This window comes from Engystomops pustulosus, chromosome 3, assembly GCF_040894005.1.
Source record: "Engystomops pustulosus chromosome 3, aEngPut4.maternal, whole genome shotgun sequence".
Lineage (NCBI taxonomy): Eukaryota > Metazoa > Chordata > Amphibia > Anura > Leptodactylidae > Engystomops > Engystomops pustulosus.
Window position 1 is genome coordinate 83,785,579 of NC_092413.1, and position 72,089 is coordinate 83,857,667.

Sequence of the window (72,089 nt, forward strand, 5' to 3'; positions counted from 1 at the left end):
ATTACCGGAAACCCATGGAGCAGCAGCAGAATCCGCGGGCTAGTGAGGAGTGATTGTGGTCATAGAAGTTCCAATCTTAATATAATTTTCCTGTGGGCTTGGATTTTACAGCTTTCACTGAATGACCCAGATGACATGTCCACTTTATTCTTTGGGTCGGTACGATAACTGGCATACCAAATTTGTATAGTTTTTATAATGTTTTCATACATTTACAAAAATTCTACAAAAAATAATTCTTCGTTTTGCCATCTTCTGGTTTTAATAACTTTTTCATACTTCAGTGTACGGTGCTGTGTGAGGTGTAATTTTAAGCGAATCTTGATGACATTTTCAATGTTACAATTTTTAGGATTGTTCTACTTTTTGTTGTGTTTTTATATTTTACAAAATGGCAAAAAAGTGGCTTTTTAGACTTTGGCCGCCATTTTCCATTACGCACATATCCAGCTCATGTCCCCTCAGTACTCAGTATATAGATAGCCCTCCCAGTCCATAGTCAGCTCCCCCTGTCCACAGTCAGCCCCCCAGTCCACAGTCAGCCCCCCCCCAGTCCACAATCAGCTCCCCTATAGGCCATAGTATTGAAAATAGATTAAAACACTTATTTATTAAAGGGGTATTCTCATCTGGGCATTTACATTCAGTTTCATTAATCTGCCGTATGTAAACGTTTCTTCAATTAGATGTTATTAAAAAAAAGGTTCCTGTGTGAAGATAATTTCTCATAAATGTAGCCATGTTGACCCTTAGTAACGAGATGGCTTCCTCGGATACGGCCACCTCTGATGGATTGAGTGCACAAAGAAACAAAAGATTATTGTATATAAAATCTCCGGGAGTTACTACATGTCCCACATCAGTCCTGTGGTAATGAATGCTGAATCCTGGTGGTCTGGCAGGTCTCAATAGCTCATGTCTGGCCACCGCTGCCAGAGTGTTACGTGGTCGTATCCGAGGAAGCTATCCTGGTTACTAAGGGACAAAATGTCTACATTTATGAGAAATTATCTTCACACAGGAACATTTTTTTAATTAACATCCAATTGAAGAAATGTTTATATAAGGCAAATGAATTTAGTTAAATGTAAATGCCCAGATGGGAATACCCCTTTAAGTAAACTTTAAAAACATGTTACGGCCATAGCAAAAATAGAAAATCTGACGCGTTTCAAATCCTAAATGGATTTTTAATTGTAGATTACAAAATGTTTGGCAACATGGTGTTATATAGCATGATAGACCGGAAATCAGAATCTAGTGAAAGTTACTCCCACAAAATTGGTCACATGATGAGGTATACAATATAATAATAATACATATTATTTTCAAAAACTTGAAAAAGGACGTTACAAAAAAGGTACGGAGGATGCTCAAAAAATATACATTTAATCATTAGGGTAGCTTAAACCTTTGGGGATACGAGTCTCTAGAGTCAAGATCCAATAGGCTTCTTGAGCATGCATATAGGGTTGAGAACCTTTTCAATGGGGATAACCTGCATATTGCTGATATCCCCTGCATGGACTTCCTTGAAATGTCTCGAGGCTCTGGTTAAACTTTTATTGGTAAGTCCAGCGGAAGGATTATGTAGAAAATAAGGTGGCTCCAAGTACATGTTTTTTAAGTTTCCGTAAGGTGCAGTCTACGTACTGAAGATGACGTATGAAGTGGAGCATTGTAAAATGTAAATTACATGATTACATGAATCACAGTTGCTAAAAGTAAATAAAATAAATTTATCTGATAGTTTTTAGTTTTACAGAGAATGGTCCGAAAAAGAAAAAACATCCAGTGAGCGGCAGTCCTGTGGGCGGAAATGCCTTGTTGATGCCAGAGGTCAGAGGAGAATGGGCAGACTGGTTCGAGCTGATAGAAAGGCAACAGTGACTGAAATCGCCACCCGTTACAACCAAGGTAGGCAGAAGAGCATCTCTGAACGCACAGTACGTCCAACTTTGAGGCAGATGGGCTAGAGCAGCAGAAGACCACACCGGGTGCCACTCCTTTCAGCTAAGAACAGGAAACTGAAGCTACAATTTGCACAAGCTCAATGAAATTAGACAGTAGAAGAAGGAAAAACGTTGCCTGGTCTGATGAATCTCGATTTCTGCTGCGACATTCGGATGGTAGGGTCAGAATTTGGCGTCAACAACATGAAAACATGGATCCATCCTGCCTTGTATCAACGGTTCAGGCTGGTGGTGGTGGTGTCATGGTGTGGGGAATATTTTCTTGGCACTCTTTGGGCCCCTTGGTACCAACTGAGCATCGTTGTAACGCTACAGCCTACCTGAGTATTGTTGCTGACCATGTCCATCCCTTTATGACCACAATGTACCCAACATCTTATGTCCCATGTCATAAAGCTGGAATCATCTCAGACTGGTTTCTTGAACATGACAATGAGTTCACTGTACTTAAATGGCCTCCACAGTCACCAGATCTCAATCCAATAGAACATCTTTGGGATGTGGTGGAACGGGAGATTCGCATCATGGATGTGCAGCCGACAAATCTGCGGCAACTGTGTCATGCCATCATGTCAATATGGACCAAAATCTCTGAGGAATGCTTCCAGCACCTTGTTGAATCTATGCCACGAAGAATTGAGGCAGTTTTGAAGGCAAAAGGGGGTCCAACCCGTTACTAGCATGGTGTACCTAATAAAGTGGCCGGTGAGTGTATATATATATATATATATATATATATATATATATATATATATATATATATATGTATGTGGCCGATCGTACAATGTGTTTGCAGACATTGCATCTTGACCCATTACATTTGTAACTCCCTTTTAGAGACAGCCAATTAGTGTTAATTACATTTTTTTATAATGATTGGGTGCCAGGAGAAGGTGAGTATAGATGAGTATACATTTTTTTCAGACTGATGGCGGATCATATAGGGAAACAGCCACCACACCCAAGGAAGGCAGCAGGCGTGCAAATTACCCACTCGGGGCGGTAGTGAACAAAAATAACAATACAAGACTCTTTCGAGGCCTTGTAATTGGAATGAGTACTGTGAGGGGCTCACAGTTAGTGTGTACTGTGAGCCCCTTGGTTGTAAAACTGGGGAGGCCCTTGAACATAGTCCCACTAGAACCCCCCCCCATGATGGCGCCCCTGCCTGTGTACCACAGCCAGCTAGGTGCATCAGTATCACCTTGAGAAAGTGTAGAAATGGAATAACTTAATTTATCCCATTGTCCTGTCAAATGACAAATAAAGTGGTGCCTTTAAAATTACATAAGTGTATCAGCTGCTAATGATTGATGTCTAAAATTAGACAGCATCATCCATCTCCATCAATAACAAATCTTTCACAGGCTTCTTCTTCTCAAATGATTGGTCCAACATGTGTAGGATGGAGTTCCACCATTCTGCCTGTGCAGCTTAAAAGAAATCCACCATCAAAATCAAGCATGAAGAACCAGGGACAATTACTCATAGATCCAGACACAGTGATTTTGGTAATCTTCTTTTATTTGTTATCCACAGCCTCTTTCCTTTTAAAGTAATTATTTAAAATGATGCCAGTCTTAGAGGCTACCCTTTCCCCTCCGTGACGTGGCTTTACAGACTGTTACACTGTCTTACCATCCCCCCTGCTGCATAAGCACTGAGAATAAGGCAGGAAGTACTCACTGCACAAGTGCTGAGGAAGCAGTTGGAGGGTGATACAGTATAATAGCCGGTAAACCATATCATAGAGGGGCTTGGGTAACCCTCAGGCTCACCAGCATAATTTTAAAAGTTGATTTTAGAAAGAAAGAGGCCATAGATCTGTATCTATGAGAAATTGTCCATAGTTTATCATGTTTGATTTTGATAGTAGATTTCATTTAACCCTTTCGCTGCCAAGGCATATCTTATAGGTCCTCACAGGTTAGCACCTCTATGGACGTATGAGATAACTTCATATAACTTCAGATCTATGGCACCTAGTGCCAGATCTATGGTACCCACTTCTCTTTCATTTGAATCTAAAATTGTGTTTGTAGGTGCCAGGGAACTGTAGATATTCACGTATAAAGGGAGTATTTCGGTGCAATTTTTAAAAATCACTCTTGACGGTACTTAAACAGTTAACATATCTGGTTTCCAGGCACCTAGGAACACAAGTTAGATTAATATGAAAGAGGGTAGACTTAAAGAAATCAACCAGTAAAAAAACAAAAAAAACCCTACAAATACTTACCCCCGTTCCTCTTCATCTTGATCCCGGCGCTGTCTTTCCCTAGTCTTGACACACTGGGATCACCTATAAAAGAAAGCTATAATGAGTAGAACACAGCGTGGGGACAAGATGTCCACCACCCTGGGCTGCTAATTTTGCTCACCCTCGCCACATCCCTCTCCCAGCATGGTGATGTCAAGCGTGAGGCATGAATTGACTCCACTCACGTGACATCACCTTGCTGTCCCATGCTCCCAGCATGGGAGGTCCGGATGTGTGCATAAATAGCTGTCCGGAGCACAAGATATCTTGTCCCTGTTCTCCGTGCTGCTAATTAAAACTTTCTTTTTTAGGTGATCCCGGCGTGTCAAGACTAGCGATGAACTTAAACGAAGAGGAGCGTTTGTGAGTATTTTCAGGGATTTTTTTTTTTAACTAGTTGAATTCCTTTAAGTACTCCATAACGTACTGACTATGATTACAATATTGCTGTTTTTCAATAAAAATATGCCTATACTAGAAGCTTACCCTATTCTGAATACAACCATGGAATCATATTACCAATTTGACACTTAACTAGGTATTACACTGGGTAGTATTTTATGTACTTCTGCTCCCAAACAGACATGGCTACACGACAGGGTAATTTCAGAAGCAACATGTCCAGCAGTCCAGTCTACAAATAAATGATAAAATTACCTCTTTTAAGCCTATTATCTGTGATACCTGTGATACATAAATTGCAACACCACCTATGTGGTGCATGTCTTTCAGTATGTGATGAATCCTTTGTCCCTATTTTCTTACTTACCTTTTCCATTTTCCATTTTTTTTCTTTGTGGTCATGTGTTTTCTTTGGCAGCTTGCTCCAACTTATATTTAAATATATCTTTGTCCAATTTAGGCTATCACTAAGGACGAGTAAACATGCGAAAAGTGTCAGCAGGATTTTTCAGATGTGTGCAAAATATATTCGAAAGTTTTTAACATGAGTTATTAAAGTCTAGTTTTTTACTATTGCTTGGTTCTGCAGCGCTTTTCTATAACCTCAGCTTCACCAGATCAATGGGGGATATTTATCAGGGCTTCTGTGCCAGATCCGTTAACTGCTACTCAGGACCCTGCCACACCAACTGCACACTGGAACTAAAACAAATATAAGATGATTCAAATTCAAAACCTATTTTATACCAATTAGGCTTTCATAAAAATAATAAGAAAGAAAAGGTCAGAATGTCATATAGATAAACAGGGACATCTAGCGACAAAATCCAGATATGACAAGATCCATAAAAATAGATTCACCTTTATTGAATAAAAACTTATAAAAATCAATTAAAATAAACCAACATAGAACAAACAACAAGCTGTCCTTCCTAGAAACAGTATTTTATATTCCATGCCGTGTATTGGGAAGCTGGAAAAAAATCTGCTTTCTTCTAGCCTTGGCTATTTTCTCATAAGAAATACACTCGGAATGACCATAGTGACCATATGACCATAGTCTTAATACATGGAATATGGAGGTGATCATGTGACATTGATAACCTAATTTTAACCTTTGTTAATGGTGAGACTTCTTTCTGAGACAGGTTCATTTTTCAAGCTTGTATATGTGCATTATACATGTTATAGTAAATTGGCCCTTAATGTTACTGGCACAATGTATTTTAGTCTGGTTTGACCGTTTTTTAATAATTGTAGTAATCTATATTGTATATAATTATTTATTCATTTTAATTTTTTTATTTGCATTTCTTTTTTAAAAGCACTTCAACAGCTTGGGTGAACTAAAGTTTTCTTGGGGAAAGTACTACTCTTGTTATACTTTCCCAAGCTCTTGTCTCTTCATCTCTTGTGCTGAGCCCAAACAATATGATATCAGTTCATCAATTCCAACCTATACATAAAACTTTGTTAATCCAGAAGAAGGCAAAAACCCTGTAAGGCTGATGCCAAATGGCCTAAGTAAGAGAAAAACAAAAAATTTTATTCCAATACAATGTGATATTATTGCTTTCCAGAAAGGCATCCAGGCCCCTCTTTTGAACATGTTCAAATTATCAGCCATTACCACATCTTGTGGCAGAGAATTCTATAGTCTCACTGCTCGCACAGTAAAGAACCTTTGGTAGAACCGCCACTTCTCTAGGTGAAAAGGATGCCCCCTTGTCCTGGCCATAAGCCTAGGTATAAGAACTTTGGAGAGACCTCTGTACTGCCCAACCAGATATTTGTACATTGTAATGAGTTCTCCCCTTAGTTGTTTTACTTCTAAACTGAATAATCCCAAGTTTTATAATCTATTATTGTATTCTAGTCCTTCCATTCCCCCAATAATCTTGTCTGCTTTCCTCTGCACCAGTTCTACTATGCCCCCTGTAGTATACAGCCAGCACCATGTAGTATGCAGCCAGCCCCAAGTAGTATACGGCCAGCCCCAAGTAGTATACGGCCAGCCCCATGTAGTGTACAGCCAGCCCCATGTAGCACACAGCCAGCCGCCAAGTAGTATACAGCCAGCCCCAAGTAGTATACAGCCAGCCCCCATGTAGTATACAGCCAGCCCCCAAGTAGTATACAGCCACCCCCTAAGTAGTATACAGCCACCCCCCAAGTAGTATACAACCAGCCCCCATGTAGTATACAGCCAGGCCCCATGTAGAATACAGCCAGCCCCCATGCAGTATACAGCCAGCCCCCTGCCAAGCGCATAAAAAATAAAAAACTTAATACTCATCCTCCGGTGTCCGGATGCTTGGTGCAGCTCCTGATCTTCAGCGCAGTTCAGGGCAGCTCCTCTTCTCTCTTCTTTAGCCGGCAGAGTAGCGTCCATGTGATCTGCTGGCGGGTTCACAATATGATCGGGAGCCGCGCCGCGGATCCGGACACTGGAGAGTAAGTATTAAGTTTTTTATTGATACTTAGTATCCTCTGCAAAAAATTTAAACTCTACTTTGTAAAGCCTCTATGAGGTTGTTACTAAAAATAATAAAAAGAAATACTGACTCGTGTAGCACCCCACTGGTAAGTTCACCGTGTATCACCTTTTGTGCCACTTTTTGTTGTGTTTTTTTGCAACCTTTTTGTCTCTAATTTGTATCTGCACCTTATTTGCGTCTTTTTTTGAGACTTTTTTTTAGACTTTCCAAAATTTGGCGCCGCATGGATTTTAGCCACTTACGCCTTATTTAACTTAGTAATTCAGATGTTTTTCCTAATTTATGACATGCAACTTTTTAAAAAATGTCTCAAAAAAGCTCCACAGAACAGGCGCAGATAACCAAAAAACATTTGATAAATCAACTTGGCTTTGCAAATGTTGTAGATTGTCATGCACAAAATCTGCATCCAATATGTGCATTTTTTATATGTGATTTTAATGCAGATTTTTCGCATGCGTTTTTTTCCCATCTGTTTTGACAGAGAATTCTGCATGGAAACTGCACATTGATGCAGATTTTCACTCTCCTATAGACTTCAATGGGGAATTTTTTTTGTAATTTTGTAACTTCATGTTTATTTTTCACATAAACATTTTGTCAGAAGCATTAGAAGCATGCAGCTTTTCTTGATGTTTTTTAATATTTTTTTGATTCTTTTAAACAGAAAACAATGAGGATACCTTAACAATATAAACCATCATAATATTGGGTTGGTCACATTAAACCCCCCCCCCCCCTTGTTTGAACACATGCCGCAGGAGGGAGATCCCCAGTTATTTCAGTTTCCATATAAGGGCACTAACCTCATTGGGAAACAGCCAAATATAATGGCAACAGCCAATCACTATCTTTTGCCGAGGTTGACTCTTCCCCCTGCTTTCAGGGGGAGGATCAGGCAATGTATCGCCCTCTTTACGCACACAGTGATACGTCAGTGATATAAAGTGTAAGGACATTTTGCTGAGCCCCACAAGTTCTCCTTATAATGAATGTGATAAAGGAGCAGTAACTGCGGCCGCATCATGTACAAGACACACAGGACACATAGGACATTTCCATATACAAAACTGAAACAGTAATATTATCATTAAAACATAAAATTATATCCATTTTTGGATTTTAATATAAAATCCTCCCAAAAAAGAACTATTAGTCTGAAGAATATTCCTAAATGTTAAATGATTGTATGTTGCCAGCATGTTGTCGGCTGAAGCTGATTTATAGAATTTTTTATCATTGAGACTTTTTACAAAAAGTCGCAAATATATGAAATATATCAAATTTTGACATTAGACAAATATGGTGCAAAATAGAGACATTTTAGGCGCAAAAAACAATGCAAAATAGAACAACTTAAGATAAATCTGGGCCATTGGTTTCTGTCACTAAGCCATTTGATTACCCAAATACACAGATTTTCCCCTACTCTCAGCAGTCTCATTTTATGTACCAATGTTTTATGCGGCACTTTATGGGGTGTATGCCATCTGGACCTGGTGTTTTGTCTATTTTAGTGGTGCTGAGGTGGCGTCATAATTCTTCCTGGGTTAAGAATCTGACATTTAATGGATCATTTACATTATTCCTCATTATGTCATTTCCGTGTGGCATTACTGAAAAATGAAACTCTGCAAAAAAGCTCTCAAATTTTAAAAGTTCAAATTAACCCTAAATGAATAACTATGAGTATCATTTTTTTAAAAAAATGTATTCCCTTTATAAAGTTTATAAAGTTTTGTCACATCACAACGTGTGTAATGGTAGCAAGAAGAAAACAGGCCTCCAATATATATAATGCCCTCCAATTATTTCACATCTTTAACTAAGTAGCTCTAGCAGATAAATTATACAAGTAGCATCAGTTTACACAGTGGTGGCATAACAATAAGCTTTCCAAAAATTTTGTTACAGAAACCTTTGTTTACCACTTGAAAATACTATTGAAAATGAAACATTTCCTGGCAATTAAGACAGGTAAACACTCTGGTAAGTGATTAATACCCCAACGTGCACCAGGACATACTGTAACATCCTGGTGCTGTGAGGGGGGATTAGAGAGAGTATAATACAGCTGAGACACAGCTGTTACTGCCAAGGTCGCTGCTGGCGCAGCCTGTTAAGTGCTGCGGTTGAACCCAACCACGGCACTTAACTTACCATACCATGGACACTGCCACTTTGGGTGGCTGATCATCGCCCTCCCTTCCCCCGTGACATCATCGGAGAGCATCAGTCGGTTGCCATGGCAGCCTACAGTTTCATTGAGACTTGTAGGCTGGCATGTGTAATGATCATTAATAGCCAGCAGTTTGCAAGCTATTAGAGATCAGCAGTAAAAATTGCTATATACTGCAATACAGTAGCATTGCAGTATATCGTATCAACAATCAGACCCTGCAGGGTTAAAGAACCCTAGAGGGTCTGAAATAATGGTAAAAAAATTTTTTTTTTAAATATATTAAAAAAATCTTTTCCCTAGAACACATATAAAAATAAATAAGCATTAAAAATCATAAACATGATAGGTATCACCGCAGTCTTATAGGTCCCAAATGGATATAAATTAATGTGCCAACACATACCACAAAAAATGACACTTGTACACCTCAGAATTTGGTTAACATTAAAAAGAGCCGCTAATGCCAACAACTTTAAATTTAAACCGATTTTTAATAAAAATTATTTGTAATAAAAACCGAAACCCACCTTGGTGCCATCTATGATTATGGAATAAATCAGGCATGTATTGATCTTATCAATGACTGACAGCACAATAAGTTTAAATATTTTAATACAAAAATATGACAAAAAATAACTTTACATATTACTTTGCTATTCTATCAAATATAAAACATTGTGTCATAATAAATTATGTTACAGATATTAAACATTACATACAATAAAATAGGTTAACAACTTTTTATCTATTTTTTACATTAGTTATTAGAGTTATCAGCTGTCGACTAAACAAAAGATGAGCAGGCACTACCAAAGTACAAAAATTGTAAAGCATACACACATCCCAATGAACTATGTTATGAACAAGAAAGAAAAAGCTGAATGCGAACACAGGATCAAATAATGTCAACAATATTTATTAATTCATCAAAAGACAACAGTAACCACAAGACATCAAGGAATTAGGCTATGGACTATTTTGCACAGGTCACTTTATTGTATTATCTGCATCCATGTGGATTTATGTTGACTATGATATTTGATTTATAAGTTACCAGTTTACTTGTGCACCATTAGATTGAGATAGGGAGTTTAGGGCACTATTGCCCTTGGCAGCTATATACATCAGTTGGGTGTATTTTTAAGAGTTTTTAATTCTTTGATGTCTTGTGGTTATTGTTGTATTTTCATGAATTAATAAATATTGTTGACATTATTTGATCCTGTGTTCGCATCCAACTTTTTCTTTCTTGTTCATATAATAGAGTTATCAGCTGATCATAGAAATACTTCAGATCAGGAAAATGTATTCGATGGCAGATTATTTCCTCGTGACATGGGTTGAGATCACTATACTGGGAAAAGGTAGTTATATCCTTCAACTTTTATGTGGTTCTGTGTTATCTATTAATAGGTAACATTGTAAAATTAAGTGTATAGTGGCTCAGTTTGGCACATCATTCAATGCAGTGACTTCTGATCCTCCCAGAAGATGTTGACAATTCTTCTTTACTCAGACATTTACAGTAAGTTACCACAAATACTGTTAAAAGCTTCTACTGGCAGCTCCACTGTCTCCAATACAGAAGAGTTTCACTGTTGGTAGATCTTCAGCATATATTTTGCTGTGAAGTACTGTTTAGTCCCATTGCGGTGAGACACAGTATGCGTTTTTGCTGCTATCTCAATCCCGCCATATGCGATCGAGTGAATGAGGCCTAAAAGGCACATGTATCCCAAAATGGTACCCATGACAACATTAACTTATTCCACAAAAACATTAATAAAGGACTCTGATGAGAACCATGTAGCATGATACACTTTCATCAAAGACATATGAGGCCAATTATATAAATATGTGATAGATAATTATTTTTGTAGACAGTGAAGGAAAAATGTTTGAATGTTTGAAAGTATTGGTAATCTATAAAGATGAAAAAAGAAGTATAAAAAGATTTCAGAAATAAGTACATAATAAAAGAGTTAATATAACTTAGAAGTAAACTATAACTTAGCAAAGATCCATTTTTCATGTATCATGGATCTTTGTCTGAGAATATTGTAAATACAGCAGACTCCATGGTAAATCAAATAGATTTATATATTACTCTTCTGCATATGTGTTTTGAATGGTGACCCCTCTTATTACTTCATCAGTGGTATCCTATAAAAGAAACATATGAATTTTTTATGTGGTGTAAACTTGATACATATTATACATATTGCAGTCACTGGATGTAGAAATAAATAGCAAAATCCAACATACTAATGTAAGATCATGTTTTTTTCATAAATCACTCATCTCAGGATACTGTATATACAGCCAAGAGAAAGGGAAAAATAACATCTGTATCTTTAGCAGTTTTTATTCAGTGCTTTAATGTATTCAAGTGAAAATTTAAAGGGATAGAACACTATAATAACTTATTTCCCATCAACTGTACCAAACCCTCACACAAGTCTTTAAGGGTGTTTCTGTTTTTTTCTTTCCTCTGTAGGTTTTGTCACCATAAGTTCCCCCATTTTGTCTTTAAATAACTTACTTTTTTGTTAAATAACTTACTTGCTTGTTCTTTCTTTCCTTTTTATTCTTGTAAGCAATAAAATGAACGAAAGTAAATATTCTGTAGGTATAAAAGGGATGAGCATCAGTATCAAAAAGCATACTGTAATAAATTGCGGTTACGGATATACAGAAGGAAATACATACTTTCACACCATGACAATTGTATAGTAACTAAATAATTCCACCCTACTAATACTTATTGACATATAAAAAGGCCAATATGGCCCTTACAGTTGACATCTCTCACTTAATTTGTCTTTTTCATTAGAGCCAAACAATAGTAGATAGCAAATTGCAATTTATAGTGGTTGCTATCTAAATGTGTAGTACCCCTGCTATTTTTGTAGTGTCTCCTTTAGTGTTTATAGTGTCTTATTAGTGTTTTCAACCATTTAATTTCTGTGACTTTTCCCCTGCTGTGTTTGTACTGTCTGTTTTAGTGTTTACAGTATGTTTTTAGTGTTTTTAGCTTTTATTTGTTCTGACATTTTAGAGTTTTATACAGTGGTATACATGTTTAAACCCTCCCTGCACCTTATCATACTGACTAGAAGTTATGTACTATGACAAAATGTGCATGATAAAGGAATGCTTAAAGTCACAATACTCCTCCAGGGTATTGATCTGTGCCGGTCTTAAGCCTGTGATGATTGTGCCCTGATTCTAGTTTCTGTACACTGGATATGCCGGTGGTTACTATAGCCCCAAATATGGCAGAATTCATCTTTGACCTTTAAAGGTGCTTGCTACATTCGCTAAGCTTGTTATATCCAAACTCTCCTTATAACCTGTTTATGCTATTCATCTGAAAATAGGTCCAGTAGTCCATGATAAATATACTATTGTAAATTATTCTTTTTTTTCCTAGGGACTGAACTAAATATGTATCCTTATTTATTATCCAATTGGATTCAATTCATTTTTTTCTAAGAGTTATAATTTGGACTATTGTATATGAACCTTTGCTAAACACTCACTCAAAAACCTCTATTAATCCAAGCTCTTTATATAATATCGGCAATAGATTAATGTCATTAATTAAATTCATTATTAATTTACTTGTGAATCAGAGCATTTTTGAATGTACATGCATTATCACAGATTTCAGTTAAAAGGGAGATCCCGAGTATATAAGTTATCCCCTATCCACAGGATTGTGGATAACTAACTGATTGGTGGTGGGACAGACTGCTCCCCATCGCTTAAGAGAATGAGACCTCAGGCAATACAGAGAAAGGGGCTCCCGTTTTTTTGAATGGGTGGCGTGGAAAATACAGAAAGGGATCCCCATTCTCTGGAGTGCTGTGATTCCCCTTCTCATGGACCATCACTAATGAACTAGTTGTCCCCTCTCCTGTAGAGAAGGTATAACATAAATACCTAGGACAACTGCCTTAAGTGCTGGAAAATTTCTTGTGGTCTTTTAGTTGTTTTAATTTGACAAAATGTAATATTTTTGAGCCTCCATAGTCTCTCTTTTCCCTGCCAAGTGTGGTGCTTTTACCCTTAATTGCTAACATGGTTTGTATCTTTTAAACAAAGAGCACCAATCGACATTACAAGTGAATACAACTGTATATCATATACAAACTATATTATAGGTTTTCTGAGCAAAGTGCTTTATTGTCCACTTAGCTTTGCTCAGTTATCATCCTTCCTATTACCCTAATAATCTGCTTTTCAATCTGACATTCTATCTTGTTAGCAAAGCAGACAAAAGCATCAGAATACATAGGAGCAAGGAGAAGGAGAGAGTAGTCGGGAGTTAGTAAACCACAGAAGCACAGTTCAGTTAAAGCTGCAGAGATGAAAGTTGTTAGAAAATTAAGATTCCATATAACACAATGGTCAGAAACAGTCTTACTCCTCATGTACAATATTGTCCTTCTGATTCCTGCAAAGTTTGTTGAAAGTTTAGATATGTTTTATGGCTCAAAAATTTTGACTGTAAAAATTCTTAGCGATCTTCATGGTAACAGACTATAACCAAATTCTCTGTAGTCTGTTTCCACAGATTTGTTCAATCCTCTAACACCTGCTTGTTGCTATTTTACTGTGTTAGCAAAATAATTGATTGTGGTCTGTAACCATAGAGTCAAACTTGTCTGCATAGGACAGATGCACACAACTATGAAAATTGTGTGCCATCTTTGTGTGCCAGTGCTATTTATTTGATCAGTACTCACAGATATTCTGTTAATAAGTAGAGCATGTCCTAGCCAGAACTGTTTTTCATGGATCATTGATAGACTATAGTTTTTCACAGCCTATGTTGACCACTCTTATGCTCAGGCTGTCCTACCCAGGCCTATTACATGTATTAATTTCAAGTCAGATAATAACAATGGTTATTATGCAGGGGATTTTTTTTATGAGATCTGGAAGTAAAACAGTTACTTTTAATTTCTGCACCTACAATTTTTCTTAGTGGAGCTCATTACCACTGGAACAAATCCCAAGAGTTGGCTCATAATCTGCCTTACTCTTTACTCAGACCCTAAACAGAAACACTAGGTTCCTTGATCGGTCTGCGAATATTGTTATTGATCTACTCCAAGAGTAATGGGTGGAGAGAAATAGATGTCTGCCACATTTTACATCAACTGACTATAGGATTATGGGCTTCAACCCAATTTAATGAGTAAATAACTATTAGAACTTCCATGCTATCTCAATGCAATGAAAGTCTACTATAGGTTTAATAAAACCATTCACTAAGCACTTAAACATTAGTAGTTAAAATAGTCAAAACAAACAAATAGAAATACATGCTCCACAGTTATTATTTTTACCTGTGGTACAGAAGAGCCCCAAACTGTAATATTATTAGAAGAGCGAATGACAGTAAGAACATGAATCCAATTGGGTCCACTCTCAGGTGTTCAGTTTCTGAGATAGTTCCATTCATATAGATCTTAGGCAGAACAAGGTGTACATCTTTCCCTATGATTTGCAAGAAAAATGTTGCAACAATCCACAGCAAATTGATCATAAAGATAATGAAAGTCACCTGTTAATAGAAAAAGACATGTAAATATCAAATCAAAACTATACAATAGCCAAGATAGATTTTTAGATAAGAGAAATGTAGTGGTATATAGCCATCCCATACCTCATACAATAGCTGGCACTTACCTTATTTCTCAAAGACTTTAGTTCTCTCTGAATCATGTCTTGCTTGTGTTTATCCTCATTGATTGGCTCCAAATATCGTCTGATGACATCTTCCCAGAATGGTATTTCTTCCTACAGAAGTCAGCAATGAATTATTGTTCATTGTAGTTCACTTTTCATAATTTTACATATTGTAGCTTGTGTTTTGCTTGCAATTAAAAATATATTATTAGGAAAATACTGTTCTATACCAATTCTATGATAATATTGAAGTCTTCACCTCTCCATGGGATATGATTTGACTGTTTCAATTGCTGCCATATAGTTTAATTTGTATGGTAGGGCTCATACTTGATTACCTCTCTAATCCAATTTACCCTGACTTTTATGGGTCTGAAGGGCTGATGCTGGTCTCTGTGGCATGTGGCATTTTTAGAATGGAAGGACTATGTCAGTCTTTCAAAAACCAAGGCTTTTACTGCAGTGTCCTTGCACATCTTAGCCTCAGTATGCCAACCAAATCCATTTAGTTGTACAGCACCTTTAAACTCATTAAACCTTTGAAGTATGTGACATTTTCCAGTTTTGTTTCTGTTTTTTTATAATGCACACCACCTATTTTTATCTTTACAGAGCCATAAGAGAGCTTGTTTTCTTCAGGACAAATAATACTTCCTAGCAGCATAATTTAATATTTCATACAATGAACTAGGAAGTTTGAAGCTTTGCCATTTTCTTACGGCCTTAGTTTTTACTGTGTGATCTAAATTCTTTGCGTCAATATGATCACAGAGAAATTTATAAACTTTTTGTTTAACACCTTTACAAAAAATGTAAATCTTTAACAATAACGTTGTTAAGAATGCAAGGAGAGGTCTCACAGGCTTAGAGAAGCTTTATTGCAGATGTCCACTGTAGTGTAGATGCTGCTTTTCAGCCGACAGGGAGTCCTGGCATCATATTCCACTAATGCAAGAACACCTGGAGTCCACTGCATTCTGCCCATTCTGTGAGATCTGACCAGCATACGGGTATGACCCAATGTGCCTTTGATCATAAACTATTCATTGCGAGTGTTTTTACAATTTTCATTGCTAGACTTTAACCCCTTACGCTCTGCGCCGTAGCTCTACGGCGCAGAGGTATAAGGGATGTATGAAGAGGGCTCACGGGCTGAGTCCTCTTCATACAGAGGTGGGGGTTTTTGCATTTTGCACAAAACCCCCACCGCTAATAACCGCGGTCGGTGCTTGCACCGATCGCGGCTATTAACCCTCTAAACGCCGCCCGCAAAGTCGCGGGCGGCGTTTAAAAGACGGCGGCGCGCGGGCGTCGCCATCTTTTTTTCGATCGCCACGCCCCCGAACGTCATCGGGGGGCGGCGATCGGTTACCATGGTAGCCTCGGGTCTTCTTTTGACACGAGGCTACATGGTTTATGCAGGTTCGTTACAATGAGCCAGTGGCTCATTGTAATGTAAGACCTGCAAAAACGCCATATATTGCAATACTGTAGTATTGCAGTATATGGTAGGAGCGATCTGACCATCTAGGGTTAATGTACCCTAGATGGTCTAAAAAATAGTGAAAAAAAAAAGAAAAAAAAAAGTTTAAAAAATAAAAAAAATTAATAAAATATTAAAAGTTCACCCCCCTTTCCCTAGAACGGATATAAAACATAACAAACAGTAAAAATCACAGACATATTAGGTATCGCCGCGTCCCAAAATGCCCGATCTATCAAAATATAAAAACGGTTACGGCCGGCGGTGACCTCCGAGGCGGGAAATGGCGCCCAAATATCCGAAATGCGACTTTTACACCTTTTTACATAACATAAAAAATGAAATAAAAAATGATCAAAATGTCGCACAGACCTCAAAATGGTAGCAATGAAAACGTCGCCTCATTTCGCAAAAAATGACTCCTCACACATTTCCGTGCGCCAAAGTATGAAAAAGTTATTAGCGTCAGAAGATGGCAAAAAAATTTTTTTCTTTTTTGTACACATTCTTTTAATTTTTGAAAATGTATTAAAACACAATAAAACCTATATAAATTTGGTATCACCGCGATCGCACCGAACCAAAGAATAAAGTAGGCATGTTATTTGGAGCGAAGAGTGAAAGTCGTAAAAACTGAGCCCACAAGAACGTGACGCACGTGCGGTTTTTTTTCAATTTTTCCACATTTGGAATTTTTTTTCAGCTTCGCAGTACACGGCATGTTAAAATAAATAACATTACTGGAAAGTAAAATTTGTTACGCACAAAATAAGCCCTCACACAGGTCTGTACACGTAAAAATGAAAAAGTTATGGATTTTTGAAGTTGGAGAGCGAGAAATTAGCCGAAAAACCCTCCGTCCTTAAAGGAAACCTACCACTTGAAGTGGCAGGTTTCCGATGGAAATACCGGGCACCAGCTCAGGGTGAGCTGGTGCCGGAGCTTATTTTTGTTAGTGTTTTAAACCGCGGTATCGTGGTTTAAAACACTTTTTAAACTTTATAGCCGGCGCAGGGAGGTACGCGCTCGGCGCTTACCATGCGCGCGGCTCTCCTTCACTTCCTATGTAGCCGCGCGCACGGTAAGCGCCGGCTATAAAGTTTAAAAAGTGTTTTAAACCGCGATACCGCGGTTTAAAACACTAACAAAAATAAGCTCCGGCACCAGCTCACCCTGAGCTGGTGCCCGGTATTTCCATCGGAAACCTGCCACTTCAAGTGGTAGGTTTCCTTTAAGGGGTTAATAAATAAGCCATCACTCACTTCATCAAAGTTCTCCTCTTTTAGCTTATTATATTTTGATTTCCGCTGCAATTCTGAAATCCAACCTAAACAAAGAGAACTAATGTTTAAATTGATTGATACAAATGCATATGCATACATAATTTACAACAACACCAAACTGAACAAGAGCTTAGCTTCAATGGAAGCTGTAGCGGCAACAATGCCAGGCAGATAATACAATGTGCATGGAGCTATGTTCTTCATGCTCTGACCACATCAGCAGAACCAGTTGTGGCACCATCACCTATTATCCACTAATAATCTATTTTATGATTAGTAGTACAGGGGGAGAAAAACCCCTTCAAGATTTGTTGCTGTGCACCTAATTTTGGCAAAAATTTGGAGTTAAATTGATGGGGTTCAGAAAAGTTTCAAAAATGTTCTAGAATCATTATTTGGCATAATATTTTGAAATGGACTGAGCTAAATATGCTGTTAAAATGTTATATAAAATCAGTAAATCTGGCCAATATGTCCAAACTTGACGAACTAAAATATAAAAGGGTAAAGTGAATGCCTTGTTACACATACTATATGTTACAAACAGTTCAGTTATACCCTATAAACATATTTTGGGTGTTCGATTACAGATTGGTATTATTGGTAACAGCCGTAGAACAGTAAAACGGGTTGTTTGGCGGGGAATATTAAATAGTGAAGGCAGTTTTAATGATTATAAAGTGCAAAGAAATATGTCGGTTATTATATGCACATAAAATTATTATTAATACTGCAAATATAGACTTACTTTCTTCATATGTTATTCTGTTTACTTCATTTATATTAGATTGTTCCCTGCAAAAAAAGACATGAAAAGAAAATGTAATTTTCTGACTTTGCTTTAATTTGTGTTAATGTCCTTTTTATTTTATTTCATTGTATTGTACACTGGCCTTAACCCCTTCAAGCAAACTGATGGATATTTACATAAGTATTGCATGAAGGTTGTATGGAGAAGGCTCATGGGCTGAGTTGCCTGCTGTATTATAGCACAGACACCTGCCATCAACAGTAATGTTCAGTGCTGGGACTGTTAGATGTTGTGGTCAAGCCTGAGCTCAGCACCCAAACATTGAGGAATGTGACTTCATCAGGGAGGTTGTCAAACTGTGGCCGTGAGAGCTGGTAGACGCTTATTTAAATTGCAGTATATTGTGTTAGCAATCCTGTCCTCCAAGGGCTTCATAAAATAGTAAAAGAATAAATAACACTGTCCAAAAATTCATAAAAATAAAAGAATTAAAAGATCAAATCAACCCCGATTCCAATTTTTTTAAGTGGCCAAGATGGGCAATTTAGACATGTGTTATTTAAAAAAAAAAAAACATGTAAATAACCCTCCCTTTCACTAGAATGCTTATAATAATAAATAGACAAATAAAATGGGGTAATTCAAATTACCAAATATCCAATTTTTCACCATTTGCCACCCATTGAAATTTGAGTAAAAAATGCCAAAAGTGCAATTCCTAAAATGGTATAAATTAAACCGCCAACTCAGCGTACAAAAAATGATATCTTACACAGCTCTGTACACTGAAGTATTAAAAGGTTACAAATGTGAAAATATGTTGATGCAAAGCTTCCTTAAATTACTAATAGTATTGTAAAATAAAAACAAACAGAGCTAAGCAAACACAGTGGGCATAATTTATAATGCTTTTTATATCAGAATTTTGTCATGATTTGTGTAAAAAAAATGTTAAAAAAACCTTGAAAAGAAGTTGTATCTGGCACTCCAAGCTGAATAGAATAAAAACATACTTTTATTAAATATCCATTTAAAAAAGGCACAGTCCCATAGATCTACGCATTTCAAACTTTACAATTCAGTTCATACTCATGGTCTGAGATGCATATACTATAGGTTAGTGATACTTGGCTTAGTATTTAAGGATCATATAAATGTGGGGGCAACAGATGTAATAACTACTGTTATGCAAAACACTTTCACATTTTCTGCTAGACATAATAATAGGGTTTGGAATATCAAATCATTTATCAACTGCAGTACTAAATATGTAGAATACTTAGCTGAATGTATGCTGTACACAGAATGTGGTATACAGTATGTAGGCAGCACAATTCGCCCCCTCAAAAAAAATAATATCAGAACATGTATCTGATGGTTCCAAACCTGATGAAAAAAAACATATCCAGCCTTTATAAATTTTTTTTACAAATACATGAAGGAGATTTATTCACCCTTTCTGTAACAGGGATAGAAAGGGTTACTGATCCTTAAATTGGAAACTAGAACACCTAAAGGGTTGAACAATAGAACAGACACAATGTATTTATATTACACTAAGTATGTGTCTCTCTGTCTTTTTCCATATTCCGTGTTTGTAATTTGTATTGGAATCTAATTTCCCTAAGCTCTATGTTTCTATGTGCAGCAATTTTTCTAGTACGCATGCGCATGACATCATGCACTCCATACACCCGTTTCTTTGTCTTTTTAACTGAGCTTTTGGTATCTCATAACATTAGTAAGAACTGAATTGTATAGCTTGAAATGCACAGTCTATGGGACTGTGCAATTCTATCCCTTTTTAATGAATATTTAATAAAAGTATGTTTTTGTACTATTCAGCTTAGAGTGCCGGATACAACTTTCATTTAGTAGTTGTCTTTGCCGACAAGACTCCCCTGGATCCGTGCACTGGACTCTACCAATGAATATAATTGTTTACCCCCATCAATCCAAGTGAGTGAGCGGCATGCTCAAACTTTTGTTACTATTTTTAAAAAACACCTTTCACCACATTTATCATAAGGTTATAGACATAAGCTATAGTGATTTTACCAAATTATTATAAGTGATTACCCCTTTGAAAACAAACAGATTGATGCCTACTTTGCGCTGCTTGTTCTTTTCTTTCCAAAGTTATGACATTTTTTTTCTGAAAGTGTTTTACAAAAAACTTTCTCACCAGAGGTGAAGTGGGCGGAGACTAATGTCTGCCTATCTATGCCCTCAAGCTAAGGCTAGAAAGCTTGCCCACAGATCCGATGATGCCTTTTGTTTTTTCTCAAAGTAATTTAGCATTAAATCCAGGCCACAAGTAAATCCACTGAACACTGCACATACAGCATGTATAAAGTGACTAGCCTGGCAGCTAGAGGAGCAGGGAACATGTATTAAGTGGTAGAAATCATTAGTACTTGAAGTCTATAGCCTGTGCTGTATGAACAGTAAGGGTTAGTAGCTTATCTGCACAGGGAGCAGGATAATGTGCAGAGAGAGACAGAGATTGTTCTGTAGAATCACATGACTGGGATGGAGGGACTGATAGGTGATAGGGATTTTTATGCAGGGCCCCAAGAGCCCTCTTGACTTTTGTAAGGTGAGTCCTAATTAACCCTTTGAGGGAGGATGAGATAGCTGCCGGCAGCGAGATGACAGAGTAAAAGAAAGACACAGTCCGGTCTTCCGATGCACTCAAAAAATACTGTTTATTTCAAAAAACCCCAGCTGTATTTTAATACAGAGAAATCAGCATTTTGGGTGTTGTATGAAAGGAGATAAGGCACTTATTCTATTGGACATCAGCACATTCTGGGAAAAAAGTGAATTAATTGTGCTCAGTTCTCAGAGACCTTGTACACAGATATTGTTTATACTAATTTGCTGAGAAGAATAAGATGAGTGGACTCCAGAATCATAATATAGTCAAGGACAGACTGGCTTCTCATTAAATGTCAAAGGGTATTAGCTGACAGGCGAGCAAACAGGTTACATAAAATGAAGTTTGAATCATGACATGAACTTGACAATGGTCAGGGAACATGGCCGCTGTATCTAAGATGGCGGACTGTAGTCAAGATGGCGTCCGAAACCAGTGCGATCTCCTTAAGAATTGTAATCTGAGGGGTTAGCAAAGAAACTACTGAACATAGGATAATAGGCAAAGTATTTTTACATCCCAAGAACTATTGATTTGTGGGGAAAAAAAACTGTACAGTTACTTTTTAAGACTGTCTAGTTTAAGACGCAATTTCATTGCATTGTGTGTCCCGAGACCTCTTGTCGCACGGGATATATTAAGAAGCTCCGGCCTACCCATCACAGAATTGTGTGGAGCTGGCGTTAGTGGGGAAAGGTCACAAATGCTGGTCATGTTCCAGGAATTATAACTTTATAAAGACTTGTACATAACATTTCCAACTCAAAAATATTACTATCTCCTTTTTTTAATGCTACATCTATATAATTAAAATAAGTGAAAATAAGTATTAATATTCAAGTGTTACCTTATAGAATCCAACGTTTTACTTTGATCTTCTATTATGTCAATTTTTTCATCTTGGATATTACATTTTTCATCATGGACTTGTACTTCTACATTCCAAAAGAGACACTTGCAGGTTTTTTGGTATTTCAGTTTTTTTGTTTTTTCCTTAGGTTTGTCCTTAGGTGCCACTGTCTCTCTAGTTCCCCAGGAAACTATGTGCATGTTCACCAATGAGTAGATTGTTAGTATAAGATACCCACTTGGGACACATAGAGTGTACAGTAGACCATATATCAATAGATAAAACTCCTTAGGGTGTAACAGAGCTGTGAGTGTATATATTGCGCCCATTGAAATTAGAAATAGACCTGTAGGAGTCATTAATGTTCCTTGTTTGACAATATCACCTATAAAAAAGTTAGACTTTAGAGGTTAGATTAAATGTGTTACAAATGATAACATTTATATACAAGGCAATCATTTCAGATATGTTAGAGTTAGGAACCAAATGAAATATGCTACATGGGACACTTAAACATAAATCTTTACAAAATTAACCTAATAAATGACTACCAGCACCTCATAAAGCATATTAACATCTTCAAAATCATGTTCCTTATATGGCCCAATCTGGTGGCATCACTCAGAAAATCAACTTTGAAATGATATGTTAATTATTTCTATAAAGTCACAGAGGCAGAGAGCTTAATGCTGTAGTCAAGTGAAAAGTCCCAGAGATTAAGAACTCAGTACTAAAGTTGAGCTCTCCACAGTAGTGCATAAATGCAGTGACAGCAGTGAGGGCATTCTCTTGCAAGGAGAGCATAACTTCAGCTCTGCGCTCTCCATCATATGATTGATTGGTCAAAACTGCTAAAAAAATCCTTTTAACAAATGGCCCAGAAAGAGTTTTTTTACATATATTCAAAAACTTCATTTCTAATAAGAGAAGTCTCATGAATCAATTCTAGCAATAGTGTGAAGATCTGTGGTCTATGGTCTTTTTCACATTGCCATTGGTTTTAACGTTCTGGGATTTCCATGGATGCCTCACAAAGCCATTGATTTCTGTGGGTGTTTTCACATTGGCTTGTATTTTCACTGATCTGTGATAAAATAATGAAACCTGTATTTTTTTTATGGATGCGGGTGTGATGCTTTCAAAGAAAAAGAAGAAAAACGGAGGCACAACAGAGACAAAACACAACGGATGGGCAACTGCAGCTAAGCACTAATGACAACATGAAAGAGCCCTTGGTCTGTTGCCAGCTGGAGCGAGATGCACCTTAATTGTTGATCAGGGAGTAAGAGCTAGAGCACTTGGAGGTGTGTGGAGACTTACATCCATTGACGCTCCACTGGGGGATTCTTGGAAATATGCAAATACATTTTCCAGGATAAAGAAAACATTACCTTTTTTAAATAATTTGTAAGGCAGCTACTTTCCGATGAAGCATGACTTTCAAGAAGTCTAAAGATATGAAGTGTGATTAAAGTCAAACCCACATATCTATTCCAGAAGGAACAAATTCCCAGCTCTACACAGCACTGTTTCAATAACTTTGCATCTTGTCAGTACAGCGTGGGGAACTAGTTTAGCCTAGAGGCTTTTGACTAGGATCTGGAACTGATTTTTGATCAATAATTCTAGTAAATCCAAAGCACATTTTTCTGTTCCATATTATAGCCTTTACTTATCCCCTCAACATTCGACCACTTTTATCAAGTGCTGAGCAGGGAGCATAATGCCAAACCATTTTCATGGAAATATGTATATTATTTGTTAATGACTTATGCAGACTTACCAATGATTGTTAAAATTGTTGCCAACATCAAAAAAGCATAGCAAATACTAAGGCACACAGCGATTTTAATCTGAGTGCTGGGTTTTGCTATATAACACACTGCAGTGTACAATGCAGGAGGTAGAATCGCTAACACAATACTTCCATTAGTATCCCACTGAAAAAGAAAGGATAACGATCCTGCAAACAGAATCCAAAAAATATGTTACCTATTAGCAAGACACATATGCCCATGCAGAGAAATTGTCATGTTCTAAAAAGTCCAGTAATTTTAATAGATTATTTTTTAACTAACTTTCCGGCTTGGTTCTGGACTTCATTTTTGCATTTAAGTGAGTGGCTTGGTTCTAGACTTCATTTTTGCATTTTACTCCTGTTAGACCAGGGGTGCACAACAACATTTGGCCCATAGAGCCTTGGTTACGGCCCACACCCACTGCCTGGCAGAGACCTATGAGCACTGCCATCAGCGTTGTAGTATTTTTTCAGTAAAAATATATATTTGATCATTTTTATTAACTCTTGTTTTACATTATATATTCTCCACTGTTCATCTTATGGCCTAAGTAAATGTAAATATAAATAGTTTTTCAAATGCTGCTTTGCAAGACCCATAACATTTTAAATTAAAAGATAAAATGATACAAGGGAACACCTCATTCTTGTCTTGTAATTGCTTTTGCAATGGTTTTCAGGGGGCTAGTGGACAAAAAAACCCCAGCAATTTTAAAACTTTTTAGAAAAAAATGTTTACAGTGTATACCATCATTGCAGACACTGCCAATCCCAATCCCAAATCCACCAAAGGACTTTGCTGAGAAATCATTTGATCAAGTCAATTATACACTAAAAATTATTATTGTGGCATTAGTAGAGGTAAACCTTTCATTAAGCCCCTGTCCACCATCTGCAGACATTGGTACCCTGCAGTAAAATTGGCAGTGGTACGGATTAGTAAAATGCCCAATCTCTCTCAAAAACCTCTATGTCACATGGGTGGAATTGACTGCGGCATCTAAGGAATATAAGCCAATAGTAGGAAATGGAGAAATTAGAATCTCTAAGTGCTGTGTTACAACTTGTAGAAAAAGTATGAGGAAGGAATAGCCTCTTACACTGAATTAACCTTGCCTCAATCTGAGTTGGCAGCTAGGTGGAGCCAACAGGTAAAAATTAAAATACTTATCTATGATAAAAAGTAAGAGGACCTTTCACTACCTCCTCTGATTCCAGCACTATGCATCCTTTTTTGTTCCAATTCTGGTTCCAATGGAATTTACTTTTAGCTCCCATAATTTCTGAGCAATTAGTTGCATTAGTTTCAGCACGAAATATACTAATTCCTGGCAGCCCTGGAGAGCTGTGTAACTATACCTTTATCTGTGCTGCTAGTAGATCTGGAACTGTGAAAATGGGTTTACATTCTAGGTTTGTAGCTGAACTTGGGGAACTCTGTAATTTACAGATGACATCCCTTTGTAACACCTGCAGTTGGAGAGATTACTGGTCGCAGTTGTTAAACCGTTAAATACCATGGCCAATGCAACTGCTGAATTTCAATGCCTGCAGGGGGATCCTCTGCCCAATTGGCCATGAAGTGTTTTCGACGATTGTTGCTATGGCAACCCTGGGGTCTACTCTAAGACCTCAGGGCTCTCAATGGAAAATGCCTGTAAGATCTTATCGCAGACAGGACTTTACAGGTAGTCTGTCAGTCTATAATATCCTGCATAACATCAGTATTGCAGGGTATTATAATGAATAAGAAATCAAAGGTATTTATACAAAAATAGCCACCTCAAAATGGTATACTGTATATACCAGTGTATAACCTGAGTTTTTCAGCACAATAAAATGTGCTGGAAAACCTTACCTCGGCTTATACACAAGTCAATTAAAAAAAATTACATACTCACCCTCCGGAGGCCCGATGGTCGGAGTGGCTCCCAATGTTATTCGGTATGGTTTCTGGTGGCTCATCTTCTGTCTTCGCAGCTCCTTTTCTCTCTTTTGTAACAGCCGGCAGATACGCGTCCATGCGATCGCCCGGCCGGCCAGCGCACAATATGATGCGGCGGTTTCGCTGCTGATGACATTATAGTGTGTGCTAGCCGGCAGATTGCATGGATGCGTATCTGCCGGCTGCTACAACAGAGAGAAGAGAAGACCGAAGACCAGCTGCGGGGAACGGAGCATCAGGGAGAGGCTAAGATCATCAGAACCGCCTGAAGGTGAGTATGGAAGTTTTTTTTAATGTGCTTTGCAAATGGGGCTGGCTGTATACTAAACATGGCTGGCTGTATACTGAACTGGGATGGCCGGCTAATAAAGGGGGCTGTATACTTATGGGGGCTGGCAGGCTGTATACTTAAGGGGGCTGGCTGTATACTTAAGGGGGCTGGCCAGGTGTATATTAAGGGGGCTTGCTGTATACTTAAGGGGGCTGTCTGCATACTTAAGGGGGTTGGCTGTCTGTATACTAAGAAGCTATGATTTGTAAAGCGATACGGAGTACGATGGCGCTATATAAATAAAGATTATTATTATTATTATTATTATTATTATTATTATAAGGCTGGCTGTATACTAAGGGGGCTAGCTGGCTATAAAATACAGGGGCTGGCTGGCTATGTATTACTGGGGGCTGACTATATACTACTGGGGGCTTGCTGGCTATAAAATACAGGGGCTGGCTGGCTATGTACTACTGGGGGCTGGCTATATACTACTGGGGGCTTGCTGGTTCTATACTAGGAGGCTGAGACCAATGCATTTTCCAACCTAGGCTTATACTCTAGTCAATAGGTTTTCCCAGTTTTTGGTGTTAAAATTAGGGTCCTCAGTTTATACTCGGGTCGGCTTATACTCGAGTATATACGGTAATTGAAAATTTTTAAAAATCACTTGGAAATATTAACAGAAAAACAAAGATTTTATAGCTCACAAAATTGCACCCATGAACCAACTCAAAACCACTAAACTCTGCATGGCAAAACCAAGCCAGTTTGCATGCCCTCCTTCCCTTCTGTGCTCAGCTGTGCACCGGTACAACAATTAACATCCACATCGCGTTTTTCGTGTTTCCGTCTTTAGGAGAAATTGCATAAACAAAAATTACCCCCCAAAAAGTCAGTTATGACATCAAAATAAAATATCCAGACATTTTAAAAATTAAGAAAACATAAAGCAGACATATGGGAAGTGTAAGTAACGAATTTGGATAGAAAAACTATCTTTCTGAAAACGAGATCATTTAAAATTTTGAAAATGGTGAATTTTTTAAAAATTTCAGCATTTCAAAAAGAAATATTATAAACAAATAACTTATCAACTAAAAGTACAACAAAATTCACCACAATCATGAAATCAGATTACAAAACATGGGGCTAACCTTTAAAGTGAACCTGTCACCATGAATGTCATATTCAGCAGGTGACAGGTTCCAATAGCCTTTGTTATGCTGAATTTAAAAATGTCTTTGTCAACATTCTAGATTATTTCAAAAAGCAACACACAAGATGCAGCTGCTCCTGCCTGGGTCTCGCCAAATGCTTCTGGAAGGGAGGCAGATAATGTAAAATAAACTATTATAAACTGTTGAAATGATTAAGAATCCTGGCAAAGGTATTTTAAAAATCTGCGTAGCAGAGGGTATTGGAACCTGTCATCAGCTAAAAATTACATTTTTGTTGACATGTTCGCTTTAAGTTACACACTGGCTGCATCCTAAAGGGGTTAACTAAAAGTTTAAAAAACTACTGACTATTACCTGCAATCATTAGGCACACTGTAGCAGGACTGAGAATAGATGATGCCATTGAAAATATCTGATACAAGACATAAATATAAGAAATGGAAGGGTTTTTCTTTGAGGTTTGTCTTCCACTATGCAATAAATCCAAGGTGTTTGCCATTGTTGAAGGTGACCACCTTCTGCGCTGGTTGTAAAACTCGTCAAATACTTGTGGAGCATTAGTATAGGCATCAGAAGCTGCATTGTATTCAACACGCCAACCTTGTTGGAGCAGTAATGTGCATAGCCAACGATCCTCACCTAATAAAATCAGCAATTAAAGAACATGAATAAGGATCAAAACTAATGCCACTCCCATTATAATAGTTCGGCTTACAATTCTATAAAATAGAACATATTAGACTCAATTTACATTATGGCCATGGCCACATTCAAAGTAGCCATATGGAATGTTATCTGGTAAATATGTAAATATATCTGCACATCCGGAGTTATCCTTGGAAACCAAACCTTTTCATAGTGAATATGTGCACCAGAGAGAATAGCACTAATCTTTTTGTGTTAATAATAGACATAATTCTGTTAATAAATGTTTATTAAAATAGTAACTAATACCTTGATCATACTGCACATATTCCATGGCACTTGTAGCTCTTTTGCTGTATGTTTTTAGCACATTGTCATCCATTAAAGCAGATGCTCTGAATAGACTGAAGCATCCAGGACTGCACAGGACACAGCCAAATATATGTTCTGAGGACTTCTGTAACCAGTGACCAACAGCATATTCAAACTTTTGGTACCAGACCATAGGACCTAAGAAGAATATTATTTGAGCTTGCATTATTATTTTATACATAACATACGAGCTTCAAAGATCTGAAGATGTGAGATGAAAAACATATTTCAGAAATAATGTGGGGAACAATGGGGAATTAGAAAGTTTTGACAGGATGTCTAATTTGTTACACAGATTAAAATCATAACTAAACCTTAAACCTGTGTAATATACTTCATTAAGGAAAACAGCATATCTGTGCCTTTTATCTGCTTCTTTCTCCTGGAATGAGCAGAGTATCTAAAAGCCTTCTGTCATTCACCCACTTCCGACTGATAAAGACAGGTTCTATATCTCATTCTATACTGATGTCACTTGCTGGTTCAGCTCTCTATATTATCCAGGGATTGTCTTTAAAAAATTAAGTCATTGGGAAGACTATCTGGTTCCTTTATTTCTCTCTCCTCTGTCAGTAATGTACAGGAGAGAAACCAGATTTACACAAATTGCTTAGACAAAGAAAAGAACATTTTTTCTTTAACCACTTCCTTACTACACTGTTTACGTCATACAGCAGGGGCTGAGCCCTCTGCATACGCACCGGGTGTCAGCTGCATTACACAGCTGACACTTTCTGATAACTTTTAAAAGGAGCTGTACTGCACACTGTATTGTTAGTAGGGTCAGGTGCTCTGGGTAGGGTCCCAATGCCATTAACAGATTAAGTGTATAAACCAGTCACACTAATGTGAGCGTGCTCACAGTAGCAATGACGGGTACACCCATCCTTTTTGGAACGAACGATTATTCAAAACAAAATGGGTGTTTCCACCATTACTACAATGTGCTACAGTCTGCATAGCAGCAACCCCTTTTTTCTCCTGTATATTTTGCAAACTGTAGATATGACCAAAACGTCACATGCAGATATATCAATAAAAAAAATTTACTTTGGAATCATCATCAGTGAGACTGGATTACATACTTAAACTGCTGGTAACTGCCACGGAGGGTGTTAGCAACGATCAGGTTAACTGCTGTGGTCGAACCTGATTGCTGCACCTAACAGTGCTTCAGAAGCAGTATCACAATCTTTGATTGCAGATTGACGTCCCCTGTGATGTCATCAGAGGGCACTGAACAGTTGCCATGACAGCTAGGAGCTTGTTAAAGGCTCCCATAGTTGTCATTAGGCATTCTGTATTGCAGTCTGCAGAGACAGAGTGTATTACAGAAGCAGTATATTCACAATATACTGCATTACCGTCGAATTGCAGTTTACTGTTTAATTGCAGTTTAATATTTTTATTAAAAGTATATAAAAATTCTAATTACCCCCCTTTCCCTAGAACACCTATAAAAATAAATACAGGTAAAATCATAAACATGTATGTAAACCTGTACAATGAAGAAAATATCAAATGGAGTCACTAGAAAGTACAATTCATCCTGCAGATCACAAGCCCTCCTAAGTATCCGTAAAGTAAATTAAAAAAGATATGGATTGTGGAAAGAGGGAACTAAAAAATGGAAACACCAAAGGGCCCCTGTGAGGAATGGGTTAACAAAGTTGACTGTTATCATCTGCGATATTCATTTATGCAACTTAAATGGCACAATAAAATTTGCCAAAATATTTTATATTTACAAAGTATTTAGGCCTACAAATATTCATAAAATAAGTCTCCAGTATCAGATTAATAGGGGTTCAACAAGCAGCACCAGCAGAGATCAGCTGTTCTCAGCAGAGAATGGAACAAAAAGCAGACAGCTCTGTTATCTATGTTGTGATTGAACTGAGTCACTGCAGCTTAGAACCCATGCAAAAGAATGTCAGACCACTATACAGAACTGAACTGTCTGCTTTATGTTGCATTCCCAATTAATCAATTGCTCAAAAACAAATAATTGGAACTTTGCGACAAAACAGTTGGAAAGGGGGTTTGTTACGTGCCTTCTCTGCCAGAAAAGGAACAACAAGTAGAAAATCCACTTTGTCTAAATTCTTCCCAGCACTCCAGTCTTAAAGGGAACCCGTCACCACTATTTTCACAAATACAGGTAGTGGCAGGTTCCTATAGAGCTCTAGTAACTATCTGACACCCTGCTTTTAGCTAAAAATTGTTCCCCACAGATCCCCATAAAATCAGAGTTATAATCTTGCCTGGTATCTATGCAGCTTTGGAGCGAGTCCACGGGGGCGTGGCCTAATGTCATGTGACCAGGGTGACATCATCAAAGGTCCTTGAGCTACTTAATATGAAAACTATACCCCATGTACATATCTGACCACATAAAACAATCACAGCAGCCTCCATGGACGTCTACTCCTCTCCATGCAGCCTGCTGTGATTTCATGTGATAAAATATGCGGTGATTTCATGACATATATGCTTAGTGTACAGTTCCTAATGCTACAAAAGCTATAGGACCAGTGATGATGTCACCCTGGTCACATGACATTATAGCAGCATACAGCAATAGGTATGGAGAAAAGCTGCTGGATTCAGCCTGAGGAGGCCACGCCCACCTGGACTCCATGTAGCCATGCTTAGGTACCAGATAAAACTATAAAGTTGAACATATGGGAATCTCAGGGGCATAATTTTTAGCTACAAGCAGGGTGTCAAATAGTTATTACAGCTCTATAGGAACCTGTCACTACCTGTATTTGTGAAAATAGTGGTGACGGGTTCCCTTTAATAGATCCCCCCATAATGTTTGCAAATAATCAAAGGGGTGCTGGGTGTTGAATCACAGCAAATCTAGTGTTGATTCACGTATTTGTATCAACATTTGTCTCTGCAGGTGTGTGCATCGATTTCACCTGCAAAAGTTCCATCAAGGATATGTTAGGAAGTAGTGATCAAACACTTCAACAAAATCATAACATTTTTATTAATGTATAATTAATATCCCTAGTAGTATTACCATATATATTTCTAGTGAATGTCCATAGTAAATGTATATAGAATATATACATTACAATGTTACTATCTTATGTAGGCTTCTCCATGAACATATTTAGATTTTTATTCATATCAATAGTAGTTGTGTTATTATTATTACCCATTCCAGTTGGGTGAATTCTTCCACAAGCAGCTCCAACACCAGGGTACATTCTGAGACGATCTATTAAAAGCATTAATGATGAAGGCTGGAAATCTGTGTCTCCATCCAAAGCCAGTATGTAGGTGTTTGATTTTGCCTTCTGAAAAAAAAAACTATTGATTTATTTAAAATGTTTACAGTTTTACATGAACTAAACATCAATGCATTTCATAAGCATTACTAATATTCCAAATTGTGAAATGAAAATATAGAGGGGAGCATTTGAAGGCATAAATACAGAAATCTTCCCATACAGTGAGTATGAATAAATTATCTACTTTTTACACTTACCTTTAAATTTTCCTCAATTTTGGGTCGTTCTATAGGATTTTTCCTTTCTTCTTCTGCATATTTATGGTTCAGCTTCCATCCTAGCAAGTAGTACATGTACATTATCTGAAAATTTACAAGACACATTGCACTGAGTATATTGTGCTAGATATATATTGGTGTTAGTTTCTGATGCAGTTTACACCTTCATAGAGTTTTTGTAAACTGTGATCCACATTGTCCACATTTTAGCACAAAGTCTAAAAATATTTGTTGCACAGGCTATTTTCTGCGCAGCCACTCCCCTTTTTATGGAGACCATGCCTCCTTTCCATAGGCCACCCACTCTAATTCGTAAGTTGGAAAAGTGTTGAAAACAGGTCTAAAAGCCATGATAAATGTGGTGGAAAACATTTTTGACAAGATAAATATTGCAAAGTTATTATTTCTCTATCATCAAACATTTGCCTTTAATTGAAATTAACATTTTTAAGCCTAACTATGGGAACATTTACAAGGGGACTAAGAGGGTTATTCATATCTTACTCAGTCATGTCTACAATGAAAATATGTGTTTGAATGTTTGGGGCCTAATACACGGCAATAATATGAGTACAAGCAGGCTGTACATACTATAGATTCCCAATTGCATAAATAGCTATATACTATACTATACTATATACTATACTATACTATAGCTATATATACTATACTATAATGGGCCACATGTATCACAGTCGTGGTGTACAAGTTCCGTCTTTATACCTAAATGAGGTGCATTATTGCGCCTGAATTATTAGAAGCTTCAACCATCTGTGATGAGCATGCTTGTTATTAATCACTTGTGAGTCGCAAAATAAGTTTTTCGACATTTTTCTTTAGCCACAATATAGGCACAATCTTAGATTCAGGCACTAACATGTGGGCCTCCTACATGCTCCTCTCTGCTTCTCTCCCACATCCCAGAATGAAATTGACTCCCATACCCCAGCATGAAAATGACCCTCACAGCAGAGCCCAGGTGTCTGACAAGCTGCACCAGTGATCCTCCTCAGCAGTGGCTTCTCCTGGAGGGGATCCTCTGGTGCTGATCTTGTTCTGCCCCCCTGTAATTCTGGCCTGTATTCCTCCTCAGACACCAGTGTGGTCATCCTGTTACACAGGGACACTTCTCTGTACTGTCTGCATCTCCCTTACACTTCTCTTCTATCCTGCTCCACGGGGACACTTCTCTGTACGGTCTGCAAGCTCTCCCACACATTTCTTTTCTATGACTTTTAAAGTGCAATGTGTTGGCGCTATATAAAAAAAAATATTATTATTATTCCATCCTGCTACACAGGGACACTTCTCTGTCTGTCCCACACACTTCTTTTCTATCCTGCCTGGGGCTACTGCTTCTGCAGATTATACTTTATGCAGAATACACTTTATTTTACAAAAGTAAAGTGTAATTTTCTTGAGCTATGAAATGCAGTTCTCACTTTGAATATAATTTTTATTTTTATTTTTTATATTTTACCTGTGACCATCTTTTTTTATGACGTATTCTCTGCTTGTCTTTGAGGTGAACATATAGCATATTTCCACAAGGTAGTGTATAGCACAATCTTCCACCATACGGTGTAGGCATAATTATTTGTGTTTTTCTTCCTGGTGTATTGATGTGATGAAAGACTTGATCCTTGTTACGTGTGAAAACTCTGAGAATATAGATTAAACAGAATCAAAATTTGTAAAAAATGTAAGCACATCTTCATGTACATTATGCTGCAAACAATCACAGTTCAGTTTTGGTATAATATAATAAATAGCATTATTTATAGTTACATGTGATTGCAAGCCTGCTACCTACAATTCTTATCTATACTCATGGATCATCCACTACCTGTCTAGTGCTCAGGTGCATAGCCATAATGGATGCCTAGGTATAGGTAAATGCTTCACTTGTTTCCTGATGCCTGGGGATGAACAAAGGCTCTACTATAACATAAGAAGACACCAGTACTATAAGTGAAGGGCAAAGGTACACATTTAGAAGTAGGGCCCAATTAGCTTAATTGGAACAGGTGGCTCTGTTTTTGCTATGGTCAGAACATTATATAATTTCAAATAGGTTGCTATGCTGGGTTCACTGGGACAAATAATATTTTCAATTGTGTCTTGATGCTTGAAGATGAACAAAGGCCCTTCTGCCACATTAGAGGACACAAGTACTGTAAGTAATATTACCAATTAAAAATGCTGCTGTGCTAATACCAATTTGATATATTTTTTAAAGTTGTCCACCTATTCACAGTATATGGCGTCTGGAACTTTATCTGTAATTTAGCTAAGAAAAGGGGTGATCTTTTTTTTCTCTGGGCGTGGACTAGTTTATTATTGTTATTAAAAATCACAGCTACAGGGGCACCATCAGGCAGTAATACTGTGACTCCTTAATTGGCTCAGAAAGTTGTACAACAAAAATAAGTGTGTCTGGAGTCACAGTATTAGTATTCCCTGAAAATAACGGCCCAGTAATCTTAAATTATCAGGGGCCGCAAAATTCCTAGTGGCAGCCCTGCACAGTTAGCATAGAATATGAAATAAAAGGGGATCATAAACATAGCAATTCTGACCTGTAGACATCTTCAATTACAGTGACCAGACATTCCACATAGCTGTTGGTAGTTCTTTTTTTTCTGCTGCCATGGGACTCAGTATTATCAACAAAAGCATCATCAAAGTATATGTGTGCCTCAAATCTGAAGCTATCGTCACTCACTGTAGATTCATATTTGTCAAGCCTGGTAAAAAAAAATATATATTAGACATTAAAATGTTTGATCTTACATCAAGCTAAACCACATTTTGACTGTACGTATAAAGTCAAACTTTAATATATTTTTTATACAGCCTGGACAAGAACACTATATACAATATAGAGGTTTCTGTACAGTGCTCATTTACTTCTCATTAGCTAGAAAATGAGGTGTCTAAACATAAGAAATTAAGATGGGAAACTTTAACTACACTAATATAACTCAGAGTTAGAAACCTGCAAGTCTAACAAAGGCAACTGTTTATTGGAAATTCTAAACAACAATTATCTTGAGCATCTAGCTTAGGACCCAACAAGGGTAGGTGGGGAAGGGCACATTTAGATCCAATTCTGACTATTATCCTGACTAGATATAAAGAGTACAGGTTGGGTGTCTCAAAGGTAAAAGTGACCACAACCTAATACATGTCTATTTTTCCTCTACTTTGATGTTTATTTCAGTCTTTTAACTATTACAAGGCTTAATCAAGACATATTTTTTGTTCAAAGATTCCAGTTCTGTAGCCCCTTAGTCAGAATAGCTTTTGGAGTGTTGCCAGCAGTGGCGTAACAACAGTCTACGGCTGCTACGGGGCCTGTGTGGCACAGGGGCCCGGGATGGACAGTGGAGGCAAAATTTAAATTTACAGCGGTCATCCCTGATTGGCCTGCTCCATCTGCGGCCCCTCTTCTCCTTCCATGGCCGTCTGCAGGCCTGCTATTTCTGCGCCCGGCCTGCCTGCATCATCCACTGCCGCCGCTCTCCTTCCGTGCCCGCCGGCCCGTCGCCTCTGTCTCTCTCAACCACAGCCTCCCTCTCATCTCAGCATGCCCGATAATGTAGGTAACTATTTAATCTTTGGATGGGTGGGTATATATGTATGTAAGTATATAGCATATGGTGTATGGTGAGTGTGTGTATATGCATGCTATATGAGTTTATATACTGTATATATGCTGTGTATTTGCTGTATGAATGTATATACTGTATATGTGTGTATGCATGCTATATGAGTGTATATGGTGTATATATGTTTTATATATGTGTACATGCTATATGAGTGTATATAGTTTATATATGCTGCATATATGTGTACATGCTGTATGAGTGTGTATATATATATATATATATATATATATATATATATATATATATATATATAATATGTGTACAATGTCTATATACCGTATATTCCGGCGTATAAGACGACCTGGTGTATCAGACGACCCCCCTACTTTCCTGTTTAAAATATAGAGTTTAAGATATATTCGCCGTATAAGACTACCCCTTTTCCAACGCATACAAAACACTGGTAAAAATTTTTAAAAAAACAGATTTGAATTTAACATGGTCCTTTTTTAAATGTAAATTCTTATGACATGCAGGTATATAGCAGGAAAACTGTCGCTCATAAACATAAGGCATACAACAACAACATTACCATTACAGCACAGGCCCCAGTAGTATAGAGCACAGCCCCCATAGTATACAGCACTGCCCCCAGTAGTATACAGCACAGCCCCCAGTAGTATACAGCACAGCCCCCAGTAGTATACAGCACTGCCCAGCATTAAAAAACAAAAAATAAAGTTATATACTCACCCTCCGGTGGCCCCGATGTGCGGCGCTGCTCCCCCGATGTCCGCGCCGTCTTCTTTCTTCTGCTGGGCGCCGCCATTGATCTTCCCCGGCAGGCGCCTAGTATGACGCGCCGCTGCTGACGTCATACTAGGCGCCGACCCGGGGAAAGACATGGCGGCGCCCAGCAGAAGAAAGAAGACGGCGCGGAAGACTGAAGACAGCACAGCGCGGACATCGGGGCCAACGGAGGGTGAGTATGCGCCCCGATGTCTTTTTGAGGCTGCCGGCAGCTTTTTGAGGCTGCGCTAGCTGCAATATGCAGCAAAGACTTACCGGCTATGGAGAGGGTTCAGCCCGTGAGCCCTTTCCATGCACCGGGACCGCCGCCGTATAAGACGATTACCGGCGTATAAGACGACCCCAGAGAAGACAGAAGATTTTTCTGTCTTCAAAAGTCGTCTTATACGCCGGTATATACGGTACTTATATGCCATCACTGCGGTACCGCCCGCCTGGATTTATCAGGAGGCTGGAACCTCCTGATAGATCTGGCAAACGTCGAGGGGCGGGGCTGCATCACATACTGGCACAATTAGTGCCAGGATATAAAAATGTGCCCCTAAGAGTGTATACAGTGGGGCAGGTTTACTTACCCGGACCATTCGCGATCCAGCGGCGCATTCTCTGCACAGGATTCGGGTCCGGACGGGATTTATGAAGGCAGTTCCTCCGCCGTCCACCAGGTGGCGCTGCTGCGCTGAAAATCATCTCAACGCGCCGGAATGCACCACCTCGGACCAGGTGAAGGTAAGTGCTTCCCAAGCGACACTTTTTCGTTTTTTAAATGCGGCGGGTTTTCCGAATCCGGCGGGTTTTCGTTCGGCCACGCCCCCCGTCGCGCGCAAGCCAGCGCCGATGCGCCACAATCCGATCGCGTGCGCCAAAATCCCGGGGCAATTCAGGTACAATTGGCGCAAATCAGAAATATTCGGGTAACACGTCGGGAAAAACGCGAATCGGGCCCTTAGTAAATGACCCCCAGTGTGTTTATACTGCATGTCTGTGTATATATACTGTATATATACTGTATGTCTAAGTATATGATTTATATATACTATGTATGTATAGAATATATATGTGTTCAAATTAAATGTGTATATACTATGAGTGCATATGATGTGTATATACTGGGACCATGGAGCACATTTTCATCGGTTTTCCCTATGATTTCCGTTTTGCGATGAATTGCAACCGGGATTTCGGGTAAGTAAATCGGCCCCACTGTTTGTGTATAAGTGTATATAATGTATATAATAAGTGTATATGATGTGTACATACTGTATGAATTTGTATATATATATATATATGTATATATATATATATATATATATATATATATATATATATATATATATGGGGAAAGGGGGGCCCATGCATTACAGATATCGCACTGCCTATTCTGAGACCTCTCTTCCCTTGTGACCTCACTGTAATTTTTTTAAAGGTCCTGCCCTGCGCCTGAGCAGAAGATCTCTTGCTGTTTAGTGACTTCTTCAGTACACAATGTACACCAGGAAGAAGAGTGTTGTTCAACCAGTTGTTCCTTGTTACAGCTGTTGGGGACTTCTTCTTGGGTTATGTATATCAAATATAGTGTCCACGGCAACCTACCAGTTTCCATAGATTGCTCTCAATGTACTGTATATATGTCCAAATTAGTGTTGAGCAGACCAGAAATCCCAAAGTTCAAGTCCCATGGACCCCACCTTGAACTTTGTTAGATGTTTGAGTCCATGTTTGCTCGGCCAAACCTGAATTTTACCAGGTCTGCTCATCACTAGTCCCAATTCCATAGAAAATGTCACATGGTCTAAAAGTTGGTTATTGCTTTACATTGATGCCTACACTAGAAAACACTACAAAAATTCATACCTGAATATTGAGGTGAGGATTTTCAGCATTTCATCAGATGTCTCATGCCACATTGTAGCACACAAGTAAACCATTACTTTCTCTTTTGATCTTTGGGGAAAAAAATCTTTGTTAAGCATTTTACAAACATATTTCTATCAATTTATATAAAAATATTAAAAGCATTACTACCAGTGGATAAAAATCTGTCTATGGTCTTGTGATGTAATACAGGCGCACAAGCCGTCACATCTCTGATTACTCTCTGTGATACTAACAAGCCATGCACCTGTGTGACATCACATGACCAAAGACAGATTTCTATTCACTGGAGGTAGATGTAGAAGCTTTCTATAGAAGGACAACTAGCATATATCTAGAAAACCGTGAACAATCGATACAGGAAGTATATTGGAAAATTGTATAACTTTTCATTACACAAACAATATAGATTATTTGCTGAAAGTGGACAACCACTTCAATGAATATTTTTCTTATTTACTGAATATGATAGTAAAGAGGGATTTGTGATTAAGGCTAGGGTCTATATTTTACTTTACTTGTATCAAAACGTGATAAAAAAAGGTGTTCTGCAATTTATTACCCATAGATCATAAAAATGATGTTAAAATCCCAATTTACCCTTATCATTTATCGATATTTTGATAGAAATCCAGTATTTTTCCATCAACAGAATAGGAGATAAGAGAGAGATTACTTGGACCCAAGAGATAGTTGAAAATCTTTGAATGAAGCGCTGATGTGCGATTGGCATTCCATAGATATACTATACATGAATAAAAATGATAGAACAATAGTATGTGATTATAGAGATGTAGGCTACTTTCTTACCTGTTGATATCATCATCACATTGTTTCAGTTTTGTTCTTATGTTGAGAAGCATCGACTGGTCAATAAAAGTAGCTTCATACATGCGTCTTACAAATAGTTGGGTTGTTCTTTCAATCCTTTGAACCTTTAGTCTCCAGACTGGGAAATTAAAACAGATAGACCCCACATACCATAAACTGCCAGATATTATGGCATAAATTGATGTGTCAGTATCCATTATTAATCGGCATGTATAGTTGGTTACTTCTAAGAGAAGACTTTCCATAAATGTGTTGTTGTCAATCAATATGGTATTTTGACAAAAAAAGGAGACATTAAAAGGCTGAATGCCAGTCTTTGTTTGCACATTCCTGTACTTAAATGAAAAAATGGAAATATTTCCTATAATCACCAATAACACAGAAAGGGTTAAAGGTACATAGAAACCCAATTTAACATTCCTCATTTTGCATGAAACAACTCCAAACCAATGACACAAGGCCGTGCTAACAGCTTGGATTCCTAAGAGGCTGAAGAGCAAATGAATGTCGTTGGAAGTTGCAGAATTGATTGTTGGCCAGACATCTTCTTCTTGTAGACAAATATAAGGGACAATAACAAGCCAGGTGACAACTATTTTGACAATACTGCCGCACATGTACAGGATATTTTTTTCATCTTTATCTGGTTTTAATTCAATAATTGCAGCTTTTTGTGGTAGAAATTTTTCATACCAATTGCATGACACTAAAATTGTCCCCATTACTGCAATGAAATAATACACAATGTTCTGGTTTGTGTCCTTATTAATAAATATGACCAAGAAGACTGCATGGCCAGATATGCATAGCGTTGCTGAGATAATAGCCATAACCCACTTCCAGGTTTTTTTTTGGAATCGAGTATATATTTGAAGAACTGATGGCATGAAGTACACACTGCAAAGGATTGTTGTGTTGGTAAATATGTTGAAGTGCGGCATAGCTGCGATTATTAGTATTGAGGATCCAGCTGCTACCAAAAAATCGACAACACAAACCTGTAGGAACATATCAATATTGAAAGTCATACATTTATTATTTATTAATACACTTTTATTGATATCCCAAAAATACATTAAATATAAAAAATATGTATTTTTTCAGCTTTAATATCTTATTTTAGTTTTCTATTTTTACTTTTCCATACCATTTTCCCTTTGCTCCCGAGAGGAAGGAAAGGGGGAAAAAGACAATCCATATCTTTATCTTTATATTGATTTTTGCTGCTATAAATTATATATTAGTTTTTTAAATAATATCATAAGTGAAAATTTGAGTATATTTTCACTGCAAAAAGGGCAGATCCCTGTATTTGTTAACACTAGTGGCAGTGTTATCAGGGTAATCATTGGTAAGCCAGTCATTTTAACTAGTGCTAAATCTGTGTGTATGTACTAATTGCACACATGCCTTGCAGTGTCCCATTTCAATTTCATACAATTTGCCACTTGTTAAAGAAAATTATGAGAAAATTACGAAAAAGCATACTTTTTCACATTTTAAGTTATTTGTCTGCTAATTCTATAAACAAAAACGGTGTACAAAAAAGTAAGATAGTAAAGTCATCCTTACGAAATTAAGGATTTGTCAGATGTACTCCTTTTGAATAAAAACAAACACTTTGCTTACAAAACTCTTACCTTCAACACATTGGATATGCTTGGAGTCGGGGAGTGAGTAAAGACCACTTTCCATAGACATTTAAGAAACGTTAGTATGTATGGCACTTGTATCACTAACCCAAGAATCAGGATTCTTAGTGGTATGTTAGAAACAACTTTTGAGTCATTACCATTTACCATTATCAGTAGTAGAAGGCATGCCTTAAGTGATAAAACAAAAATGCAAGATTGAGATCACACAGTAATTTATTTCCATTTAGTAAAGTCAAACAGAATTTGTATATGATATTATAGCAAGTGCTTTAGTATGACTGATAAATGAAAATAAAGAAGAAGATATATTCTCTTAGACACAGTCGATATATAATTAAACATAGCATGCAAAGCACCATGCAATCATCCCTGTAGTAGTAAATAAAGATATGGATTCATATAGTTACCTTACTGAGGAATGCAGAAGCCAAAACTAATAGACCAATAATTGCACTAAATAGATAAACAGATAATGTTGTACATCGTCCAATCTTTTCTTCTTCATCATCCACAGGTTGTATCAAAAACGGATCCCAGTTGTTATGGCATCTATTTCACAAAATGATAGTCAACACATTACATGTGAAATGTTTAGTTGAAAAATGGAATGTATAACTTAATGTGTCTATACAACTTTTATGTTAAGTTAAAGATGTCAATATGATGGTTCAGACCAATATTTATAAAAGTTATTTTTGTGCAGCACACAATCATGAATCATATTACCCGAAAGAACAAAGTCGGATCCTCAAAACAGTTTGGCCTGTACACAGGGGTGTGTACAACAGGGTCACAGAATCTGCTTTAATAAATGGGCAGATGCCCAAATATCGGAAAAACTGCAGCGACATAAGGCCCCTTTCACACTTGCGTTTTTCACGTGCGTTTTTTGCGCATGCTTTTGACGCGCGTGACTTGCATTGCACTCTGACCAATTGTAACCAATGGGTCTTTTCAGACTTGCATTTTTTTTCACGCACACAAGCGCGTTTTTTTAACGCGCGTTTAAATCTCGACATGCTCTACTTTTGCAAGTCACGCGCGTGAAAAACGCACCATACAAGTCTATGGAGATGCATCAAAAACGCATCGCACTCTGAGACACTTGCAAGTACAATGCAAGTGCAATGCGTTTTTCACGCATCAATTGCCATAGAAAAGATAGAGCTGAGTCCTGAGTCCATTTCACGCGCATTTTCTGCGCGTGAAAAACGCATTGAAATTGCATTGCAATTGCATCAAAAACGCGCGTGAAAAACTGAGACACTGAACAAACTCTGACTGAAAACTGATTGCACTCTGATGCAAAATGCGCGTTTTTCACTGACCAAAAACTGATCGCACCCTGATCAAACTCTGACGTGAAATGCAACGCGAGTGTGGAAGGGGCCTAAGAGCCAGAGAGGGCTAAGTGCATTTTCTTTTGTCACCTGTGTCCTGGTGTATACCCCATTAACCCCTTCCTGCCGCAGCCCTTTTTTTTGTGTTTTCATTTTTCACTCCCCACCTTCAAAAATCTATAACTTTTTTATTTTTCCATGTACAGAGCTTTGTGATGGCTTATTTTCTGCGTAACAAATTACACTTCAAAATGGTGGTATTTAATATTCCATGCCCTCTACTGGGAAGCGGCAAAAAAATTCCAAATGGAGTGAAATTGATAAAAAAAACGCATTTGTGCTGTATAGGTTTTATAATGTTTTCATACATTTAAAAAAATTAAAACCTCCTGTACAAAAAAATTTGTTTGGATTTTGCCGTCTTCTGGGGCTAATAACTTTTTTATACTTTGATGTACGGAGCTGTGGGTGGTGTCGTTTTTTGGGGGATTTTGATGACGTTTACAATGCTATAATTTTTAGGACTGTGCGACTTTTTAATCACTTTTTATCGAATTTTTATATTTTTTTTTGAAATGGCAAAAAAGTGGCATTTTCGACTTTGGGCACGATTTTCCATTACGGGGTTAAACGCAGTGAAAAAAACGTTACCATATTTTCATAGATCTGGCATTTTTGGACGCGGCAATACCTAATGTGTTTATGATTTTTACTGTTTATTTATATTTATATGAGTTCTAGGGAAAGTTTTTAGGTTGTTTTATTATACATTTTTTTAAAATTTTTATTTTTACTATTTTTCAGACTCCCTAAGGTACTTTAACCCTAGGTTGTCTGTATGATCATATCATATACTGCCTTACTACTGTATGGCAGTATATGTGGATTTTACTCCCCATTCATTACAATGTCAGAAGACCTGAGGCTACCACGGCCACGCATCGCCGTTCCCCGATGACGTCACCGACTGGCACCGATCGCGGGTGTTTTACCGGTAAGCCTTTGCTGCAATATGCAGCAAAGACTTACCAGCTATTGAGAGGACTCAGCCCGTGAACCCTCTTCATGCACCCCTACCCGGCATGTGACGTAATACTACACCACATGTCGGTAAGGGGTTAAGCAATTTTTTAAGTTATGTGACAATAAGGCAATAAATTTAATCTATTAGTCCAACATGGGAACTAATGCAAAAAGGGTTTAAATTGTAAAATCAATAAAATTAGCTGCATCTGTATTGTACTTCTTTAAATATTACAAAATAAAACAAACAGCATTCCAATGTTATCATCAGCATGAAGTACAATATGGGGACATGTATCTTTATTTTGGCTTGCCGAAATGTCTAATTTTTGCAACTTTTTGCATTTTTGCAACATTTCTCTGCGACTTTTGTTGGCGCTTTTCAAGTGCACCTTGGTCTGTACCTTGTGCAGTGTGCCTTATGTATCATTAATTCCCAGATGTTCTGTGCAATTTTTCACTTATGTATCACCTTTTTTGCTTGTTTTTGCAACATTTTTGGTCCAGGGCAGGTGCAAAGGAAGGATTTTTTTCATGGACTCTGTTTTAAATGTAAATTGGAATTATTTCACATGTTTTAACTGTTTAAAATTCTGCACAGTAACCTGTTTTTTGAAAAATCAGACATTTTTGCATTTACATTTTTTTTTAATTTATTGGTTACTTCTGAGGGTGCAGTCACACATAGCATTTTAATTGCGCTTTAAGTGCATTTTGAAACCTATTACAACAGCCGAGGAGAGGTGATTTGCCTAATTACATTACTGTTAACATTTGCATTTACAAAACGCAATATAAACGTAAGGTTAATGCACGCGTTAACATCACGTTTACTATGGGTTTTGTAAATGAAAATGTTAATAATGTAATTAGGCAAATCACCTCTCCTCGGCTGTTGTAATAGGTTTCAAAACGCAATCAAAACGCAACGTATAACCACAGCCTCATATGTCGTCATGTCCCTGGGGTGTGCAAGACACAGCCTCAAATACCAAATTAACAGTAGTGCCCACTCCTGCATATAACCCCCTCATGTGGCTTGTGTCCATGCATATTTGAGATATTTGCAACAAAAAGTCTCAAAAAGAGGCCAAAAATGGTGCCTGCCAGGATAGGAAAAACTGAACATGTATCACAAGTAAAAAGACATGATCATACATAAGGTGCAAAAAAAGCTAGGCTGCAGCCTGGGCAGGGCTGGGCAAGTTAATGGGCATAATAATTAATAGAGGCTGCAGCATGGGCCTGATAATTAATAGATAATTAATATTTGGTATTTTAAGTTTCTCTGTTTTTTTAATGCCGGCACATGAGTTCACTGTTTAGGGGCCCACTGAGGCTCTTTCGCCCAGGGGCCCACTGAAACCTGTAGCCGGCCCTGGGTACCTTTCTATTATGCTTCGTTAATTACAACTAGAAATATTATGCGGACTGCAGATCTATTTTCTCAATGTACTAACAGAATGGCACTAACAGTGGTTGTGAAATTACTATGGGGGATATTAGAAAACATAATTAGAAAACAGGAATCAGAGAAAATCAATTATGACATAATCATAGAAACATAGAAAGACAATAGACAGACATCAGATAGATAGATAGATAGATAGATAGATAGATAGATAGATAGATAGATAGATCAACATACTTCCCATCTTCTCTTGATTTGTCAGCTCCTTCTGTCATTGTAGTTGTCCTCTCTCCAGTCTCTTCAGAACACCTTGTTTCCATATTGTCTGTTGTCTGTAAACTGTAGAGTAACAAATGTATGTAACGTTCAGTGCATTTATACCCCTGCCTTTTATTATATGAGCAGTAGGAGTGTCTAGCAAGAAGGAAGAATCTCTAAAAAATAAACAAAATGGTTGGGGAAGTTTTATGACTGTTTATTTAACAAGGAAAATCATAATGTCATGGTGATTGAAAGTCATTTCAATATGTTACATCTTCCATCAATCACCAACCAACTAGATATATGGTAGGTTAGGAATATTCTTTTTTTTTGGATGCAATAAAATAATAAAAATAAATAATAATTATAGACAAACTATATATTTTGTATTATGTCCTTTACAGTACACTTTGTCCATGTGACAATATAACTGAGCTCTGTCAGCCACCAGTTGAACAATTTAAGCTACTTCACTTTAAATTGTGTAACAGTACATTGCTTCTTTATTGCAGTAAATCATACATGGATCAGATTAAGTGCCATTAAAAGAAGAAAAGTTAAGCCACTAAAATGAATAATTTTCTTAAAATAGTACTACAACATTGAATAAGATCCCCCCTTTCCCTAGAATGGATATAAAATAAACAATTAAAATCATAATAATGTTAGGTATTGCCACATCCCAAAATGTACAAAAAAAGGTTAAAAAATGTAATAAAAAGTGATCAAAAGGTCATACAATCCCCCAAATGGTAGTATATAACAGTATACAGTATATGACAGTATAACAGTATATATATGACAGCTCGTCCTGTAAAAAAATTACATGGCAAAACAGAGAAATTAGAAAAACCCACTTTTTCTATTAACTATTAAAACAAAATAAAACCTATATAATTTTGGTATCCACGTGATCATAGGGACAAGGAAACCGATAAAAACAAAGTCCATAGGAAAATGATGCAAATGCTTTTTTTCACCAATTCCATTGCATTTAGATTTTTTTTCCAACCACCCAGTACACGGTATGGAATGTTAAATACCATAACTATGACATTACTGTTAAGCAAAAAACAAGCCAACACACAGCTCTGTACATGGAAAAATAAATAAGTTATGGCTTTTTGAAAGTGGGAAGTGAAAAATGGAAACACAAAAAATAAAAAAGGGCCAAGTCATTAAGCGGGTAATGTAAAGCTAACAAACAAGTCCAGCACCGAGATGGATTTTCTCAACAATGGTGGGAATTCAGAGTAAGGCTACAGGCACACGGCAGCCTGCGGGGAGAGGAGGTGAACGCAGCTCACCCTCGCCCCTCTCCATAGGAACATATGAGCCACGGCGCTGTAATACGGGAAAAGATAGGACATGTCCTATCTTTTCCCGGGGTACAGAGTGGTATGGTGCTGCAAGTGTGTTGCACCGTACCGCTCCCGTACGATGCCGTGAGCCCATAGAAGTGTATGGGGGCTGTATATACATCCCCCATACATGTGTGTGAATGCAGCCTAAAGGGAACATTGAAACTGCAGTCATTTCATTACTGTATGCAGAGTTGACACACTTACCATCTACAAAAGGAGGCATTCCCGTGGGACTTTGGAAATTGTTCCAAAGACAAGGTCTTTAAATAGCAGGCAGAAGACATTGTTGAGATTCGGGATGTGTGGATCCACTGGACCACCGCGGGAGGTGGTACTAGCCGACACCTGGGACCGGAGTCTAAGTGGCACCTGGTCTTCACCAGAGCCCACCGCAAAGCGGCAGGGTACCACCAGCTCGTTCCACAGATTAGCCAGCGGTGGCAGCCAAGGTCGAGGTACCTTAACGGAAGACAGACTTGTGGTCAGGTGGAGGCACAGGGTCAGGGCAGGCAACGGGAGGTCCAGGCAGATGGGAAAGGGAACACAGGCACACAGGAACACGGCAACACAGCAACACGGAGGAACTCTGGTAACACAGGAACGCGGAGGGACTCTGGAAACAAAGGAACACGGCAACACAGGAACACAGGAATACACAGAAATACAGGAATAACGCTGGGGAGCTTTTTCTAAGGCTGCGAGGCACAAATATCTGGCAGGGGACACAGGAGAGGGCTGGCAATGTAACTGGGAAGGCGGCTGGCCAGTGCCATTTATCGGCGTGCTTGCCCTTTAAATCTTTGCGAGCCGGCCGCACGCCCTAGGAGACAGAGACGATTGCTGGAGCCAGGAGAAGTGAGTTCACTGTAGATGTTGTAGTACAGTTTGTTTGCAGCTTCACTCTCTGGAGGCAGACTTTGAACATGTTAGGAAAATTATCCCCCTACTTTAGGTATATTCAGTTGTACCAGGAATACGTGCCTCACAGTCTTCTATAGATATTTGCACTTAGCTTTAGGCCCCTTTCTCCACTATAAATATGTTGTCCTTCTTTTTTAATTTCATTTTCTGAGACTGACATTTTTTTGTAAGTTTAAATATATTAAATAAAGATTTATTCTTAAAAGATTTATTTATATATGGCTTTTATTTTAATCCTAATTTTGTAGGATATATATCTGTGTAGAGACAATATTACTGAGATCTGTCAGCCACTAGCTGAACATTTAGATATACTTCACTTTAGATTGTGTATTCTCTATAATAGTACAATACTTCTTTATCACAGCGTATCCTACATGCATCAAGTCCCCTAGTGCTCAAGTTCAACTATCGTATATACTCGTGTATAAGGCGAATTTTTCAGCACAAAAAATGTGCTGAAAATCCTCAACTCGGCTTTTACACGAGTCAATAGCGAGCCCAGCACTTAAAAAAAATGCCAGGCTGGGCTGTATACTTAAGGGGGCAGGCTGGGCTGGCTGTATACTTAAGGAAGCAGGCTGGGCTGGCTGTATACTACTGGGGGCAGGCTGGGCTGGCTGTATACTTAAGGGGGCAGGCTGGGCTGGCTGTATACTACTGGGGGCAGGCTGGCAATATACTGGGGGGGGGTCTGTGATCAATGCATTTCCCAGCCTCGGCTTATACTCGAGTCCATAGGTTTTCCCAGTTTTTGGTGGTAAAATTGGGGGTCTCGGCTTATACTCGGGTTGGCTTATACTCGAGTATACACTGTATATTTACAGAAAGTTTCAGTACTCATACTGAACCACAGAAAAAAGGTAAGATTTTACTTATACTTCAGCATGCACACTTCATAACCATATATTATGAAAGATAATGTTCAAACTGGTGTTTTTTTCATCCTGCCCAAAAAGAGTCAATGAAGTTTAATCAATGACCTCCCATATTTTAATACAGCTAGCAATTTCATTTGAATGTTAGAAAGAGTCTGTTTTAAGAGAATGTTTGAGTTTATAACATTTTAATATACAATAAAGGATTTAAATCCTATACTGCTTCCTCTATGCTCTTGTGTTTACCACTGGAATTTCCAGAGGAGATTACTGGCTGTAAAATGGCACAAATGTAATATAAAAACTGAACAAAACTGAATTATAATAACTGTTCAAGATTTCATGTTAAGTATCTGTTTATAGGCCAGAAAGTTTTTGTGAATGTTAGACTAGAGTGAATCTAAATCTGTACTCACATCTTATGCAATGGAACTGACATGGTGAGTTTAGATAATTTGATCTGAAGCTTCAGTGTGTGCCACAACGCTGTCTAAAAACCTTTACACCTAAGGAACTCAGTCATGTGCTGATACATAGCAAGCTTGATGAAACTTGTGTGCAGTGAGTATCCTCCAGGACTAGAGATGAGCGAACACTAAAATGCTCGGGTACTCGTTATTCGAGAAGAACTTTTCCCGATGCTCGAGTGCTCGTCTCGAATAACGAACCCCATTGAAGTCAATGGGAGACTCGAGCATTTTTCAAGGGGACCAAGGCTCTGCACAGGGAAGCTTGGCCAAACACCTGGGAACCTCAGAAAAGGATGGAAACACCACGGAAATGGACAGGAAACAGCAGGGGCAGCATGCATGGATGCCTCTGAGGCTGCTTAATCGCACCATTATGCCAAAATTATGGGCAACAGCATGGCCATGACAGAGTGACAGAATGAAGCTAGATAGCATCTAAAACATCCAATAATTGACCCTGACACTATAGGGGACGGCATGCAGAGGCAGCGGCAGCAGGCTAGAGAGTGTCATGGCGACATACCCTAAATGGACTCAGGCTTCAAACCAATGGGTGGCAGAGAGGAACCAAAGGAGGTGAGCAAGAAGCGCTCAAATAATATCGGTACATGATAAAAGTTTGCCAGTATATTTTGTGGATTACACAGCAGGGTGGCGACAAAGTTAACATGGAAGCCATGAAAACAACCCAAAATTCTGCCTGACACAGCTCGTTTGATAAGGGGACCATGTATGGAGGCAGTGAACTAGTAGTAGATTAAAGGTGCTGCAGTTAAAACTATGTTAGTTGGATCTTGGCATGGAGCTGGCGCTCCGCTGCCAGGCGAGCTTTCGCCAATCCAAGCCCCTGTCTCTAGGCTACTCCCCAAACAGCACTTCTAAGAACCTTTTGTATAAGATCAAGTGTAGTAGCGTTCTTATAAGTTTAGGATATGCCGGGTGAGGGGAATGTAAACAGATGCGCAAGAAGCGCTGAAATAATATTGGTAAATGATAAAAGTTTGCCAGTATATTTTGTGGATAACACAGCAGGGTGGCGACAAAGTTAACAACTTTGATGTGGAATCCATGAAAACAACCCAAATTTCTGCCTGACACACCTCGTTTGATAAAGGGACGATGTATGGAGGCAGCTATATGGACGACTTTTGGAGGTAGCAATGGAGACAACGTGTGGAGGCTGCTATGGAGACAATTTAATTTGGATAGTGCCTGTATGTGGCAGTCCCAAAAATTTTTCAAACCAGAGGAGCAGGTAGGTGGCCCTCCAGTAAAATGGAATAGATTGAGTGCCTGTATGTGGCAGTCCAAAAAAATGTTCAAACCAGAGGAGCAGGTAGGTGGCCCTCCAGAAAAATTGAATAGATTGAGTGCCTGTATGTGGCACTCCCAAAAATTGTTTAAAACAGAGGACCGGGTAGGTGGCCCTCCAGAAAAATTAAATGCATAAAGTACTATAGCTAGAGCCAGTGGGCCCTGTCAAAAAATAGCCAGTTTCCTCTGCTTTACTGTACAAAGAGGAGGAGAAGGAGGAAAATGAGGAGGAGGAGTGGATCAATTATTCAGGTTGAGCTTCCTTCACCTGGTGGAGATTGGAAATTATGAGAAATCCAGGCTTTATTCATCTTAATAAGCGTCAGCCTGTCAGCGCTGTCAGTCGACAGGCGTGTACGCTTATCGGTGATGATGCCACCAGCTGCACTGAAAACCCGCTCGGACAAGACGCTAGCGGCAGGGCAGGCAAGAAACTCCAAGGCGTACAGCGCCAGTTCGTGCCACATGTCCAGCTTTGAAACCCAGTAGTTGTAGGGAGCTGTGTGATCATTTAGGACGATGGTATGGTCAGCTACGTACTCCCTCACCATCTTTCTGTAAAGATCAGCCCTACTCTGCCGAGACTGGGGACAGGTGACAGTGTCTTGCTGGGGTGACATAAAGCTGGCAAAAGCCTTGTAAAGCGTACCCTTGCCAGTGCTGGACAAGCTGCCTGCTCGCCTACTCTCCCTCGCTACTTGTCCCGCAGAACTACGCACTCTGCCGCTAGCGCTGTCAGAAGGGAAATACTGTTTCAGCTTGTGCACCAGGGCCTGCTGGTATTCATGCATTCTCACACTCCTTTCCTCTGCAGGGATGAGAGTGGAAAGATTTTGCTTGTACCGTGGGTCCAGGAGAGTGAACACCCAGTAATCGGTGCTGGAATAAATTCTTTGAACGCGAGGGTCACGGGATAGGCAGCCTAGCATGAAATCTGCCATATGCGCCAGAGTACCAACGCGTAAGAATTCACTCCCCTCACTGGCCTGACTGTCCATTTCCTCCTCCTCCAACTCCTCCAACTCCTCTTCTTCTGCCCATACACGCTGAACAGTAAAGGACTCAACAATGGTCCCCTCTTGTGTCTCGCCAACATTCTCCTCCTCTTCCTCCTCATCCTCCTCCACCTCCACCTCCTCCGATATGCGCTGAGAAACAGACCTAAGGGTGCTTTGGCTATCAACAAGGGAATCTTCTTCCCCCGTCTCTTGTGAGGAGCGCAAAGCTTCCGACTTCATGCTGACCAGAGAGTTTTTCAACAGGCCAAGCAGCGGGATGGTGAGGCTGATGATGGCGGCATCGCCACTGACCATCTGTGTTGACTCCTCAAAGTTACTCAGCACCTGACAGATATCAGACATCCACGTCCACTCCTCATTGTAGACTTGAGGAAGCTGACTGACCTGACTACCAGTTCTGGTGGAAGTTGACATCTGGCAGTCTACAATCGCTCGGCGCTGCTGGTAAACTCTGGATAACATGGTCAGTGTTGAATTCCACCTCGTGGGCACGTCGCACAACAGTCGGTGAGCGGGCAGTTGGAGGCGGCGCTGCGCTGCCCTGAGAGTGGCAGCATCTGTGCTGGACTTCCTGAAATGCGCACAGATGCGGCGCACCTTCGTGAGCAAATCAGACAGATTGGGGTATGTCTTGAGGAAACGCTGAACTATCAGATTTAACACATGGGCCAGGCTTGGCACATGTGTCAGTCTGCCGAGTTGCAGAGCCGCCACCAGGTTACGGCCGTTGTCACACACAACCATGCCTGGCTTCAGGTTCAGCGGTGCCAGCCACAGATCAGTCTGCGCCGTGATGCCCTGTAATAGCTCTTGGGCGGTGTGCCTTTTATCGCCTAGGCTCAGCAGTTTGAGCACCGCCTGCTGTCGCTTAGCAACGGCACTGCTGCTGTGCCTAGAGCTACCGACTGATGGCGCCGTGCCCACGGATGGTAGTTCGGAGGAGGAGGTGGAGGAGGGGTGGGAGGAGGAGGAGGCATAGTAGGCCTGAAACACCTGGACCGAGGTAGGCCCCGCAATCCTCGGCGTCGGCAGTATATGACAAGCCGCAGGGTCAGACTCGCTCCCAGCCTCCACCAAGTTAACCCAATGTGCCGTCAGCGATATATAGTGGCCCTGCCCGGCAGCACTCGTCCACGTGTCCGTGGTCACGTGGACCTTGTCAGAAACGGCGTTGGTCAGGGCACGGATGATGTTGTCTGACACGTGCTGGTGCAGGGCTGGGACGGCACATCGGGAAAAGTAGTGGCGGCTGGGGACCGAATACCGAGGGGCGGCCGCCGCCATGAGGTTGCGAAAGGCCTCGGTCTCTACTAGCCTATAGGGCAGCATCTCCAGGCTAAGCAATCTGGAGATGTGCACATTAAGGGCTTGGGCGTGCGGGTGGGTTGCACTATATTTGCGTTTCCGCTCCAGCGTCTGGGGTATGGAGAGCTGAACGCTGGTGGATGCTGTGGAGGATCGTGGAGGCGACGATGGGGTTTTTGTGGCAGGGTCCTGGGCAGGGGGCTGACTATCAGCTGACACAGGGGAAGGAGCAGTGGTGTGCACGGCCGGAGGTGAACGGGCTTGTTGCCACTGAGTGGGGTGTTTAGCATTCATATGCCTGCGCATACTGGTGGTAGTTAAGCTAGTAGTGGTGGAACCCCTGCTGAGCCTGGTTTGGCAAATGTTGCACACCACAGTCCGTCGGTCATCCGGTGTTTCCTTAAAGAACCTCCAGACTTCTGAAGATCTAGCCCTCGCCGCAAGAGCCCTCGCCACGGGAGCTTCACTAGTTGACACATTTGGCGCTGATGCACCAGCTCTGGCCCTGCCTCTCCGTCTGGCCCCACCACTGCCTCTTCCAACCTGTTCTGGTCGAGGACTCTCCTCCGTCTCAGAAGCACTGTGTTCACCCGGCCTCTCAACCCAGCTTGGGTCTGTCACCTCATCATCCTCCGATCCCTCAGTCTGCTCCCCCTTCGGACTTCCTGCCCTGACAACAACTTCCCCACTGTCTGACAACCGTGTGTCCTCATCGTCGGACACCTCTTTACACACTTCCACTACGTCAAGAAGGTCATCATCACCCACAGACTGTGACTGGTGGAAAACCTGGGCATCGGAAAATTGCTCAGCAGCAACCGGACAAGTGGTTTGTGACTGTGGGAAGGGTCCAGAAAACAGTTCCTCAGAGTATGCCGGTTCAAATGCCAAATTTTCCTGGGAGGGGGCAGACTGGGGGGGAGGAGGCTGAGGTGCAGGAGCTGGAGGAGTGCCGATTTCGGTGACATGGGTGGACTGCGTGGAAGACTGACTGGTGGACAAATTGCTCGAAGCATTGTCAGCAATCCACGACATCACCTGTTCGCACTGTTCTGGCCTCAACAGTGCTCTACCACGAGTCCCAGTAACTTCAGACATGAACCTAGGGAGTGTAGCTCTGCGGCGTTCCCCTGCTCCCTCATAAGAAGGTGGTGTCTCACCCCGGCCAGGACCACGGCCTCTGACCCCTGCAGTAGTTGGACGCCCACGTCCCCGCCCTCGTCCTCTACCCCTAGCCCTCGGGTTAAACATTTTTAAAATGAGAGTTATAGCTTTAATTTTTTTTTAACTTTTTTTTGTGTTTTTTTTTTTTTTTTGTGTTTTTGAGTTTTTAAAACCAAACAATGCTATCCTATTGCTATGGCTATTTTCTAGCCAAGTATGAAAGCACACTACTATGCCAGATGAGATGACGCTGAGTTATTAAACAAAATAAACGTAAAATAAAAAAGGACAAATGGCAGACTGTGCCTAATTGAAATCCAACCCCTACTAAATTTTCCCACTTCGGTCTTTGCAATGGATATGTGCGTCACTAAGCGCAAAACACAGCGGTCGCAAGTCTCACTACAAATTGCTCACAATTGGCTAGTAGATGCACTGCAGCAAGTACAGCCACCAGCAGATCAACCAGAAATCAAATATATAACGCTACTGTAGGCGTAAGCCGTTTGGATTCTCCTATGGCTATTTTCTAGCCAAGTATGAAAGCACACTACTATGCCAGATGAGATGACACTGAGTTATTAAACAAAATAAACGTAAAATAAAAAAGGAAAAATGGCAGACTGTGCCTAATTGAAATCCAACCCCTACTAAATTTTCCCACTTTGGTGTTTGAGGTGGATATGTGTGCCACTAAGAGCTAAACACAACGGTAGCAAGTCCCCCTGCTAATTCCTCACAATATGGTACTAGATGCAGATAAAAAAAAAAAAAAGTAGAACGTTATTGTAGCCCTAAGAAGGGCTGTTGGGTTCTTGGAGAATCACTCCTGCCTAACAGTAAGCTAATAGAACACCCTAACGCTTTCCCTGACCAGCAGCAGCTCTCTCCCTAGCGGCATCCAGACACAGAATGATCCGAGCAGCGCGGGCAGCGGCTAGTCTATCCCAGGGTCACCTGATCTGGCCAGCCAACCACTGCTATCGACGTGTAAGGGTACCACGTCATGCTGGGTGGAGTGCAGAGTCTCCTGGCTTGTGATTGGCTCTGTTTCTGGCCGCCAAAAAGCAAAACGGCGGGAGCTGCCATTTTCTCGAGCGGGCGAAGTATTCGTCCGAGCAACGAGCAGTTTCGAGTACGCTAATGCTCGAACGAGCATCAAGCTCGGACGAGCATGTTCGCTCATCTCTATCCAGGACCAGTAACTCAATTGTAGTTTGCAGGTTGTGCTCTGACTGCGAATGGAGAAGGACATAGGATGCAGGTGTAGCACCCTCCGCTTTGTGTAAATGTTAGGGTCCTACAGAAATGGCATTGTACTGTGTATGTACCTTAATTGTTTTATGTTTAATAAAGAAGGAGGCCGGACCACCAAGGTGAGAGAGCAGCAAAAGAGGAAAGAAGAAGGGAGGAGTTAGACGTTAGGGAGTAGTAAGATGACCTAGAGGAGACAGGCAGGAGAGCCTGAGGCTCTGTGGAGCCAGGCAGAAGCGGAGGCCCAGTGATTAGCACATGTAGCAAAGTGTAGTGCATATGAGGAGCAATTGAGGAGCACATTGAAGAGTATAGCTTACGAAAGTGTCTGGTGTCCCTGCAGTTAAAGTTCAAGCACAAGTGAGAGAGTTGTTTCTTTGGGCGCTGACATCACCACAAGGCAAGTGACCTCCTCCTCCATTCACCCCCTGGGAGCAAGCCTTGATCGGGAAGGGTTAAACATCATGCTAACCCAAAACACCTATCTCTCAGGGGTCCAAGTCAACAAACATGCCAACTGGCATCACAAACTATTTCCTACAAGTCCTTTCCCCCCTTTTAGTGAGCAATGTATGTGGCAGCCCCTGGCGCTCCTGCTTTGAAAGGCTGTGTCGGCCTAAAGAGAAGGGGCACTACACATATCTCTGTACTCAGCTCCTGCTCTCCATGTAGAGGATTCCTGCCCTTGGTATCTGAGCTATGGTTAACACACAGACATTGATGGATTCTAAAGAGATGAGTAAACATCAGATACGAGATGGAAATATGACCATTACCTATTAATTACAAAGAGCATCAATGTTGTTTGCATTAAAGGGATCTTCCTAATTCTGCATAGTGAGAGACTTAACAAAAAGTTTGGTCTTAAGATAAGATGGAGGGAAGCTGCTCAGCAGACTCTTCTTCTCCTGCCTGTGAATCACGGGCCACTTGGTTGGTGATTTCACAGACCAAAGAAAGGATTCAAATAATAATATGTAATTGAGTTAAAGCCACAAAGTTCTATGAATTACAGCCATCACATGATCTGGGATTCACAGACCGAGTGTGGACGTGTTTTTAAGCATTTAAATGAGACAGCTACAGTATGAGTGCCCTCAACCTGGCCATGGAGACACAGGGGCTCATTTACTTACCCAGTCCATTCGCGTTCCCGCGGTGCATTCTCCGACGAGGATTCGGGACTGCCAGGAGTCACTAAGGTCGTGCGCCCGATGTCCAATAGGTGTCTGTCGCTTCTGCGCTGAAGTCCGCTGGAGTTCACCTTCTTCGTCCCGGTGTATTCCGATGGTGACGCCCCCCCGATTTCTGTCGCGTGAAAGCCGGCGCCGATGCGGCACAATCCGATCGTGTGCACCAAAATCCCCGGGGCAATTTGGCACAAATCGGAAATGTTCGGGAAACCCAGTGAAAATGCGCAATTCGGACCCTTTGTAAATGAGCCCCAAAGTGTCCCGGCGACATAGACAGAAGTACATGCCCAGGGTGAGCAGACAGTTCCAGGGCCAGGAGGCCGTTGAGGATGAATTTCACTTTCTGCTACACTGCTCCAAATACTCAGCAGTGAGGGACACTCACTTTAGGAGACTCTCAGATATCCTCCCAGGCTTCTGCTCTATGAGAGAAGATCTATGTCCTGCTGGGGGAAGAGGAGACCACAATTGCCATAGTTTCACAATATGTAACTGCCTGCCATAGGGTAAGAGACTTGCGATATACCATGGACTGAGACATAAATGAAACCATGGGCTATTATAACCCCCCATACCCCTTGTCCCCCATCATTTATGGCCTGTGAAGGAGGAAGGGGTACTATTTAACTAGTCTGTCTAGGGCACCAAAACACCTTACCCTCGTCTCGGATGTACACCTATCTCACTTAAAAAGAAATTACAGAACCAAGTTTGAGAAAGCCTAAACATACCCAGATTCATATTGAATAACACATAGGAATAGAAGAAGTTATAGTGGTATAATGGAAATTTGCAATTTCAATGTTCTAGTTTTAATCAGTTGTGTATTCTCCTGAATCTATTTCTATTTTCATGGACATAATTATTTTTATTTTTAGAAATTGCTGTGATTCCCTCAATAAAGAAATACATAAATAGTATAGTTGTGGCATAGTTATCTTACTTTTCATGTAACTATGTATCTGTAACAATGTAACCTAGCAAGCCCAATAAAGAAAAGTGTAGCCAGGAAAATGACTGGGACACTTGCACTGTGCAAAGACATGTCTACCTTTTTCTTTCCTTTACTATGCATGTTTACCTACAGAGGTCAAGAAACTTTAAGTTTTCATTTCCTTGTATACTTTTACTATGTGTCTCAGCAATTCTGAGAAATAAAGAATTAATTTAGAATGATGACTAAGTAAAAAAAAATAAGTACTTCATAAGTAAAGATTTTGAGATATGATTTTACAATTTTCATTTGCCAAACAAAGGCAGATAACATTTCATTTGACAAAATTTACTGAAGATTTATGATGAGTAAGTCTGAAGCCGAACAGGCACTGCTATTCAGAATTCGACTTCCTGCTTGGGGATAAAATATTTTACTTTTCTGTTATTTTTCTACATCATCATATATGAAGTCTCAGTATAGTTTGCAGTTTCATTTTTCACTCCCCATCTTCAAAAAAAATGTTAAACTAAGTGAAATTGGGGGAAAATCGCATTTCTGTCACTTTCTTGATGGTCTCAGTTTTTACACCTTTCACTGTGCACTTCAAATGACACTTCTACTTTATTCTTTGTCTCTGTACGGTTACAGTGATACCAAATTTATATAGGTTTTATTGTGTTTTAATAAATTTTCACAAATGAAAACAATGGGGCTTATTTACTAAAGATCCGCGGATCGCATTTCCGTCGGACTTCCCAGCGTTTTTCGAGACTTGCGCCACTAGGACAAGTATTTAGAAGGGGATTGTGTCGCACGCGATCAGATTTTGCCGGCTTTCATGCAACAGAAATCGAGGGGCGGGCTGTCGGGCAATCCATCGAGGGGCGGGCTGTCGGACTGAGCACATGATTTAACATTTAAATTGTGTCGCAAGAACAAGCACTTACATGCACCGGGAAGAAGAAGGTGAACTCCGGCGGACCTGAGCGGGAAAGCAACACGTGCAGGATATCGCGTGCACAATCTTCGTGAATTGCGGCAGATGTGCATTCCAGTCGGGCAATACTTTTCCTGCACGATTCCCAAAAGTGTAAGTAAATGTGCTCCAATGTGTACAAAAAAAAAATAGTTTTGACCCTAATATAGTTTTCATACTTCATACAGACCTGTGTGAAGTGTCATTGCAAGATGAGCTGACATATTCATTGCTACCATTTTGAGGATTGTGCAACCTTTTGATCACTTTTTATGAAAATTTTTATGTTATCTAAAATGGTGTAAAAGTTGCGTTTCAGACGTTTGGGTGCTATTTTCCGTTTACAAACACCAATAACCGGTTTTATAGTTTGATAGATCGGACATTTTGGGAGGTGGCGATACCTATCATGTTTGTAATTTTTACTGTTTCTTTAGTTTTACATCAGTTCTAGGGAAAGGGGGGTGATTTGAATTTTTAATATTTTATTTTCTATTTTTTAGACCCATTGGGTACTTTAACCCTAGGTGGTGTGATTGTTTCAACCATATACTGCAATGCTATTGTAATGCAGTATATGGCATTTTTACATAGGGTTCACTGGTGTCTGGCATAATTTTGCTCCCTGTATGGCTTGAATAAAAAGATATTCACAGAAGATATTCACAGTTTGTGGTGAGTGCACAAGTTTTTGTTTACATGCATGAACTCCTTGTCTTGTTTAAACCACCGTTTAAACGTTTCCTGGGACTTGTGGTGCTCCAGAAGTAAAAGCCTGTTTTTTCCTCTCCAGTGACGGCAGTGCCAGTTTGATATTTTTGTGTTGTTACATAGGATTAATTTCAATGAGCCACTGGCTCATTGTAACGAATCTTTAGAAACCATGCCACCTCAGGTCTGCCGAAGACCAGTGGCTGTCATGCACCTCATGCATGTCTAGGCACCTGCAAAGTAGGTATGAGCTGTAGTGAATGAAACACCAAAAAAAAACTCAGACACCTGAGGTTCCCTCTGCTACTTCATTTGGCTCAGCCTGTACCACCACCTCCCAAGTGACCAGGCCACCTGTCTCACCACAAAGGGGGGATGTGACACTCCCCCAGCAGGAGTAGCACCATCACGAAGCCTGTCCATACCATCTTTCAGCTTTTCAGCAACCTCAACCAGACTTGGTACAAGCTGTCAGACTGGATTAACGGTGGCAAACTCAACCCATGATGTCCATGCGGGTTACGGCCCTGCATACTGTGGATAAAACTAATAAAGACAAACCCACTATCACGAACCTACTAACCTACTAACAGACCTTGAAAGATCCTGCATGTGAATAGGGAAAACTGGCAGCTGCTGGATGGCGAAGCGGACAGGTAAGATGAAGACAGAGACAAGCTAGTTTTGTTTGTTTTGAAACAGTTTTTATTGTTTACAGTTATATTCACATACACATTGCATAGTAAGAGGCTTTTGTACTATTTTTCCATAACATAACAATAAAACACAGAAACCATAAAGTATTAATACACACAACCATATTCATTACCTGCTTGTTCAATATAGAATGGACGGGGAGGGGGGGTAGAAGTTTATGTAGGAGGGGGGGGGGGAGTAAGATAAGTGAAGGAGCCTTTAGTTTGTGGCTTTACTGTTATTGGATAGCCATGGAGAACATATTTGCAGGAATCTTTTCCTAGTACTAGCAGCCCAATGGGCAAGTTCCTCAAATCTACATAGCTTGTGAACTTTCTCAGTCCATTGTGCAATAGATGGGGGATTACTCAATCTCCAGTGAAGGGGTATAAGTAGCTGCCATTAGTAGATAGGTGTAGAGGTGACCACAATCCAATGTTAAATTTTGGTCTCCGCGTCCCAGAAATCAGATTTAACCGGGCAAGACCACCAAATTTATGTCAAGTTCCCAGTATTTAGTCCACATCTCCAGTAGATGCTTGGAATGGCCGGGTTAATTCTGTGTAACCACAAGGGTGCTTTATACCATCTCGTCACCACTTAATAATGGTTCTCCTTGATGCTTATACACCTGGAAAAGCCATTAGAATTCCTCAGCAGGGCGTCTATCTTAGAGAGTGTAGTCTATAGCTCCCGTTCCCATTGTTGGATATAGGAAGGTGTTTCAGGTGTACCCAACTTCAGTACCGCCTCGTAACAACCTGACCTGGCTTCTTTGTTTGCCCTCCTTGACACCAGGCCAATCCTGAAGCTAAAACAGTTTTAAGAGACGGTCCTGGCGCTTGCTGGTCCTTCTTGGGCGCCCTGGAGCTTTTTTGGCAACAATGGAACCTCTCTACTTGAATTCCTTGATGATGCGATAGATTGTTTACTGAGGTGCAATCTTTCTAGCTGCGATACTCTTCCCTGTTAGACCAGTTTTGTGCTGTGCAATGATGACTGCACATGTTTCTTTAGAGATAACCATAGTTAACAGAAGAGAAACAATGATGCCAAGCACCAGCCTCCTTTTAAAGTGTTCAGTGGTGTGATTCTTAATTAATCATGACAGATTGCTCCAGTAACACAGGTGTGGGGGTTGATGAGGACAGGGCTGGAGATCAATCACTGAAACAATGTTAGCTGCTCCTTTTAAGGCAGGCCTGCAATGAAGTTGAAATGTGTTTTGGGGAAAAAGTAAATTTTGTAGGCAAATATTGACTTTGCAACTAATTGCTGTTAAGCTGATCACTCTTTATAACATTCTGGAGTATATGCAAATTGCCATTATAAAACCTGATGCAGTAGGCTTTGTAAAAATTAACATTTGTATCATTCTCAAAACTTTTGGCCATGACTTTATAGGGGTCTCTTATTTGCTAGTGCAACTAACCATTCAGCAGTCTGGTTCATCTTCTAAGGCAGACCCTTAAATTTGTTGTCCAGAAAGCTGTGATGTGTATAAAGTTTTTGAGCAGGAGCCCAGCTTTCCTAAATAAGTAGTATTCGTCCACCACTTCCCCTTCCGAGAAGAAGGAGGCTATTGTGTATTGATGTAAGTGTTTCCAGAAGGAATCTGTGTGCACTCTCTCTGGGTTCACCACATAGGGAAGAAAACTCATAGAAAGTATCTCATATGGTATCTGCCTGCTAGGTAACTTATCTTTAATGTCACGCATGGTCCAAAACAATCCTTAGTGTAGGGGGCTACTAGGATGTCTATGGCTTTGTGCTGGTGTGAATTCCCAAAGCCTAACCTTATCCCGTTCTGACATTGTAAGGTTTTCCAGCGAGTTGTATAATGTTAATTCCGGTGCTTGTGCAATACAAATCACTAGCTATCTGTGTGGCCTAATAATAGCTAAACATGTCTGGATAACCGATTCCTCCCAGCTTGGCTCATTGTGCTAATAGGTTTGTAGGTAGCCGGGCTCGTCTACCCTGCCAGAGGAAAGTTGAGAAACTCTTCATTATTTTAGCAGAAAAGGGCTTTGGAAGTTTGATGGGCACTGTTTGATACAGGTACAGTAGTTTAGGGAGGATGTTTGTTTTCCACAAATTTTTCCTTCCCCACCAAGACATGTAGGGAACTTTCAGGTGGTCTAGTTGCTCCTCAATTTGGGAGAGTAAGGCTGGTGCCACACGTACCGCTTTGTCTGCGTTTGAAACCGCAAACGCAGACAAAGCCGCACCCACCGGGGCCGGCAGCAGCCTTACTAGGGAAACGCCTGCGATTGGGAATGAGCCGCCGGTGTTTTGCGTTAATTTAATGCAAAACACCGGCACCTCGTTCCCGATTGCAGGCGTTTCCATAGAAACGCCAATGCGATCAGTCCGCAGACAAAGCGGAACGTGTGGCACCAGCCTTCGGTTATATAATTGAGCTCAGGTAACCTGCCCACATCCAGAGAGAGCTGAACCCCCAAATATCCAATATTATGTTTTTGCCACTTATATGGTGAACTCCTTTGTAGGGCCTGGGCTTCACAATCGGAACGGGAAGTGTTCAGAATTTCTGACTTGCAAAGGCAGCTCTCTTATGTGAGATGTCTCCAACTTGGAATCCTTTGATTAGTGGTATAGATCTTATTTTCATAATCAGTGTCTCCATAACCAAAATAAACAATGTAGTGGAGAGGGGACATCCCTGTTTTGTCCCATTTCTAATATTGAACTGGGGAGACAGAGTGCCATTCACTTTTATACAGGGAGCTTTATATAGTGTTAGTATTGCCTGAATAAGTTGGTCTGGTATGCCAAAATGTGACAGGGTAGCAGATAGGAAGGGCCAGCTTACCCTTTCGAATGCACAGATGCCGAGAAGGACTAGGGCAGTTTTTTTGTAGCATCCCTGATACAAAATCTGTATGCTCCTGCCCTATTAGACCTGGTAGAATGGCTTTAAGGCGCTTTGCCATTGCTTTAGCCACCATTTCAAATTTGTGTTGAGGAGCGAAACTGGGCGATAACTTCCACAGTGCTTAGGGTACTTGCCCTTCTTATGAATGATAGTGATATGGGCTTCTTGCGCCTGCTTAATTAAATGTGAGCCTTCCATGAGGGCATTAAACAGTCGAGTGAAATGAGGCAGGAGAATAGTTTGGAATATCTTATAGTAAAAAATAGGTAACCCGTCCGGGCCATGGCTTTTTCCAGACGGGATATGCAGCTTGTCCTCTGTGAACAGTTTGGTTAAGCTGAGTGCCTGTTCTCTCTCCAGCTTGGGGAGGCCACACGAGCTCATCACCTATCTAGTTTGTTCTGACACTCCATCTCTGTGAATGTCTGAGCCGGGTGAGGAATATTATAAAGTTTCTCCCCTTTCTATTGGCTTTGATGCGTGTTTTTTTCTTTTGCTTGTGAACCAGGGTGGACATCAACCTATTTCCCCTATCTCCATGGGCGTACTGCTTATATCTCAGGGATTGCAATGCTTTAGACCAGTGATGGCCAACCTATGACACGCGTGTCAGCACTGACACACGTAGCCATTTTCAGTGACACACGGCTGCTGGAGAAAAATTGCTGTAGTGCAGTTGTCTGTTGTCTGGGGCCGGTCAGGCGGTCGGTTGGCGATGTGGTCTGAAGCGAGCGGCTGCATCTCAGTCAGAGAGATCGCAGCTGCTGCTCCTGTCCTCCTGTCCTGCTCTGCGGAGGCCGCCCAAGGACGCCAGACTGGAGCGTGGAGACAGAGCAGCCCCAGCTCGGAAAGACGCAACCTATGCTGTGCCTGCGCGGGAACATCTACACAGGAGCTGAAGCGGCCTGAAGAGGAGTAACGGAGGCTCGTGGTGTCGTTGGAGCCTGTGCCAGTTAGGTAAGTTAATTTATTGAGTTGAGCTCTGCCGGACTGGGCTGTGATGTACACTCTTTGGGGGGCATTTCTCAGGACACAAATGTCCTTAAAACTAGCTGTTGCTGGACTGCCACAGGTTCGCCATCACTGGAAGAATTCCCCCTCCCTCTCACTCATCTTAGTTCATGGCACCCCACACAAGTTAAACAACAGCAAGACCAACAAAAGAAACCAACTGACAGATTAACAAAGAAGTCACTAAGCAGGTAAGTTAAATGACTATACGTATTTGTTATTTAAACTCTAAATATCACAAAATTAGGGTTTTTTTCTCAAGGTGACACACCACCCGAGTTATGCTCGTTTTTTTTGGCGAATTTTGACACACCAAACTCAAAAGGTTGCCCATCACTGCTTTAGACGATGCTGAGTTTACCAAGTCTTTCACCTCGTTACGCAAAGCTGTTAGGGACTTTAGGGCTTCCGGACTACCTCCTTTTTTGTGCGAGGATTCTAGTGCTGAAATGCGAGAGAACAAGTCATTAAGTTTTTTATTACGTGATTTCTTGACATAGGAACCTATTGATATCATGTCGCTTCCGAGCTGCATCTTATGAACGTCCCACAGAACAGAAAGTGGTAAACCATCATCCCTATTCTCTAGGAAGCATTTGATAATAAGAGCTTCTATTTTCTCTTTGTGTGCCGGGTCTGCCAGTACAGATTAGTTTTTTTTTGTGTGTCACTGAAACAAGCAAAGTAGGTGTATGGTCTGAAATGTGTAATATACCTATCTTTGCTGATCTGACCTGCGAGAACTTTCTGCTGGAAACAAATAAATAATCAAGTCTATGGTAACTGCCATGTGATGAGGAATAAAAGGTGTTTACTGTGGGATTGAGGGGTCTCCACGCATCTACCAGCCACAGTTCTCCCAAGGCCCTTTAAATTTTTTGTCATTTTCCTATGTGGAGGTGGGTATGTGCTTGTAGTTTCCAGTGAGGGCTGTAATGAGATGTTCAGGTCACCTCCTAAGACAATGATACCGCAAACATTCTTAACTAAGTGAGGGTCTAGGTAATCCACTTAGCTTGACCAGGATTTGGCGCATATAAATTAGCCAGAGTTATTACCGAGCCTCCAATGGACCCCTTAATGAATATATACCTGCCCTCTGGGTCAGCTAATTCTAACAGGAAAGTAAATGGTACATTTTTATTAATAGCTAGACTCACTCCTCTGGAGGCTTTAGTGTACGGACTATGGTACCACCAGTGAAAGGTCCTATTAGAGAGGGTGGGAATTTTGTTTTTCTTAAAATGTGTTTCTTGTAACATCAGAACATCAACTTTAACGCTGGTCGCATAGCCTGGCTGCACTTCTGTGGAGTACCCATCCCACGCACATTGATGTAAAATTACATTCACTCATCAGTGTATGCAATTTGTGCAGTCAACAAGGCATATCCTATGGCTCTAATCAGACTCATCTAGGTAGAACTGTGGGGGGAACACATAAGGGAACAAACAGAACAGGCAATGCAAAACAATAAAGGGGAGTTGTAGCACACAGTACGAGGTAGAGGCTTCATATGTTTTGGAGCTGGATGCACATTCGTGTGCATCTGACCTAAAGGTGAAGTTCTAACACAGTCCTTTTGTTTAGTGGTGTCTAACAATATTACACACTGCAAAAAATTGCCTTCACTTATGCTTTTTTGATTACTGTGACCTGAGATCCCTTGATTGCACCTATAATACACTGCAATTCTATGATATTGTGGAGTATTATAGCTTTCAGCAGCTGACAGTAGGTACATAGCATATACATTAGCAGGACTTCACCAGGTCCTATGCTGCCATAGCAATGCATCGGTACCCTCTGATAGTATAGTTCCTGAGGATCCATAAAAACATTTGAAAATTAGTCCTCAAATGTCATATTTTAGCCCTATGAGTGACTGCTTATAGATATAATATCAATTTGATATCAATATATCCATTTGTGAATAGAGGTATATAAGGAGAAGGAAAGCTGCTCACCACATGATGAATGAAACAAAATTCAACCTTAGGATGCACCGTTTTTAGTTTTTTCACTAATCTGTATGAAGACCTGTTTTCTGCTAAGCAAATGGTACTTACTATGGGCACCTTTGAATTCTATAACAACTTGGATCTTTTCTTCGGTTTTGTGCTTCCGTTTTTTGCTCTCCTTCAAAAATCTTCTGGGGAATCAGGGAATCAGGAAACATGAAAATCCTGTGAATCTGAGGTTCCCTGAGGATCTCCACTCATTCTGCGAAACTTTCATGCTCCCTACTAGAGATGGGCGAATTTTTCAAAAATTCGATTAGCCGAGTTTGATGAATTTTCTGAAGAGAGCCTGTGGGGCAGGGCCGGCTCCAGGTTTCAGTGGGCTACTGGGCGATAGAGCCTCAGTGGGCCCCTTAACAGTGAACTCTACACATTCAATATATACACACAGCACATACGCACAGATATACACACGCATCCAGTATATACAATACATACGCACAGACATACAGCATATATACACACACGCATCCAGTATATACAACACATACACACACGTATACAGCATATATACACACACGTCCAGTATATACAACACATACACACAGATATACAGCATATATACACACGCATCCAGTATATACAACACATACGCACAGACATACAGCATATATACACACGCATCCAGTATATACAACACATACGCACAGATATACAGCATGTATACACACGCATCCAGTATATACAACACATACGCACAGATATACAGCATGTATACACACGCATCCAGTATATACAACACATACGCACAGATATACAGCATGTATACACACCCATCCAGTATATACAACACATACGCACAGATATACAGCATGTATACACACCCATCCAGTATATACAACACATACGCACAGATATACAGCATGTATACACACCCATCCAGTATATACAACACATACGCACAGATATACAGCATGTATACACACCCATCCAGTATATACAACACATACACACAGATATACAGCATGTATACACACCCATCCAGTATATACAACACATACACGCAGATATACAGCATTTCCTGGTCGTCCTACGGCAGCACTGAATGGGGTTAAGTCTCACGTCCTCCTATTGGACAGAAGATAACAATTGATTAGCAATAGAGATTGGCAGGCTGACTCCCTATAAAATACCCCTGAGCCAATTTTTCTTCTGTGGAAGTGGATAACAAGAAGTTTGGTTGAGCGTTGGCTCCCTGTCCCACGGTTTGGGTGCTCCATTCCCTTGGGACCGCTGCCCGATGGCAGCTTGCTGCATAACCCGAGTGTGTTACAGGGTCACTGCACAGCACAGGATGTCTGGCTTGCTGTATGCTGATATCAGCTGTTATCACCTCAGGCAAGTATCCCTGTGTTCCCCGCTGTATTCTGTTTCCCCGGCTTACCACGCCTTGCAAGGGGTGGAGTTGGACTTCCGGGTGTCATGGCGCTTGTTGCATTGCCTCGGCGTCACGATGGGGCGGTCTGCGCGTCCCTTTTCTGGCGCATGCGCACGATCTGTCGCACGGGCGCCGCGGCCATTGCGCATGCGCAGGTAGGAGGTCCAGTCTCGCGAGACTTCCCATTTAAACAGATATGGCGCGGTGCGTGGGTAGCGCTCGCCAGGCAGCAGAGCCTACCCACGGGAATCGTAAGTGCTCACCTCCTGTGCCCTGCTGGTTCTGCTTTATGACAGTGTGATAGTGTTCCTAATGTTGTGTGTCTTCCAGATGCCCTCAGGAAGAAAAAGTGCCAGAAAGAGCAGGCATAGATGTTGTACTACCTGTCACCAGCCCTTACCAGAGGATTGGGAACCAGACTTGTGTGCAGGATGCACTCCACACCAGGAGGAGATGAGCTTACAGGCAGATTCCACCAGGTTTTTTTCTTGGCTTAAAACTACTATCGCTCAAGCGGTAGCTGCAACCTCTCTCTCCCAATGTACAAATAGGAAAAGATCATATCCTGTACCATCAGACTCCCCAGGGCCCTCTAGTCATGAGGAGTATAGGTCTGAGGGGGAGATCAGCTCAGAGGACGAGGCAGAAGCCTCTCCAGATGATTTCTATCTGTTTAATAAAGAAGGTGTTTCCAGGCTTATAAAAGCCGTGAAAGAAGCAGTGGAGTCAGATAAAGACACTGAAGATCTCTCTAAGAGAGAAGCTCTTTACTATTTCCCTAAGAAGAAAGCCAAATATTTGCCCAGCCATCCAGATTTGAAGAATCTGATGGAGGCTGCGTGGAAAAAACCTGATAAAAACCCCAACCCTGGGGTTAGATTTAAGTCTGTGTACAGATTGGATCCTGCTTTATCCGCTGAATGGGAGTCTCTCCCTAAAGTGAATATGTCTCTGGCTAAGTTAGCACTTAACTCCTTCTTTCCAGCTGAGGAGGCGACCCTCCTGAAAGATCCTATTGATAGGAAGATGGACTCGTTCATAAGGCGGGCCTATACCCATTCTGCAAATATATGTAAAACCTCTCTGGCTTCTGTTCCAGTGGCGAGGTCATTGCGGATCTGGCTAAGCCAGCTTACCAATGATGTCAGGGATGGCGTATCAAGGAAGGATATTGTAGAAGATATTTCTCTTCTCAAATCAGCGGCAGAGTTTCTTTGCGACTCTCATGTGGATACAATCAAGCTAACATCAGCCAGCCTGGCCTCCATAAATTCTATAAGGCGTGCGCTCTGGATAAAGCTCTGGCCGGGAGATGTCCCCGCTAAAACCCATTTTTGTAATCTACCATTTCAGCCGTCGAGTCTGTTTGGTCCACAGCTGGAAGAGATCCTGAAGGTCATTAATGATGACAAGGGCACTTCTTTTCCCAAGCCTAAGAAAAGAACAGCTTTTAAGTCCTTTCGTTCTAGGCAAAGATCTCCACAAGTCAGAAGACAGTTTAGAAGAGATGACAAAAGGGGTTTCAGGAATCGGTTTGTCCAGAATAAAAAACCTCATTCGGAGCCCTCCAAGAAGTCTGAATTATGACGCCAGGCCTGTCAAAGTCGGAGCAAAGTCGGAGCAAGACAAGTTTTCCCACATATGGGTCAAAACTTCTTCAGACGCATGGGTCAATTCTCTTGTGAAAAGAGGTTATTCTCTGGAGCTAACCAGCTTTCCTCCAGACAAGTTCTTCATCAACCAACCTGGCGATCTGATTGTTCCTCGTCTTCTTCAAGAATTCATACAAAAGGGTGCTTTGGAACCTGTCCCCTATCCCCAGAGAGGTTCAGGCGTGTATTCCAGAGTATTTCCTGTCCCAAAGCAAGGAGGATCTTGGAGGCTGGTGATAGATCTTACTTACCTCAACCAGTTTATTCTGAAGAAGAGATTCAGGATGGAATCAATCAGGACAACCATACCCTTAATCTCCAGGAACTGCTTCATGACGACAGTGGATCTGAAAGATGCGTATCTGCATATTCCAGTACTTCAGAGTCACAGGAAGTTTCTCCGGGTCGCTATACTACAGGACAAACAGTACTGCATTACCAGTTCACGTGTCTACCCTTCGCTCTGAGTTCAGCACCCAGAGTTTTTACGAAGGTCGCCGTGGTGTTATCGGCAGCCCTCAGGTTACAAGGCATCCAGGTGATACCCTATCTAGACGACTGGCTTTTGATAGCTCAAACGGAGCACTTGATGTACCACGATCTCGCAGTAGTCCTGAAGACTCTGGAGGTTCATGGGTTTGTGGTCAACAAAAAGAAGTCGTCTCTGGTTCCTGCAACCTCTCAGAAATTTCTAGGTTTTATAATAAACTCTTCCAACATGACGCTCTCTTTGTCATCAGCCAGAATTACCGCTCTGAAGAAAGCGATCAAGCATCTGATTCTGCACCCCAGGACAACAATCAGGAAAGCCATGGCAGTCCTAGGACGAATAACCTCGGCTATAGAAGCAGTCCCGTGGGCAAAAACCCATATGAGGGGTCTCCAGGCGTCCATTCTCTCCCAATGGTCAAGGAGTCTGCGGTCCTTGGACAAACCAATGACGGTCTCAGTCCAAGCTATCAAGGACTTAATCTGGTGGTTCCAAAACCCACTATTAGGCAGATCCATCCAATTCCTTTAGCCAGTGATCCTTACGTCAGACGCATCCAATTGGGGCTGGGGTGCCCTTTTGGAAGGCCAGTGGGTTCAAAAGAGGTGGACACGGTCCGAGTCCAAATTGCCTTCGAACCTCAAAGAAATGAGAGCTGTACGTCTGGCACTTCTTCACTTCTCCAGTCTCCTACTCGGGCAAGAAGTTTTGGTCCGATCAGACAACCTGGCAGTTGTCTTCTATATCAACAAGCAGGGGGGCACGAAGAGCCGGTCCCTTGCCAGAGAGTGTTCCCTCCTGATGACCTGGGCCGAGCAGACGGTTCACAACATCTCAGCAATTCATATCAGGGGAGTTTTGAATGTGCAGGCGGATTGGCTGAGCCGCAATCCAGTCAGACCTTCGGAGTGGTCTCTGAACAAACAAGTGTTCCAACAAATTGTCCAGAAAATGGGTCTTCCTCAGATAGACCTGATGGCGTCGAGGTCAAACTCTCAGCTTCCCCAGTTTTGCTCCCTGTACAAGCAGGAGAACCCAGTAGTGGTGGATGCACTCTCATTCGACTGGACAGACCAATTCCTTTACATATTCCCACCGTTCCCTCTCATTCCGAGAGTGTTACAGAAGATCAGGAGAGAGAAAATGACAATTATAGCCGTGATTCCGTTTTGGCCGAGAAGGGCCTGGTTCCCTCTTCTCCTGTCATTGTCAGAAGGGGAATTCTGGTTTCTCCCTCCCCGGAAGGACTTGCTACTCCAGAACAGGTTCCTTCACCCCAACCCAGCACCTCTCCATCTGGTGGCCTGGAAGCTGAAAGGGGGAATCTAAGAAGGTCGGGGTTTTCGGATGAGGTTATTGACACATTGGCGGCCTCTAGGAAACCGAAGACGTTAAAAGTCTACCAACGTGTCTGGGGAATCTATAAGCAATGGTGCTTATCAAGAAGAGCTTCTTCTACTCATGTTCCTTCCCTCCTTCAATTTCTGCAGGATGGCTTAAAGAAGGGCCTGAAGTTTAATACACTGAAAGTCCATTTTACCGCCATTAATTCTTCCTTAGGCGGAATCTTCTCTGAGAACCTGTTGGTCAGGAGATTCTTCAGGCGTCTGAAGAAGTTAAAGCCTACAGTTATGTCACCTCTACCGTCATGGGATCTTTCTATTGTTTTAAAACATTTATGTCAAGAACCATTCGAACCAATCTCAGATATCCCTCTGCATCTTCTCTCCTGGAAGACTGTTTTCCTGGTGGCCATTTGTTCTGCAAGGAGGATTAGTGAAATCCAAGCCTTCTCCTGTAAGGAACCGTATCTGAGGGTCATGGAAGACTGCATAATTCTTCGTACAATGCCGGGTTTTCTGCCAAAAATACCTTCTCAATCGGCTTTAAATCAAGAGATCTTCCTTCCTGTCCTGGGTACAGATGCCCCGGAAAAAGAGCAAGGGAAGCTTCAAGCCCTGGATGTGAAAAGATCAGTTCTCGCTTATCTCCAGAGGGCAGAAGCTTTTAGGGAATCTGAAGCCCTGTTCTTACAGTTCAGAGGTCCTAATAAGGGAAAACGGGCTAGTAAGTCTACCCTAGCCAGATGGATTAAAGATTCAATTTCCATGTGTTATGATCTAGAAGGCCTTCCATCTCCTCTTAATTTGAAAGCGCATTCAACGAGGTCAACGGCTGCTTCATGGGCGGAAATATCCCATATATCCTTGGATCAAATATGCAAGGCGGCAGTATGGTCGGGTCCTTCAACCTTCGTCAGGCACTATATGCTCAATGTGGGCCCCGGGGTAGGCTCGGCCTTCGGCAAGAGTGTAATTTGTTCGGCTGCCTCGAAGTAACCCGCCCCTTATGTTCTACTGCTTTTCAAGTCCCATTCAGTGCTGCCGTAGGACGACCAGGAATATCGAAATTTGCTCACCGAAATTTTGGTTTCCTGTAGTCCGTAGGCAGCACAAAGATCCCCCCCAATAAAAAATGCTTATTGCTGCATAAAAAAACATGTGTGTTCATTGGCTCAGGGGTATTTTATAGGGAGTCAGCCTGCCAATCTCTATTGCTAATCAATTGTTATCTTCTGTCCAATAGGAGGACGTGAGACTTAACCCCATTCAGTGCTGCCTACGGACTACAGGAAACCAAAATTTCGGTGAGCAAATTTCGATAATATACACACCCATCCAGTATAAAGAGCATACGCACAGATATACAGCATATATACACACCTAAGCACAAATATACAGCATATATACACAAAAAAACACATATACAGCACATTTACACACAAACACATATACATGCATTTACATATGTTGCAATTATACACACCCCGGTGGGAACGTGGTAGCAAGCTCAGGAAGGAGACTGCACTGGAGAAGGTGGACAGCACGTTGACGGGCCAGGCCGGACATGAGGCACACAGGCCGGCCAGGCACGAGTTGTGCAGCCCGGACGCGAGGTGTGCAGGCCGGCAGGACTCGGAGCGCGAAGGCCGGGCCTGACGCGAGGCGCGGGACGCGCCGCTTCACAGGAGAGGTGGGTAGCTTGGGACAGGTCACATGTGAGGTGGGTAGGGCAGGGGGCCCGTCCCACTACCTCTCCGCCCACCTCCTATGCGGCCTACATTCAGGGGAAGTAGTGGGACCAACCCGCAGGAAAGTAAAAGACCTTGGTGGGTGGGCCCCTTTAAAGCTCTGGGGCCCCGGCACTTGCCCGGGTCAGCCGGGTGCTGACGCCGGGCCTGCTGTGGGGTGTAGTAGAATGTTCTGCCATGCTTAAATATGCATAAAGAGCATTTTGCCCTTCTTTTGATCTGTCAGTGTCCGCTTTCAATCGGTCAATAATCCATCAGTATTGCTAAAGCTAAAAATAAACAGGAGTAGTCCAAAACAGAGATGACCAGTAAATGGGATATCTGCATGTCCTCTGTGTTCTATATCCACTTCTGCTTTTGGCTATCAATCCTGAAGCTTTTCCTTTCTTCTGACAGATGAAATGAAGGGGAAAACCAAACATAGTGGCAACGTCATAGAGTGGTGGAGGGTGAAAACAGCATTATGGAAAGCACAGGGTGTTCCAGGGAGACAGCAGTCAGTTGGCAGCAGCAGGAGTAGGCCACAGAGTGGCACAATGACAAATTATGGAGGAGGCAGAAACATCGTAGGCCACAGTGTGGCACAATGACAGAGTGTGGATGTGGCGGCAGCAGCGTTCGGTCAGAAAGTGTCACAATGACAAATTCTGCTGGCGGCAGCAATATGGTAGGCCACAGTGTGGCACAATGACAGAGTGGGGAGGTGGCGGCAGCAGCATGAGGTCAAAGAGTGGCACAATAAGAAATTC

The 72,089-nt window shown here is 40.7% G+C and overlaps 1 protein-coding gene across 1 annotated transcript; it reads right to left on the bottom strand.

Annotated features, from left to right (window-relative positions):
* Positions 1–10,962: 10,962 nt before the first annotated feature.
* LOC140122856 (chitin synthase chs-2-like) lies at positions 10,963–39,628 on the bottom strand. Its single transcript, XM_072144101.1, has 16 exons — positions 38,886–39,628; positions 38,055–38,144; positions 34,359–34,526; positions 33,260–33,440; positions 31,759–31,863; positions 31,426–31,567; positions 28,194–28,394; positions 27,594–27,878; positions 23,825–24,004; positions 22,039–22,426; positions 18,530–18,576; positions 17,761–17,825; positions 15,016–15,126; positions 14,673–14,890; positions 11,878–11,938; positions 10,963–11,478 (listed from the first exon to the last, which is right to left on the bottom strand). The coding sequence occupies exons 1-16, from the start codon at positions 39,626–39,628 to the stop codon at positions 11,419–11,421; spliced, it is 3,045 nt and encodes a 1,014-aa protein (XP_072000202.1). The 3' UTR covers positions 10,963–11,418.
* Positions 39,629–72,089: the final 32,461 nt, after the last annotated feature.

Coding starts and splice junctions, on each gene's coding strand:
- LOC140122856 (XM_072144101.1), bottom strand. CDS start 39,628: ATGGGGACAATTTTAGTGTCATGCAATTGGTATGAAAAATTTCTACCA. Junction 28,395..31,425: donor AATTCACCCAACTGGAATGG/GTAATAATAATA, acceptor TATTCTTCTTAG/GTCCTATGGTCTGGTACCAA. Junction 18,577..22,038: donor AAAACGTTGGATTCTATAAG/GTAACACTTGAA, acceptor CTTTTTTTGCAG/GGAACAATCTAATATAAATG.